The sequence below is a fragment of the Ceratotherium simum genome, chromosome 22, assembly GCF_057802395.1.
Source record: "Ceratotherium simum simum isolate JZ-2026a chromosome 22, ASM5780239v1, whole genome shotgun sequence".
NCBI lineage: Eukaryota > Metazoa > Chordata > Mammalia > Perissodactyla > Rhinocerotidae > Ceratotherium > Ceratotherium simum.
In genome coordinates this window covers 26,302,474-26,360,368 of record NC_141921.1, presented here as the reverse complement: position 1 = coordinate 26,360,368, position 57,895 = coordinate 26,302,474, and the positions used below count along the sequence as shown (strand labels likewise).

Below are 57,895 nucleotides of genomic sequence, written 5' to 3'. Positions count from 1 at the left end.
ACCCTTACTTAGCCTAGTGTACCTTAACCGTGCTCAGAACACTACAATTGGGCAAAATCGTCTAACACAAAGCCTATTTTATAATTAAGTGTTGAATATCTCATGTAATTTGTTGAATACTGAAACTGAAAAAATAGAATGGGTTTATCGGTACAGAATGGTTGTAAGTGTATTGGTTGTTTACCTTGGTGATACCATGGCTGACCCCTTTGACTTGTGGCTTCCTGCTGCTGCCCAGCATGATGAGAGAGTCTCATACCATATATCCCTAGCCTGAAACAACATCAAAATTCTAAGTATGGTTTCTACTGAATGCATATGACTTTGGCACCATCGTAAAGTCGAAAAATCATTAGTCAAACCATCCGAAGTCGGGGACTGTCTGTACTTACTCTCTAATGTTGACACCACATGCCAGTTAGTACCTTTGAGTAAGATCTGTGGTCTTTGGAGAAGAAAGTACCACACCATCAGAGTGGGAGGAAAGTTAGATCATCTAGGGCCTTTTCTTTCATAAATGGGAAAATTGTGGTCCAGAGAGGCTTGCCCCGGTTCGCAGTGGGTTAGGGCAGAGTGTGATCTAGAGCTGAGGTCAATGGATGCCCGGTTCTCAGCAGAGTCTTGACTGGTCCCCAAAGTAGGTCAGATCCTGGTTACAAGTGACCTCATAGTCAAGTACTTAACTTGCCTCTTGGTAATTCGGGCTCTACACTTATTTGAATGCTTATTCGACTATTTTGTTAAGTTCTTTCATGTGGGCACAGATTGTGTCTGTTTTTACTTGTTGTTATATCCCCAGTACCTAGTACAGTGCCTGACACTGTATTTTTTAAAAATAAGTAAGTGAGTAGTGTTATGAGGTGTTATCCATTCCAGCCCAACTTTCTAACCATCTAGCCAGGCGCTTTCCAAAATCACAGAACCAATCATGATGCTTGCCCACTGGACAGCCTGCAATGGCTCCTCTTCATCTCCACCTAGAAAATAAGGCCCAACCACTTTATTCTGGCACTCCAGGCCCTTGACCTTTGGCCCAACCTCACATTTCCAAACTTATGTCTTACATCCCCTGCCCGTCTTCCCCTCTGTACTCCTTTGTTCAGTTCCACCATCCAGCACTCTTGCTTTGGAGTGAGGATCTCGATTTACTGCTTTCTAACTGTACGACCATGGGCAAGTTATTTAACCTTCGTGAGTCTCAGTGTCCTGGCTGTCAGAACAAATATGTAAAGAGATTTGAAAAATAGGCTTATCACACCTGCTCATGCCCAGGCTTATGCCCAAACCACTCCTTTCATCAGATCAGCAGCCTTCACATCTCCAGTCTTTCAAAGCTCAGTTCCAACCCCACCCCGCAACTACCCCTCCCTCATCCCGCAAGTCCAGAGTTAGCCACTCTCTTGCCTGCCTCCTTTTGCACTTGGTACTGTCACTGTGCTATATTCCAGCCTGGCTTGTGTAAGAGTTCTCTTTGATATTTTTCCCAAAATCCATTCCTCTCCTTCATCTCAGAAAATCCACCCAGTCTCTCAGGCCACAGACCTAGGATCACTCTTGTGTGGTCTCTGTTTCTCCACTAACTTCCCCACCCCCATTTGGTCTAGCTCAGAAATAGACCCTGCTCTATTTCTGAAATAGTAATACTAGAAATAGTAATACTAGTAACTAGTATTACTAATACTAGAAACTAGTAATACTAGTAATACTAGAAATAGTAACATCTGCTCTTTTCTCCCTGTTTGTGCGATCACCCTAGCCCAAGACACCATCCTTTATGGCCAGGATCACTACAATAGCTTCCTGACCCATGGCCCTGCTTTCACTTTCCCCCACACTCTGTTCTTCCTAGGGCAGCCAGAGTGATTGTCTTAAATGTAAATCAGATAATGTCATTCCTGGGTTTAAACTCCTCCAGAGGGTTCCCGTAACTCTTATAAAATCTAAACTCATCCTTATGACCTTCATGGCCCTATATGACCAAGACCCTGCCTGCGTCTCTGCCTCACTTCCTGCCACTGCTGTCCTCCTCAGTTCACTCCAGCTGGCCTGGTCTCCACACCAAGCTCATTCCCACCTCTGGATTTTCAGATTAGCTCTTCCCTCTGTCTGGAATGCTCTTCCCTAGGCACTTCACTGGCTGGCCCCTCCTGGCCATCCAGGTCTCAGTTCAACTATCACCTTCTTGGGGGGAACATTCCTTGATACTACGTCTAAAGTAACATAGCCCCCACTGCCACCACATTCTAGTTGTCATATCACTGTGTCTCATTTTTTCATGATACTTGTTGCTAGTTGAATTGTCCTCTTTAAAGTTTACATTTGTATTGTAGGATTGTCCTTTTCTTATTCACGCCTCTATCTCCAGTGCCTAGAATAGTGACTGGCATGAATTCAATAAATGGTAGTAGTTATTATTATTATTATCCTGTATTGAATGCTTACTAGGTGCCAGACATTGTGCTAAGTACGATGTGTTGTTTCATTTTCACCACAGTCCTTTGTGATAGATTCTATTACCCATTATAATGAGGAGCTGAGGCTGAGAGAGACTAAGTGACTTCCCTACTATCAAAAAGATAATAGAGAAGTCAAGATTTGAACCCAGGTCCACAATCTTTTAACTGCTGGGTACTTAGTAGGTCTTGTGTTCTTTACTTTCGTAACCACCTCCCCTCCAAGTCCCCAGAATAGGTGGAATCGAATCGCAAAATCTCAGAAGGGAAGAAGTCCTGCAGTCTGGGCTGACAGTCAAGGGATATTTGCTGGGAGAGAGAATAGTGACACTTGGCCTGCAAACTGGGGTAACATGATGCACATTCATTTTATTCCACAAACGTATTAACTTAGTGAGTTCCCATCACTTGCCAGGCTCTGTTCTAGGTGCCGAGGATTAGACTCCTATGAGAATTTCACACCCCAGCCCTCTCTGCTCAGCAAAGGGCTCTTAGGAGAGCGTTCTGTGGGATATCTGTGCTCTCTGGGGGCAGGGCATCCCAGTCATCTCTCAGGCAGTCAGAGACCAGCCAAAGCCAACGTCCTGGGCTACACCTCTGAGGACCTGTGGTAGGCCCAGGTGTGTTTATTTTGGAGAGGAGTGGAAAAGAGGGAGATGGGGATCTTCCCAAGACTGAAAAACAATCAACTCATTTCCAAAACCTCAACTACCTGAGGCCGACAAAGGTGGGTGGGGAAGTTCCTGTTATTGTTTCATCTTTAGCCAAAGGAGAAAGCTTGGATTCCAGCCCGTTTTAGAGCACAGAGCACTTTCCTGAGTTCATGGAAGCGCTGTGGTTGAGCCATTAGAGGGGAGGCAGAGCTTGGTAACGGAAGCCCCATCCCCTGGAAAACATCGCCTCCCCTAGAGACATACCATTCCTCCCAGGCATCCTGGCTCAGCACCAGGCTCCAGTATCGCTTATTGAGAAGGTATACCAACACCCACTTAATTATTATGGAATTAATTCTCTTTGATTCTGACTAGCTCCAGTTCTGAAATTTAAATTCCAGTTGGATGCTTTGGATCAGAGGGTGATTTACAGCTTTCCACAGAACCAACAGAAAAATGAGAACAGCAGACATGGCAATTTGGCTGCACTCCCCTTCCATTATGGGATCCTATGGAGAGTACATTGATATGTTCTATTCCCAGAGATTATTCAGGACAACGACCTTAAGATCTAGCCTTTTAAGGGGTTAACAGACCTCATGTGAAGAAAGAGTGTAAATAGATTCTGTTGAATTCTGGTGAAAGGGGAAAATATTATGACAAAACGGAAGATTTAAATTCCAGAAGGCATCAAATTTTGGGATTTTTGTTTGCAGAATAAATATGCAGCCATTTCTCCATCTTACAGAGTAGAGGGTCTCTTCAAATTAAGGACCCTCCAGTCCACTCTTCACACTGTCGTCAGTGAATTCTCCATTAGGCAAACCTGACACCACACGCCCTCTCATAAACCTGTGCTTCCCACTGTCCCCCTGCTCACGCTCCGCATTCCGACTGCACTGTCTCGCATCATCCAGCACGCTGTGCTCCATCATCTCTGGACCTTGGCATGTTGCTGTTCCCTCTGCCCTACATCAATTTCTGTCTAGACAAGGTTAGGACCCTCAGCTGTGTGCTCCCCTGGCGCCTGTACTGCCCCATCATCCCACTTTATTGCAAGTGCTTATTTAACTCTCTGGTCTCCCCAAAGACACTGTGGGGGCAGGGACCATAGCTGTCTAGTTTGCCTCTGAATCCCCAGAGCCTAGTACAGTCCCTGGCACAAAGTACAAAGAGGAAATAGACTCATCAAGTTAGACGTTGCCAATCTGAATGATCGGCGTGTTGCCTTAAAAGCCCGGAAAACGCTCGGAAGTGAAGACAGAAGAATAACAGGGCGGGAATGTAAGAAAGCTACCTAAAAGGAGTGGAAGGTGTGCACGCCTCCTTCCTTTCTCTTCAGCTCACCCAGCTCCTGAACTTATGAGCAAAATCCATGGATTTTTTGCTGACCACAGTAACAGAAGAGACTATAACGTTCAGCTTTCCATCTGGTTCTTCATGGTCCGAGAAAATAAAGCAATTTCAAACTCCAGGGAGACAAGCACTCAAATCATAAAAGCTTAAACCTCGTCTGTCGTAGAATCCCCTAAGAGCAGTATGAATTTGACTCAGGAAGAAAGTGAAAAAAGCATCATTTGCTCTGGAAGGCTCTTTTCCCTAGGGGTCCTCAAAGAGGATGAGTTTGATGTTTCCTCAGTGATTTTCCCCTCTGGCCTTCGAAGCCAACCCACTCAATTCAACAGCTGGTCCTTGCTTCTCTCTCTTTCTACTTGCGCCAACCACTCCTTACCATGAGGCCCATCGTCAGTTAGCACTTCGCAGACTGGGCTGAAAGAGAAAGCTGGCCTTCCAATGGGAGCGCTTTAACATCCGTCCTCATCCACTGTCCAAAACTGGCTGCTCCTTCAGTGCAAAGATGATGCATTTGCTTTTTAATGTCTTATGTTAGAACCAGGGTTAACCGAGAATTGCTGGTGAGAGATAAAATAAGAACTGACTCCTCCTTTATCTAAAAACATCATCTGAGACACCCAGGCATGTTCAGGAGTCTGCCTGATTTCACTCCCCTGGCCACCGGGACACCTCTGCTCCTGGCAGGAAAAAAATAGGGCAAAGGTTCTGAAAAGCCATCACTAGGCTGCTCTCCTGATATTCAAGGCCCAACCGGAGAGGGGAGTTTTTAGAACTGTGCTGGAAATGCCAGCTCTGGAGAGAACTGACAGCCAATTTGACGGCTTCAGGAATTTTGGATAAGCATCTAGACTTCGTACATTTCTGAGCCTGCTCTGTGATCCCTTTGAAGTGTATCCAACTTGAATAAACTTTCCAGAAAGCAGGAGCCAGTAAAAAGGCTTTCTTTGGAAGTCCTCTGGATGTGCTCTATTGCTTTCTCACGGGGCAGCCAGGCCATCAGGACAAGAGATCTGAAAAGTAGAGAAAGGAGCAGCTTAAAATGAAATATTTCTATGATATTCAACTTGCTGTCTTTTTTTTCATAGTCTTTTTACATATGGAAAAGGAGACAGCAGGTAGATCGCCAAACTCCTTGTGGACTTTGAGGAGCATGAGCTTAGCTCTGATTGTGGCTTGCCATAACCTCTTGGCACTGATGCAGCCTGTCCTTGGAGGGCCAGGCTAAGATGTACAGAAAACTACACATGTTGGATCAACAAAGAATAACAAAAGATGCCGTTTGCAGTCCAGGAGAGCTGGTGACAGGGCCATGCATTGGTACAGACAGGAGGTTCCATCTCATTTCCCAGAGAAGCATTCTCTGGTTGCCTAGGCCAGGGGTTGGAGCCGAACTTTCCTCCTGTTGGCACAGGCTTTGTAATCACAGAATTACTAGAGCAGCAAGAAGAGACTGCATGCTGGGAGGTGCTGCCAGGCAGATGAACATACCTCAGCACTGAGCGCCATTTCCCAAGGTGCGACCTGGATTGGCTTTGGGTCACTTTAAGAAGCGAAGAGGGTGGGCAGAGGGTGGGTGCGGTACCAAACACTGATTTCTTTAGGGAAACAACTAGGGAGGGGGCGTTATGAGCTGGAAGTGAGATCTTCAAACCTGCTTTTGGCCCATATCTGGGGAGAGGCTGAAGTGATGCCCCTTCTCTGACACTGTGCCATGAAGGACAGGACACAAGGTCCAGAGGACCAAAGGATGACTCCGAAGCATCTGGAGAGGGGAGCTGAGCTGGGGGCACCCTATACAGCAGCATCCCACAACTCCACTGGGTGACCACAGACAATGAGGGAAATGCCCTTTCTTGACCCAGGGACCAAATGACAAAAGGAAGATGACAGGCAGATGCAGCTGCAGCCTCAGACAAACCCCCTGGAAGTAGGATTACAGATAGTTTTGTTTATTTATTTATTGATAAAAAAATATTAATAGCAATTAAAAAAAAAACAAACATTCACAACCCATCACAGAGTCCTGTAAGTTTTAGCCATTTGTGCCCAGTGGAGTCCTTCATCTAACGGAGATGGTGATTTCAGCCAAAAGGCCCCTTCATGTTTTTCATGGGTGGGTACTGCTCCTCCATTGGCATGGCCCCAAAGCAGTCAGATGGGCTACAGTGGCCAGCCTTGCCTGGCTGGCCCATGGGGCCTGGGGGCCCAGGAATGCCAGGAATGCCTTGCTGGCCCATCGGTCCCGTTGCGCCCATCTTGCCATACCCTGGAGGACCCTGAGGACCTAGGGAGGGAGGAGTCAGAAGAGGACAATCAGGAGACCCAGATCACAAGAAAGGAAGAAATAACGGTCACAGTAAAGAATACCTGACATTTGATGACTGTCTCTCAGGTTACAACATGTCTTCATGAAGACTTGATCTGATCCTTACATTAATTTGACAATAACAATACTACTGGCTAGTGTTACTGAGAGCCACCCTGTGCCAGGCACAAGGCAAGTGCTTTTTATGCATTATTCATTGACTCGTCACAACAATTATATGGGAAAGGAACTAATCTCATTTTGGAGATGAGGACGTGGGCTCAGAGAGGTCGCACATGTGGTAAGCAGTGAAGCTGGGTCTTAGACCCAGGCCATCAGGCTTTGGTCATTCTCTTTTAGGCTACATAGCCTGGCTTAAGTGACCTTGTCAAGGTCATACAGCCAGTGAGATGCAGAGCAGGACCTGAACTCACATTCGCTGGCCCCACCACGTTCTGCTCTTGTCCACGGCGTCATGCTAGCCCAGTTTAGGACTTGAGGGCAGGCCCTGAGTCTTCCACTGGCCTGCCTCCCCACATGCCCTAGGAGAGTGTCTTGCACACAGCGGCATTACTATAAGTGTTGGTTGATAGGCCTGTAGTTATTTGAGGGTCTACACAACTAAGTTATTGAAGGAACATAAAGAAAGGAGGTCTCTGCTGCTCTAGATTCATGGTCTCAAATGTTGGCTTTTCCTACCTGGGGGACCGGGGAGACCATTTTCTCCTGCGATGCCAATACCAATGTCCCCCTTTTCACCTTTGGTACCGGGCAATCCTGAGACAAAAGAAATAAAATAAGAAGTCCTATCCTGGAGCAGAAAATGACAAGCCCAGTCAGATTATTTGAAACACACACATACACGCAAATATCATATTCACAACAGACCTCATGCAATGCTCATGTTTGCCCCAAAGAGCTACCTCTCACTCCTGGCAAGCCCTGCCGTCCTTCTCTGCCAATCTGACCAGGGAGCCCAGGAGATCCTGGAGCGCCTGGCCGGCCCGGAGCACCGTCCTTCCCTGGGGGCCCTGGTCGTCCCGGAGCTGCCGCCATCTCCATGGGGAACTGCATCCTGGAGGTGTAGTAAGCCATCCTCTCTGTAAGAAAGGACAGGGACAAGTCACAGAGTGGCCCAGGGACTCAGAATGACTGTAGATGCTGCAGACAGGCCGCTAGCTTGAAGTCTGAAACAGCCTTTCTTCAGAGGGACATCAGAGCAAGGAACATGGGGGTTGATCTCCTAAGTGGTCTCATGTGTCCTCGCCTCCACATTGCTTTCCACAGTGATCTTTCTGAAGCACAGATCTGATTATGGCCTCTCTCTTCTCCAGCACCCTTCATTAGTTCACCACTGGCTTCAGAATAAAGACCAGACTCCTTGCTTGGCATTCAAGGTCTGCTTCCCAAGCAAGATGTCTAGCGCCTTCAGCACAGGGTCTCTGCTTTCCCCAGTCCCTAGCATATCACTGCTGGATGAACAAACGACAGGAAGAAAGCCTAAACTGAAACCACACCAGCCATCTTACGGCTGCTGCTCGCCCCTCTATTTAGAGCTCGCTCCATGCAGACTCGTTTGATATCAATTTTCTTGTCTGTCTCCTTTGCTCCAGTGGGGGCTCTGGGAGGGCAGGAGGGAATCATTTCATTTCTGAAAGAGCAGGTGACAAGGAAGGTCTGAAGTATAACTGAACATATGCCTGTAAGTGAGGGGGCGGGTGAGGTGGGGGAGGATACTAAGCTTTAAGGAAAAGGAGGCCAGGGCGGGGCGTGGAAGCAGCTGGGCAGGGCAAGTGGCCCCCACTGCCACCCAGCCGGCTGCCAATTACCATCAAACATTTTAATGATCTCTTGTCTGATGAACCTCTTGATTTCATCATAATTCATCATGTCTCCCTGAGGAAAGAGAATAAAACCTGACTCAATTATACTTCCAAGCCTGGTGCTTTCCCCTGGGAATAGACTTTACGGAAATAAAGGATGGGGAGAGGGGTAAATGTCCCAGGAGCCTCCCACAGATACTTAAAGTCCTAACCCCCCTGAAATGGTACAAAAGATTTTGTGCATAAGTGCATTTTTCTGGAGAAAGGATCCCCAAGTCCCCCAAACTCCCATATACAATTAAGAACCACCCATATGGGGGTCATGCTCTTTCCCACAGAATGTCAGCAGGAGCTTCTAAAACGGTCTGTGCTGCACCCCTCATGCCTGCTCTGTGGGACTGTGCCCATGGCTGCCAGCCCCCACCCCTTACCATGGAGCCAGGCACCCCAGGCAATCCAGGGCTCCCCGCAGGCCCCGGAGATCCAGGGTGGCCTCTCTCTCCTGCAGGACCCGGTGGCCCCACAGGCCCCATGGAGCCACTCTTGCCGGGCCCACCAGGCATGCCAGCTCTTCCCTTCTCTCCGGCCTGGCCCTTCTCTCCTGAAGGTCCTGGATCACCCTACAAGGACAGGAAGTCACAGTCTAGCATTGCCAAGTACTGCCAAGTCTACCTCATGATGTCTCAGCAATCTGCCCCTTCCTCTCCGTCCCCCCACCACACCCCCAGCATTTCCCTTTGGACTATGGCAACAGCATCCTGACAGGATGCCCTGCCTCACTGCCCCCCAGAGCGGTCCTTCTAGAAGACAGCTCTCATGGTGTTACTCTCTGCTTAGAAATTCTGATGGTTCCCAAATGCCCTCAGGATAGAGACCTAATTCCTTGGCCAGGCATTCAAGACCATTCATGATGTGGTCCTGATCACATCTTCTCCAGCCTCAGCTCCCTGCAAGGAGGTCTCCAACCAGACCTCACTGGTTATAATTCTCTGATTCGGCCATGCTGTGTTAGGCCTCCCTGCCTGGAATGCCCTTCCCCTCCTCTCTACCCCGGGCACTCCTCCTCCTCAGCTGAAACGTTCCTATTCTTTGTGCAGCCTCCCTGACTCCCTAGGCGGAGATGAGGGCTCCCTATCCCTGATCCCACAGTGCTATGTCTAACCTTCTTCTGGACTTGCCATGCTCTAGGGTAAATGTGACTGGACTAAGTAAGCACTGATTGTTCAGGGACCTCTGTTTACCCAAGGCTAGGACAGAGGGCCTGGAAATGGAAACAAGATCAGGCAGATGCTTGCATCAATGAATGAATGAATGAATAAGTCAATCAATCAATGAGTGAATGAACTGGAGATTTCCATTCTCCCAACCATAGCTAAGAACCCTGAAACAGCCCCATGTGAGTTTTCAGAGATGAGATTACTCCACGTTCTGCCCACTTTTTTCCCTGCCCAGTGGCCTCCTTTTGTCTCCCCTCCATGGCTAAAGTCATTGTTCGGAGCTGGGCTTAACCAACTCATGAGCTTCCCCTCTCAAACCCAGCCAGTGCCCACTCACCTTTGGACCAGGAGGTCCATAGAGTCCCTGTTTTCCAGGGGGTCCCTAGAGGAAGGCAAAAGTCAGAGGTCAAGTCTAGGCAGCATCTCTGAGCTGTCCTGGGGAAGTAGGTGCCAATGAAAGGACCACCTTCCACAGCCCCAGGCCCCCAGGCTGTGTCCAGCTGGGCTCTGTGTGAGAAAGAGCGACAGCCTCCCTGCCAGCGGAGGGGTTGACAGCTGGAAGGGAGAATGATGTCCCTAGAGCATGGCCTTGTGTGATCATGTTGGTCATGTCTCTTGTCACAGACAAAAAGAAGTGAGAAGTCAGAATGAAAGGGCTAGTCTGTGGCATACTGGAGGGCCTGGCAAGAGCTGGTGCCAAGGAAACGTTTGTTTGGAATTTTTTATCATCATCATCATCATCATCGTCATCATCTCTTTCTCACCAGGTACATGGTAAAAAAAATTAGTGAAAAACGAGTCTCGCTCTCATCCCTGTCCCCTAGTCCCCAATTCCTCTCCCCAGGGGCTAGTAATTTCCTGTACATCTGTCCAGAGCTAGTCTGTGCATACAGGGAACGTTAGCTGAATGGACAAAGAGGGGTCAGGGCAAGGGAGGAGCAAAAAGAAGCATCCCCAAGGGAAAAGGAGAAGCCCAGCACATCGGTACCTCTTTTCCAGCTGCACCATCCGCTCCAGGTTCACCCTGGGGAGTAGAGAGCAATGGAGATACGATGAATGCCAACCCAGCATCATGTCAAGCACCTCACCTTGCCCACCAGGCATGCCCAGCCCCCTGTTCCACCAAGGAGCCACGATCCCCCACACCAACACTCTGGGCAGAAGCCATGGAAACTTAGGCCCCCATCCCTGACTCCGGCCTGGTCCCAGGGCCCCACACTGACAGCTCCTGGCCACCTCCCTGACTGAGCTCTACGAGGGAAGAGCAGACTGTGCCTGCCTTGCTCCTTGCTTGAGACCCCAGCATCTCACACACTCCCTAGCTCTGAGTGCATGTTAAATGTTTGCTGAATGAAGGCATGAACTGTGAACCTCTGAGCTCAATGAGGTCCCCAGATGGGCCAGGGCGAGCCTGAGCCTACTCCCTCCCCAGGACAGGAGAGGCTGCTCCTGGGCCCAGCCCACTTCTGGTGGGATGCCGGGCAAGAGGAATCTGCGACTGCAAGGCAACGAGCGGATTCATCCAGGGACCCTGGAGGCTCCTGAGCCCGTAGGCAGGGAGGGTGGAGGGTTGGAGAGACCTGCCTGCCCAGGTACCATGGCAGAAATCAGAGTGAATGAGAGGCGAGACTTAGCCTTCCTGGCAGATGGGCCCACCGCTCACCCCTGTACTGGCTGGAGTCATCCACCCCATTCCAGGCCACCAGCCCCAGGGTCATTCCTACTGCTTTCAGAACAAAGTCTGCTTTGGTGGAAAGCACCCTGAGCTGGGGTTTAGGAGACCTGGGTTCCTGCCTCAGCTGCCTAGCAGACTTTTCATCCCTGAGACCGGCAGTCAGCTTCACCTGATGTGGTTCACCTGTCTGGAACCTCTGACAGAGGCAGTACTGCAGACTGGCTAAGGACACGAGTTCTAGAATCAGCCAGGCTCTTCCACTCACTAGCTGTGTGACTCTGGGCCACCTACTTAACCTTACTGAGCTTTGGTTTCCTCTGTCAAATGGGGACAATCCAACCAACTAAATAGGGTCGTGGTATAGATTAAGTGACAAAATGTCAAGCACTTAGTGGACCATTCAGCGTGTGGTCCGTGACCCATATATTATAGCTCTTAGCGTTCAACACTAGCTGAGACCAAGGAGCGGTTTCTGAGTTGCTGAGGGGGCTACGGTAACGGCACTGCAGTTATGGTTCCTGACATTTACAGAGTTTCTGTGGTCACCAACGAGCTCCCCTGGGGAGGGGGCAGGGCAGAACAGGGCCCGGTCTCGCCTGTCTGATATCTAGTGGAGGGCCCTGCATGAGGGGAGCTGGCACGTGGTCAGAGGCAGTGGCCTGGTGTACAGTTGGCACAGTGCTGGCTTACAGAGCTTGTCTTTTCTTCCAAATATGACGTGATCCTCAGGCACAAGCCCCATGCTACCATGTTCCACCCAACAGCCTCTCCTTCCCTGGAGACCCCACATGTGCAGTGTTGTGCTCCAAGCCAGCTGGCCCTGTACCCCAGGGCTGTGCCGTAAGATGTAGGGTCTTACCGGGGGGCCAGGGTGTCCAGGTGGGCCAGGCTGGCCTGGAAGGCCTAAAAGGCCCCTTTCTCCAGTGGCTCCTCGGTCTCCTTTGAGGCCCTAGAGAAAAGGAAGGGATGGGGAGAGCGCAGGGGAGAGGGAAAAGTGAACCCACACACAGCCAGAGGCAGACACCCCATCGTATACCAGGGCCCATGGCCCCCACCCCCAGGCCCCACAGGAGGAGGTGGCACTGCCTGAACTTGGGGCAGGGCCCCGGAATGGCCTCTAGTCCTCTCTGAAGGCCTTCACCATATACTGGTTGTGGAGATCTCTGGAGGCAGGAGAGGCCGATGCCAGGGAAGCAGGAGGATGTTCTCCATCCCCCGGCTCCCTCTGAAAGGAGCCCACACAGAGCAGGGCCAACCTCCCGGGAGGGAGGGATGAAGGGAGCATGTCACTTACCACTGCAGAGATCCCAGCTGGGCCTGGCTGGCCTGGAGGCCCCGGTGGCCCCTAAAGAGAGATGCAGTCAGTGGGATGGAAAGAGGCTCCGGTAATAAGGCCCCTGGGAGGCAGCGAGGGACCAACAGCAGGATCTAGCCCTAAACTTCGGCAGCTCCGTTCTCTTCCCTAAATCCTCCTTCTCTTCCGGTCTTGCAGTGGCACTTCTGCCAGAAGATCTGTGCCAGAGCTGAGGCCTGGCGTCCCTGAGTGCACAGGACCCTCATGCCTGCCACATGCCAAGTGGTACACCTGGGACTGTGCTGAGGGGATGACCTGAGAGCTATAACCAGAGCCAAGTGCAGAGGCCAAAGGCCCACAGGAGTTAACTATGTGGGCTTGGGTTTCTTCTGAGGCCCCCCCTTCCTTCTGTTCTGTGGGAGGAGCAAAGATGGGGAGTTGGGCTCTGCATGCAGCATGGGGAGAGGGCCGGGGGGCTCAGCACCAACCCCAGCGTCCACAGCATAAGCTTCCAGCTCCCAGCCGGTGCCCAGGCCTCCCTGGTCTCCCGTGGCTCCCCTACCGGAGGGCAATGAGACTAACACGCAGCAGTGCTCCCGCCCCACCTGGGCTGGGCTGTGTCTGAAAGCCCTCCCCTATCTCTTCACATCCGCCCCTCTGAGGCACAGCTCCAAAGTCACCTCCCTGGTCAGAGCCACACCTTCTCTGAACCCCAGGGCACATAGGTCTCTCTCAGAGCACTTTCCTCCACACTCCCAGATGGAAAGTTCCGGAGGCATGGACTCCGTTCTAGTCATCTCAAGTCTCCTGGGGCAGGAATGTCCAGCATGGGGACTGGCACAGAGCAGAGGGCTGGGCTGGACGGACAGAGGTGAGAAGAACCCTGCGCCGCCCTCATCTCCAGCCCCTCAATGAGCCTCCAGTGGGGACACAATTCAGAGTGTATGACTCCTTTCATCTGTAACACGAGGGGGGACTGGGCTAGACCTGGGGTCCCCAATTCAGGACCTCTGGACCCCCTGAGATCCATAAAAATAGTGAAGAGGGCCCAAGAGTTCCTTTTATTGGCCATGAACTATTTTTAACATTTCCAAAAGCCTTCTGGAAATTGTACAGCCAGTCACAACACGTCTGCAATAAAATGCCAGCGTATTCGCTTCTCTCTGGAACCCCACCAGCTCAGCGCATCACACTGATCAAAGGCACCCATGGCAGTTGTCTACGTTACTGATGAGGAAAGGAGACGGGAAATCCATTATTGCTGAAGAAATATCCTCTCCAAGGGACCCTATCTCAGTAAATAAGCCACCCACTTACCCAGTTGCTCAAGCCAAATGCAGGAGTCACCCTTGATTCTTCTCTTTCTACACCTCCCGCCCCCTCTACCTCCAAACACATGCTGGGTGTGTCCACTGCTCCCCTGCTCCCCCACCACCATCCTCCACTGCTGCAAATGTCTCCTGGTCGAAATCTCTGCTTCCATGTGCCCACCGTCCCCCCCTCCCGACCACGCCTCCAAGGTCCTCCACCATCTATCTGCATTACGTCCTCTCTAAGCTCAGCTTTCCCGTTCCCACACTGACCTTGGGGTTCCTCAAACACACCAAGCCCCTCCCTGCCTCAGGCTCTTTGCATCAGCTGCCCCCCACCCCAGCTGGGTCCTTCTTATCATTCAGGCCTCAGCTCAAACGCCACGTCTCCAGTAAAGGTTCCTCTAAAGTCACCTCCCAGTCCCTCCCTGTGACATCACATCACTGCCTGATGCTTTCACATTAATTCTTTGTTTGTTGTGCCTGCATGGAAGCTCTGGGATCAGGGGCTTGTCTGTCTCACTCACTGCCATAGCCCAGTGCTTGGAACAGTGCCTGGCACAGAACAGGTGCCCCATAATTGTTGAATAACTGAATGATCTTTGTTTGATAAGTAAACTTGAATGTGCCCAGAATATAAGAAAATGGCGAAAAGCCTGGGAGCCACTGGATTGGGTGAGCCCAAAGCCCCTTATGGCTCCACGTGGCTGTGGCTGCTCCTGAGGCCAGTTCTTTCAGGTCATCACCAGCCTGTCCACCACCACCCAGGCCCAGTGGAATCCTAACTCTCACAGAGGCAGAGAAAAAAGCGGTTTAACTCACAACATGGCCGGGGGGGCCGGGTCGTCCCTGGGGTCCCATGGCACCAGGCTCACCCTGCAGGAGCCAGAAAAAGAAAGAAATGACACAGAACAGACTTACACAGACGGGCTGTTAGGTGGGAGAAGGCTGAGCAGGGCAGGGGGAACACCAATGGTCAGAGGAGCCCAGCTGAGCCCTGGCCTCCAGGCCTAAGCCTTCCAGGGCCTGGGGACCAGCCCCGCCCACGAGTCTTGGTGGAGAGAGAAAGCAGAGCCCCAAGCCTGAGCAGGCCAGGCCCTGCCCTTTCAGGTTAGTGACCCAATAGCCTGGAGGGAGGGGAACCAGTTACAACCCTTAAGAGGAGGAAGGTCAAGATGCGCAGGGTTGGGCAAAAGCTCCCCCGGAAGGCCAAGGAGAGGGCAGCCACTTTGCCAGTGAGCAGGAGGAAGTGGCTGCGTCCCAGACTCAGCAGAGCCCAAAGGCTGTCTAAAGGCAACACGTGCAGACCCCAGGCCCTCACCTCCGCTCCCGGCCGGCCACTGCTGCCTGGGGGACCTGGCTTTCCACAGTCACCCTGCAAGACAGAGAGGCAACCGGAGCTCCCCAGACCTCCACTTGGCTCCCGCACCCCAAGTTGACCCCACATCAGAGGGGTCCTGCCACCTGCCCCAGCTCTGGCCAGCAGCCCTCTGATGTCCCCAGGCTGGTAGACGGCGAAGCCCTGAGCCAGGCTACCCAGCACTGGTGGCCTCAGGAGGTTGGAGGCTGAGATGGCATCTCAGCCAAGGGTCAGGTGGCACATCCACTCCAGGTAGGCTGCCACGTCTGCCTGGGGTCAGGCCTCAGGGAGCACCGAGAAAACCTGCTTAGCAGATGTCACCAGGCTCTTACCTTTGGCCCTGGAAGGCCGGGATGTCCTGTTTTTCCCTTGAAGCCCTGGAAGAGAAAGCAGGGAGCTGCCACATCCCTCGCCTCAACCAGAGTCCACTTCCCACTCCTCCTGCCTCAGGCGAAACAAGTCAAACCATCCAAAGTCACAGCATGGTCCACAGGGGACCTGGATTTGAGCTGCTCCACCCACCAGGGCAGAACCTGCACCTGCTCCGCTTTGGGACTGCCGAGCTCCCCGCTCCTTCCTGCAGTTCAACTTACCGGGGGGCCCATGAGTCCGGGCGGGCCAGCAGGACCAGGGTCCCCCTAGGGAGAGAGACCAGCGGCACTGAGACAGGAGCTTTGTCCAGCTTGTACCCGACTCATTCACCACTGTCTTCGCCTTTCTCCAGCCCCTCCCCCAGCCATCCCAGGATGGAGGGAATGTCACGTGGGGGCAGAGGGAAGAATCCCAGCTGGGCTCAGCCTGGCTGCCTGCGAACGCTGAGTGAATCCCAGGCCCTCTCTGAACCTCAGTTTTCCATCTTTTGGGGACAGAAGGGGGTTGACTTTGATGCTCTGCCCTTTGCCATGTTCCGTCCCTCTTAGATTCCCCAAGAAAACCAGACCCAAGGAGCCAGGGCCGCTCATGTCCTTCCATGTCTGCAGCCTGTTCTTCCTGACACCAGCCTAGTTTCTTTAGTTGCCTGAGTTTCTGGCTATAAATTTACTCCCTTCACTGTCCTGCACGGTGAGGCCCAGGTTATCCAACCTTGCTAAGGCTACCAGGACAACTGAGAAACCAAGGGGCTCTGGGGCCATCAAGGAGGTGGGATATGATCAGAGCCAGACTGAGGGAAGCCATGGGCACTCGCTGACAGAGGTGGGGGGGTTCCCTTGACTTTGGAGAAGGAAGGAGAAGGAAGGGGATGCGCTCCCGGGCCCATCATCTCACCCTCAAGCCAGGTTTGCCGTCCTTCCCATCCAGACCATCCAGGCCAGCGGGGCCCTGAAAACGGGAAAAAGGCATTTGTGCAAGCCTGCGCTGGAGCCCTGGGGGGCGGGGGACCTGACCCAGCCCCTCCACCTTCTCTACCCCACACCCAACTCCCACCCCTAGCAAACACAGCCACAAGCACACCCACGCATGCACATACATGCACACACACACACCCCACACACACCTGTCAGGCTAAGAGGGCACACACTCACCTGAATCCCAGGAGATCCTAGTGGCCCAGGGGGACCAGGCATGCCTGTTGGGCCTCGCATCCCTTCGCTGCCCTGGAAGCAAGCCCCCCAACAAAGTCAGCAGGGCCTTCCCCGCCCTTTAAGATGAGGCCCTGGGCCAGAGGTTCTGGTGACTATCAGAGGTCAAGACAGCTGGCTTCTAACCCCATCAGAAGCCTAACTGGATACATTCCACACACCACAATCAAAGGCAACGCAACAGTCCACGTGTTCTGTGTGAATAAGGGGCTGTGGGAGTTCAGAGGAGGGAGCGGCTCACCGGGCCAGGGTCAGGGAAAGTGTCACAGAAGAAGAGTCACCAGATGCTGGACTCTGAAGGCTGTCTGGGATTTGGGTGGATGGAGGAGGAGAGAACGGCACGCCAGAGGGAAGTCCAGAGAAGGATCAAGATTTGGCAGTGGTCACGTGCCTGGCCTAGCCAGGGTGTGTGTGGAGCCCCTGTGATGGGCAGGGTGGGAGAGGAGGCCTGGTTGGGGTGGGCTCTGAACACCATGCTAGACTTTATCAAACAGACCAGTGGTTTTCACACTGTACTTCTCAGAGCCCTTGAAGAGCCTCGGAGACGGGAGCATGAAGTGGGGCCCAGAGGGTGGGATTCCAGGACCCCTACCCTTGCCTTAGCTAGAACAGCTCCACTTGCATCTGTTTTATAGATCGAGGGTTTACATGAGCTTCTGTGTGATGAAAAGGCTCAGGGACTACAAAATAAAATCTGAAAACCGCTGCTACAGGCACTGGGGAGCCACTGATGGTTCAAAGCAAGGGAATGATGAGAACAGATGTGTGAATTAGAATGTCTACTAGAAAAGGGGGGGGGAGGCAGGCAGATTAGTGAGGAGGGCTGCCGCATTCCCCAGTGGGGAGAGGGTGGCTGCCCTGGAGCAGTGGCTGTGGGGGTAGCCGAGGGGAAGGGTTCTAGCTAGAGACCCCACAGAGAGGTAAAGAGTCCTGGGTGGTATTGCAATGCAACCAGCTACCAGGAGAGGTCAGCACAGCCCCAGGAAATGTCAGCCCCACAGGGAGTGGGGATGGAGAACCACTGGCCAGAGGTTTGGGATTCTCTGCAACTACAGGCCCAAGGAGAACAGGCAGCGCCGGGGTATAGAGCCAGCACAGACGGTTCTGGTAGGGGCTGCCACCTGGGTTGCCCACCGAGAAGGGAAGAGAGGTGGCACCCACCACTGCCTCAACCATGGCTGATAGGCACTGGCTCTGGGAGGCAGCAAGGGCCCTGGGGGCTCTCCCAGGCAGAGCGGGAAGTCTCAGCTCTACTGCTAACTTGCTGTACGCCCCTGGGAGGCCCCTGACCTCTCTAGGCCTCAGTTTCCTCACCTAAACAGTGAGAAGTTAGACCATGATGATGCTTCTATAATCCCTTCCAGCTCTGAGAGGCTGTGCTGTGTGCATCCAGAGGAAAGAGGCACCCTCGAGGCTGTAGGCCTCCTGCCCCACCCTCTGGGCCATGATCTCCCCCTACCCCAAGCTCAGAAGTTAATCTTAGGGCCTCTTACACCACCTACCCATCATATTTGGGGGGCCCAGAGGTTGGGCTGAGACAAGCAGGGCAGAGCTAGTCTCCAAAGTTTATCAAGCGAAGACTGCTGCTCCTTCCCACCCTGTCACCAGGTCACAGGCCTTGCCTGCCCTCTCTGGGTCCTTGGGGACCACCTGAGCACAGCTGCCGGGGAGGCCCTTTCCTGTGTTGTCAGACCCAGAGGCAAACGCCCAGAGCTCCTCCTGCCACAGGGTGTCCCGGCTTCCCAGTCTCCACGGGCTTCCCTCTGTCCCTCAGCTCCTCGCCCTCCCCTCAAGGAGATGAAGCTGGCCTGGGCTGGCCTGTCATACTCTAGTCTCGCTACACCCCTCTGCCTCCTCCCCACTCACCTCTCCCAACAGGTGAGCCCCTCAGCTGCACAGAGGCCGGCGGGCATCCTGGGCCCAGCTGCCATCCCTAGGGGCCCACTGGTCCTCCCTGGCCCTGTTGCCCTACGGCAGTTGCTGGGCCCATCCTGGGGGTCTCCTTCCCCGCCCTTGATGTAACTGAGTCAGTGCCTGAATTTCCAAAGGCCTGATGCGGGGGGTGGGCCAGGGGCATGGGACCTGCCTGGCTCAGGTCTGCGACTGTGGCCAACTTGGGGTCCTGCTCACCTTCTCCGCTTGGGGGCCGGGTGGCCCAGGTGCTCCAGCTTTGCCTGGGAATCCAGGGGGACCCTACATCAATAAAGGAGAAGGTGGGTATGAAAGGGGGGCTGGAGCGGGAGCTCCCCTTCCTTCTTCCTCCTGCGTCACTTGTTAATGGGATGCATTTTGACTTCCTAGAAACACCAGCCAGGAGCGTTAAGTCTGGCTGGCCTGCTGGGCTGGGGACCACCCAGGAGGCCCTGCTCTCCAGGTCCCGGCTCCTGGAATCAGGCCTGGCCACCCAGGGCGTTCCCCCCGTGCCTCTTGCCTCGCCTCCCCTCCCCAGGCCCCTCCTTGCCCAGCCTGGCCTGGTCAGGCCTGCCCCTCCCACAAGGGATCGCATCAGACAGAACTGGCTTTGTGTTCACTCACCGGAGGGCCTGGAAAGCCTGGCTGGCCTTGAAATCCCTAGGGGAAGAAGCAAGGGACAGTTTGCTGTGCTGCCCCCTCTCCTGCCTGGCTGCCCAAGTGGAAAGAGTAACAGGGTGAGGCTGAGGCCGCCTCAAGCCACGTGGCCTTGCCCTCCCTCTGCCCAAGATGGCTGGCAGGTGAGGCTCTAGGCATGAGGTGGAAGGTCACAGCTCAAGGATGGGTGGAGGCTGGGAGGCTAGAGCTGCCACCCCTCCACACAGGAGGGTGACCACCAAGGAGAGGACCCAGCCCCTTCCCTGCCTCCCCCCAGCCATCCACTGTGGTCAGGACGGCCAACCAGGTCTCTGTCGCCACTCACCTGGTCACCCTTCTCACCCGAGTTTCCTTGGGGTCCTCGTTCTCCTCGGGGACCCTGTCACCACAGAGAACAACGCAGCTGGAACCCAATCTTCCTGCCCTCAGACCCCAGGGCAGGACCAGGACCAGAGGTCCCCATGTCCACATCTCCCTGTCACTCCCTCACTCACCGCTGGGCCTGGGGGACCGGGGAGGCCTTCGGATCCTGGGGGACCCTGGGGACACAAAGGAGCAAAATCAGTCACTGACTGGGGGAGGCAGAAGATCAGGAGATGGGGCAGGGGAGGGGCACAGAGCAGAGGCAGGGGACATGGTGGGAGGCCCTCTAAGCCAGCAGGATTCCCCCCCCTGCTCTGCTCAGGCCTCCCTTCTCTTGCTTGAACTACCAACCCAGCCTCTTAACTAGTCCTGCCACCTCCTGGCTCACTCCTCCAGCTGGCAACTGGCTGCCATCTTCTCTTCATCAACATAGCTCTGATTGTAACACTCTCTTGCTCCAGAAACTTCCATGGCTCCCCTGTGCCAATTGAATGAGGTGCACACTTTCCACCAATGCTGGGTTTTGAGGCATCCTATAATCTGGTACCAACCACCCTTCCCGCTTCACTTTCCTCTCCCTTTCTTATCTTCTGCCTTCCTTGGTCAGACTGCTATTCCCTGAACACACTCTATACATCCATACCCCTGGGCCTTTGCACAGCTGTCCCCTCTACTCAGAATGCCCACCATTCCCCCACCCTTTCTAGGTCTCTTGAAACCTTACCAAATCATTAGATGGCTCAAATCTGTTCCTGAGGTGCCCCCATGCATGGCTTCTCCCTCCCAGATTCCCCAGTACAGACAACCATGTGCCTCCCCAGCCCTATTCAGGTCTCAGCTCAAATGCCACCTCCTCAGAGAGGTCTCCTTGACCCCTGTAATAGTGTCCTGCACACCACTCCACTGCTCCAGCCTCTTATCCCACTGTATTTTCTCCATCGGTCTTATCTCTCACAATTTATATATATTTGTTTATTATCTGTAATCTGCCTCCCCCACTGGAATGTGAGCTCCATGAGGGCAAGGGGTACAAGAATTTTCTATTCACCACAGCATCCTCAGAACGGAGCCTGGCACCCAGCAGGCCCATGGGAGACATTTTTTATTGAAAAAATGCGCAACAGGGTTTGCTGCATCCCACCGGGGCCTCACTGACAGGTGTGAGGGGAAGGTAAGACTATAAGGTTTGGAAGGTTTGTCACAAAGGGACTGCAAGCGCAGGTTCCACCCTAACTCACTAATGAGCTGTGGAACCCTGGGTGAGCTCCAGTGTCCTCACCTGACAGCAGCCCAGCTCCTGTGCTCAGCACACCTGGCACACCCCGGCTCTGTGAAGGCCAGCTCTGGCCCTGCTGGGTCTGGAGTCCCAGGCCCGGCTCTCGCGGGCCCGCCCCCGCCCACTTGCCTCCATGGGGGAAAAGGAGGAGATTCTGCTGCCTACTGACTCTCGGCGCCCCTTCCCCTTGGCAGCCCCGCCAGCCAGTCTCCACGAAACCCGCTGGGATTCTCCTCACAGCTTCCACCTCCACCTCCACCTCCGCGCTGACTGCTCGAGGCGCAGCTGGAGCAACTCGGGGGCAGGGAAGCAGGGGTCATGTCTCTCCCTTCACAGGCTGCTGGGAAAATCTCCAGTCTGCGCGGGTGGAGGTGATGGGGCAGGGACCAGCTCCTTTGAAGCCCTTCCTCCCGCCCCCGTGCTGATGCGACTCACCGATTCTCCCTTCTCTCCTGGGGCCCCAACGTAGCCACGCTCCCCCTTGATGCCCTGACAAGCGAGCAAAGAGAGAGCAGAGTTGGCCCCGTGGCCCACCTGTCACGGCCTTAACGCGAGGGGTGGAGACTGCAGCCGCCACACACACTGGCACTTAGAGGCAGATGGCGCCGAGGACGAGCGCTGGGGAGGAGAGAGCTGGGCTGCTCCCCACCCGCCACTGTGGCCCTCAGTGGAAAGCAGGGACACATTCACCCAGCAGGCTCCTGCAGGTGGTGGCGCCTCCACACTGTCCCCCCCCAGCTCTCTCAGCCCCCGCAGAGGCAGCTCTCAGTCCTTGCGGGGTCTGGGGCTCTCAGGGTGCTCTAAGAGTCTGGCCCTTGACGTGCAGTGACTGCAGTGGGTCCCCCAAAGCCACACTACCCAGGGGGCTTACAGTGGAGGCTCTGCATGGACAGCCTGGCAGAGGCACGGGCCGAAATGCTTGGAAAGAAGGGAGCCCGCTGAGGGATGTCTAAGCCTGGTCCTGTCCTGACCACCACCCCAAGGCTCTGGTACTTCCAGAGCCAAGGTCCCCTTACTCACAGGCAGTCCTGGGGGGCCCATGGCACCTGGATAGCCAGGTTGCCCTGGAGGACCCTGAAAAGAAAGGTAGACATGATGGACCATCCCCCCCACATATCTGTTCCCCTCTCCCTGGGAAAGGATGGCCAAAGCCAGAAGGTCTGGAGCTGCCACTCAGCAGGCACCTGCCCACCCATCCACCCCAGTAGAGTCACCACCTTTTCCTCCAAGGCCCAGTTTCCCTTAGTCATGACCACGACCACAGGCCTGGTGACAAGCACCAGCCTGACCAGAACCCTGTGAGCTGAGCCAGAGGAGAAGGTCCAGAGCAGGGGAGGCTGAGGACCAGGGAGGGGAGTGGAAGGGGCCTGCTGGATGCTGCAGGAAGAGGGAGGGAGGGAGAAAAGCCCCCAGGGACGCCGGTGGAAGCCGGGGGACAGGGGTGTTTGCCCCATACAGGGAGTAGGGGCACATGGAGATCAGCCTCCTTTGATCCTGAGGAGGTGTGAAGACCCCCATACTGAGGGAATCAGGGCTGAGGGGCAGAGAGTTTCAAAAGAAGGAGTCCACTTCCCATTTTCTACTCGGCAGCCATCCCTGAGGGCCCAAACTCTGTCTCCCCAGGGCTCTGCATCCATCTCCATCCCCTGCCAGCCTCCTCTTACCGGTTCCCCTTTCTCTCCTGATGGGCCCCTGAGGCCTCGCTCTCCTTGAAGACCCTTGGAGAGAAAAATCATGAGAAACTGCCGGGGAAGGGCAGTCCTCACCCAGTCCCTGACTCCGTCCCCTTGCCCAGCAGCCCTCGGTTCTTGTTCCAGGCAAAGGTGGGGGTTGCTGGTGGCCCCCCTAGTGTCCCCAGCAAGGTGACCATAGAGGGTGTGCCCTAGAAGGGTAACTGTCAGAGATGTAAACTCGCACATATGGGTGCCTCTCAGAAGCAGAGCCCCCAAGACAGGGACCTACAGAGATATGCCCTCCAGGTGGAAGACTCTCAGAGGGTATTCCTCAGGCAGGTGACTGTCATTGGTGTGCCCAACTGGTAACTGTCTGGGGTGCACCTTTAGGAGGGTGACACAGGTGTGCTCCCCGAGGGACAACTGTCAGGAGAGGTATCCCTAGAGTGATGCTTCTCACCAGAATGTATCACTGGATACCCAACACTTACCTGTCCAAGCCCCTCCCCCTCCCAGCCAAAAATCACCTTCTTTCAGGGAGGCCGGGGAGAGACATGGGAAGGCTCCCTCCAGAGCAGTCCCTGTCACGTTTTAGGGTGGAAAGCGATATCAATTTCAATCAAAGCCAGAGCCCCCACCCCTCACTCCTCACCCTGGCCTTCATAGATTCACCACGCCATTGAGGGGCCGTGTCTGCCCCTTCTCCCTCGTGCCCTCAAGAGACGGCGCCCAAACCTTTCCATAACACAAGACAGATGGCTAGACGGACAGATGGCCCCTTCACCCAAGCAAGCAGAAACAGACAAGGTCCGGCCAGGATGAGGACGTGGGGACAGATGGGGCTGTGACAAGGAGGGGCCCTGCTCCCTGAGCCTCCATCACCAGGCCTGGGAGGAGAGGAGCCAGGCCCCAGGAACACGAAATCTGACAAACAGGAGGTTAGTTTCCATGACCCAGGAGGGAGCAACAGTGAGGATGGCGATGATTGAAACACACTGTGATGATGATGAAGGCAGAGCAATTAACGACACCTGGCAGAAGGAGCAGGCTAAGATGCGGGGCACAGAGGGGCAGGGCCCCACGACACCCAGAAACCCAACTGGCTGGCATCACATGCCCAGCCTTGGAGCAGACTGGGACTGGAGCCAAGGAAGAGGAAAGGAAGAGGAGGAAGCTGAGAGTTTCCTCTAGGACGATGGGAAGGGTGCGAGCATGGCCACCTCCCAATCCCTGGGGTGCCTCTGGACAGCCCTGCCAAGCAGCAGGGCAGCAAACCTGTGCCAGCCTGCAATGTGAAGCCCTAAAGCTTTGGCATCTCTGCCAGGCTCTGTGCCAGGTGCCTGGCAAGGTCCCAAGAACTACTTTCAGCAAATCTTCAGTCAACACCAAAGGTGGGAGAAGCAGGAGGCAGAAGGGAGAAGGGAGGGATAAAGAGACCCCTAGAGGCACCAGCTTAAAATAAGAAGGTAAAATAGCCCTGGAGGACTTAGTGGGGGTGACGTGCGATTGTGGGAGAGAAAAAGGAAACGGAAGTGGGGAGAAGAGAGAAGATGAGAGAAAGAAAGCAGGAGAAGAGGGAGACGGGAAAATGGGAAGAAGTCAGAGACTGGGAGGATGTCCAAGCTGCTGGGACCTCAGGGAACCTGTGTCGTTAGCTACGGTGCCTGCAGGGGGACAATGACAAACACGGAGGAGGGAGGCGAGGGCACAACTGGGAGGGAGACAAGCAAAAGCCACAGAGACCTGGCTGGCGGGGGGAGGGGAGGTCGAGCAGTGCTAGGTTCTTACAGGCAATCCGGGGGAGCCAACAGCACCAGGAAAACCTGGGGGGCCCTGGTGGGAGAAACAGGCAGGTCACATCTCACAAGCACGGTCACCCTGGGGCACAGTCTGGGGCTGGGGGGTCGTGGGAGAGGAGATCACGGGAATGTTTTCAAGGCAGCTGGAAAAGAGATTCATTGCAAATCTTGGCCCAGAAGATGTCTGCTCCTCCCCTTGGCTCCAGGAAGAATGGCTCTGCCATCAGCAGAGATGCGAAACAGTCAAACAGCCCTTCCCGAGTCTTCCCCAGTCTAACTGAATGCCCTTGCTGGAGGGGAAGCTCTTTGTGCCTGTTACCTGACCTCCATATGCCCCCAGGTGGGTGGCTCCCTGGTTCTAAGATGGCTCCCACCAGCCATTTTTTTCTCAAAGAAAGCATGTTCGGTTCTTCTCGTCTTTTCTAGTCACTTCTACTTTCCTGCCATATCAACACCACAGAGGACTCCAGGGTAGACGTCCCTGGTCTGGCCTTTGTAGACTTGTCCTAGAGATGGTACTACAGAGCAATGGAGGGCAGCTCCACCTTAGCTCCTGGCTCCTGTAGGGACTGGTGTCACAGGGGCATGGAGAGATCTGGCCAGGCTGCCACACGCTTCCCTGGCTGCCAAGACCATGAGCCAGAAGCCTAGGCCCCCTGCCCAGGGCAGCCCGGGTCCACTGTGCAAAACCCAGCAAGGATGTGGATGGGGAAATAAGGATGCGTCCCTAAGCAGGACCACAGACAGAGCGATGGGGAGCAGGCCAGTTCCAGGGGATTCGGTGGTGGGAGTCCACAGTCCCCGCAGATGCTCTGACGAGGGAAAAGAGAGGGCAGTGGAAGTTCCCTCTTTCTGCCCTGCCCAGCTTCCTGGAGACAAGGCAGCAGAATGATGTCTGAGCATTATGATCCCTTTGCAAGCTTCTCAAGTGGACCAGGAAACCAAAGATACTTACAATAGGGCCTGGAGGACCCGGGGAGCCCCTCATGCCAGGTGGACCCTGCAAAAGAAGCCAAGAGAATGGATGAAGAGGCTCAGGCCCCAGAGAGCCCCAGGGTCTAGCAGCCTTCCTCCCGGCTCACCACAGCCAGAGTCAACAGAGGGCGACTGATGTCAAGCAGGTGTGATGTGAAAGCTCATGTTAAACCTTTATTCAGTTCATTTGATCGCCAAGCAAACATTTAGTGAGCAGCTATTATGTACCAGGCACTCGTCCAGGTGCTGGGGACACAGCAATAAAGAAAACATGAAAATGCCTGCCTTGTGGCCCTTACACTCTAGGGGAGAGGTGGACAGCAACAGGCAGAACGGGGGCCGGCACATGGTGCTCAGGAGGCACCTGTGGAACGCTCCTAACTGAAGGACATACACAGTATTCAGAGGGTGATGAGTGGATGCAGCGAGCGGGACTGGGGGTTCTAGGGTTGGGGTGGGGGTTCAATCAGAGAGGGTGGTCAGGGAAGGGCTCCCTGGGAAGGTGGTATTTGAGCGGAGGGCTGAAGGCGTGAAGAGCGAGCCCTGGAGAAGAGCTGCAGGCAGAGGAAGCAGCGAGGCCGGGGGAGGAAGAGTGTCCCACGGATGGAGAGCAGCGAGGACGCCAGTGCGCCAGGAGAGCCGATGAGGTCAGAGCAGTAAGAGAAGCCAGGTGACCTGAGGCCTCGAGGCCTCTGAAGGACTCCCAAGAGACAGGGAGCCACCAGAGGGCCCAACAGGACATTTGGCAGGAATGAAACTGCCCTCAGGAACTGAGGTGGGGACTGCCACTTAGGTGGAGACACCAGCCCCCTTGGGGCCCTGCCTGGATAAGGGCCTGGCCCCTGGTCTTACCTCTTCTCCTCTCTGGCCGGGCAATCCCGGAGGACCGGGCCGGCCGGGGCTCCCAACACAGTCTGGGTCTCCCTCATTGTTGTCTCCCTAGAGTGGGATGGGGATGGTGAGAGTGAGCAGCTAGGACCCCTCCTGTATGGCTCAGGGCAGAGGGCGAAGAGGAGGCGAGGGCCCACTCACCCGGGCCTCCTCAGCTCTCTGGAGCTCCCGCTCTGCAAAGCACTGTGGAAGACAAGGAGAGGCTCTGTCAGGTGAGGCAGCGGGGAGCTCTCCCTGCACCCAGGCTGCCCCTGAGCCCAGCCTCCTACCCGGGCACAGCTGTCAAATCCTGGCACGCCCGGGATGCCCTGGTCTCCCTTCTCTCCTTTTTCCAGGAGGGCCACTGGGTGGGCCATCTGCCTCTGGACACAGTCCCTGCAGATGCTCTGAGGAGAGAAAGGGGAGGGCAGCGGGTCTTGGGTCTGAGAAGGCCAGGCTGGGCCAGATGGGAGAACCCCACTCTGAACTCAGCCAGGGGCGCCTTGCACGGCAGTCTTCCACCCACACTCTCTCTTCCCCTGCCACATGCCCACAGCACCTCCGCTCCATCCTCAGGGGACCCCATCCCAATACTGGCTTTGAGTTTTCTCCAGGAAGCAGCTCTGGTAGGGACAAGCCAAAGCCACTTTCCAGACAGGCGTGTGGGAGGAGGCGGAGGGGCCTGTGGAGGGACCATCTGTCCCGGCTGTTCCTGCAACCTGCACCCACTGCGAGGACCCGCCATGGGGATTTAGGCCAAAAAGGCTGGCTCCAAACACCAGCTTCTCTGCCCAAGGGAGCAAAGGCAGCAGCCGCAGGGGGAGCCAGGCCCTTTGCAGACATCCTCTGGGATGGGGCCTGCCTTCTGTTCCCCGGTAGACCCTAATCGCACAGACTCCCAGTTCACTGGGCCTGAACAGTCTTCCCGACAAGAAAGCCCTCCTCTTACCTGGAGGTCTTAACCTCTTTGGGTCACAGACCCCTCTGAGAGTTGGGTGGAAGTGCTGAGTCCTTTTCCCAGAAAAATAAAACCCACTAGTGAAAACTGGACTACAATTCCAGAGGACTCGGGAGCCTGGAGTCTGTCCACGGGGGAAGTCCGTGGACCCCTAGGCAGGAGCCCCTGCTCTACCTTCACTGTTTACCGCGAAGCCCAGTGATAATGGTTGCCATTCACTCGGCATCCATGATGCCAGCCGTCATAACAGGCCTTTGCACATTATCACATTCAATCCTGACAGTGCAGCGAGGCAGGTCGTCTTATAGGCATTCTGGAGATGAGAAAGCTGACGCTCACAGAGACAGCGTCCTTGTCTAAGGTAAGGGGGAGCCTGGAGGCTTCCTCCAGGCTGTGGGTGTATGTGGTGGCTGGGGCTCCTGGTCAGCACCCCCTGGGGCACCATCTGACCCCTACTCCAGACCACACATTCTTGTTTGGGGCCTTCTGTGGGGCACTTGATTAAGAAGCCATCAGATGAAACGTTACACAGAGAAATGTCAAATTCTGCGTGTGGAGTCGCACATCCCTTGTCCAGGGGCAGGACTTGGGGAAAGCTCGTATTGCCAGAAGCCTAGGGGAGGAGAGCTGAGGTTTCATTGCCACATTCCACTGTGATCCAACCTGTAACTGCTGCCAGCAGGTTAACCTGACGTCAGGCTGCTTCTGGAGATGTCTGCTGTCCAGAGCAGGGGTGGGGCAGGCATGTCTATGCTCTGTCCTGACCAGCACCCACTGGGGTAGTGGGAGGTCCAGGGCACTGACTAGCCAGTGCTAGACAGGGGTGACTAGGACAGGGGGGCTTTGGTGGCCAAGGCATGGGAGGGACCCCAGAGGATGCTGAGCTGGAGGACAGAAGAGTCCAGGTCTCAACTCTAGAGGTGACTGAGCAAGGAAGGACTGTGTCACTCTTCACACCCACCTTGGGAAGCCAGACCAGGCCACAGTCCTCATCGGCAGGCCCTGGCACAGGCCAACTCTCTTAGCAGGCCCCAAGTCTCCTTCGTTGCAAATCCCATGTCCTCTCTGGGTTCTTTCTGGATTAACCAGAGGATGGCTGAAGCCTTCTTCCAGGCCCTCACCCAGTTTCATCACAGAACATACCCTCTGCAGCCCCCTACCTGACGACCCTACAATGCACTTTTGCCCTCCCCACTCTGCTTTGGCAGCTGCTGGGCCCTGCCCCGGTGTGACCTAGGTGGTGCTAGGCCTCACTGGCGGCTGCCGCGGGCAGGCTTCAGGGTTGGAACTGCTGACAGCATCCACCACATGGGTACCTTCGCAGGATTCCTTCACTCATTCAGCAAACAGTGAGGGTCTGCTATCAGCTGTCACTGTGCTGGGCCCTCTTAGACAGATGCTTAGAACGCATATTCCCACCAAGAGCTCCATCTGCAGCTCCCTCTGCGGGGCCACGCAGCTGAGCGCTTACGACACTCCCTTCAGGGGACACCCCCGCCAGTTCCTACTCCCTCCCTTTACCCTCTTACCTTCAGGAGGTGCTGTTCAATGGGTAAGGATCCCTGCAAGAGACAGACAGAGGGCTCAGACAGAGGAGGGCAAGGGGGATGCAGACTTACAGCATCCAGTGGAGCCTTAGGAAGCCACATGCCACCCAGGTTTCTCCCAGCCTCAGAAGAGGGAGGGAAGAGGGACCCCCACTCCAGCTAAGGGAGCCGAAATGGCAAGCTGAGCCCTGGGAAAGGCAGGGAGGGGCTGGCAGGTACCTACCAGTTCTGCAGTTAGCCCAGGCTCTCCTGGCAAGCCATTGTTCCCAGGCACTCCCTGCGGCCAAGGAGAGACAGACACGAGTGAGTGGACTCCTCTCTCTAGCCCGCAGGTCACTCACCAGCCCCACTGCCTCCCCCCTCAACCCGCAGAGCTGAGAGCCCTGGCTGGCACAAGGCTGACACCTATTCTTAGCTCAAAATCTCTAGACCGTTTGTAGGGAAAGCTGAGGAGGCCCAGAAGGGTGACCCCCAAAACCGGTCAGACAGGGAGTTTTTTCCCCACATGTTACGGGGAGGGTCAGAAATTGGGCAGAGGGTCTTCTGTATAGTAAGTAACTATGGTTTCTTTCTGTGCTAAGTACTTTTCTTATATTCTCTCATTTAATCATCACAGTTATCTTGGTGAGTGAGGCGTTGTTATCTCCACCTTAAAAACAGAACAAAAAATGCAGAGAGGGTATGTAACTTTCCAAAGGTCATAGGATGAGCCAGGCACAGAGGTGAGATTCAGAGCGAGGACCACTAGATTCCGACTCCTCTCTTAACCACTAGTTCAGCATCACCCCTCAAAAGACACTCCCAGAACATTCACGTACACAGCAAGGTGTGTAGACAGCAAGGTGGAGGCTTGGGAGTCATACCTATCTAGGAGCAAATCCTGACTACCTGCATAAATGATGGCAGGTTACTTGGGGGAAAAAAATCTCTGTGCCTCAGTTTCCTTATCTGTAAAACAAGGATAGCCTATGGTGAGGCTTAAAGGAGATCATGGCTGTAAGGAGCTTGGTACAGAGCCTGGCTTGCAGGATGCTCACGGTAAGTCTTTGCCCCCCAGACTCTCTGTTCCCCTTGCAGACTCACAATGCATATTTGCATATTAAATACTCCATGGAGGCAGGGAGTATGCTCCATTTTAAATCCCCGGTGCCCCACACGGAGGAGGCACGCATTAAATACGTATTCAGTGAACGCATGGCTGCTCACCCTGCTCTCCCCACACGGGATTTCCTTGGCCCACTCTGAGAGCCAGCCTCCCTTCAAGTCCCAGCTCCCAGCAACAGAACACACCACCCTCCCCCACCTGGAGTCAGCCTCCCCACACCCCTTCTGCACCCCCACACGCTGTCACCCTGCCGGGTTCATTCTGCGTCCTAAATGAGTTAACAAGGTAAAGTGCTTAGAACAGTGACTGGCCCAGGGAAAATATACTGAATGTGTTCCTTATAATTATGCCCCTAAATTATTACTCACCCCCTGCTCCACAATCCATTGCCTGGGTGTTAATTCAAGCCTGATACTTGGTGATTTTCTTTGCCTGATTTTCCTCACAGAATTAAATATCCCATCTGTCGTTCTGTAGAAGTGAAGAGCTACCAACTCACTATCTGCTAGCTATCTAGCCTCGGGCACATTTCTTAACCGCTGTGCCTCAGTTTCCTCTTCTGTGAAATGGATGAGGATTACACGAGATTATATTACTCCGGCAAATAAGGGCTGAATATCTGAGCCTGTTTCTGCGCCTGAAGAGAGTAGCTGCTGGGCCCTCCCTTCCTTGAAAGAACTGCAAGAGATGACCTGGCACGGAGGATGCGCACCCTGCCTGGCACGGGGCCGGGACCGTTAGCGGCAGCCTCGGCTTGGTCTCTGGCACTGGCACCAGACGAGGACTCTGGTGCCCGGGACCAGGCTCGGCAGTCACTCTTTTCTGCCTCATTCCCCAGCGTGTTTTGGCAGGGTTCACACTATATCAGCATGTGCTTGTTAATGGGTCACTTTGAAATGACTCTCACGTTTCCCCAAGCAAACTGCAAGCCCCCTGCAGACAGAGTCCTGCCTCCTGGCAGTGCAGCAGGAAGCCCGGACTCTTGGTACACGTGTGGCTGGCCCATGGGGGACCAGAGTTGGCTCTGTTCTGAGCTCTCGAGGAGACAGAGAATAAAGATCCCGGAAGAGACTCCCACCAGCATGGGGGCTCCCCAAAGCAGATTCTCAGCCCAGGTGGCAGTGGGGGTAGGGTGTATAAAATCGTCGGGCCAGGGGGACTAGTTTGTAAAAAGCTTCCATGTGATTCTTCTCTGCTCCTTCAGATGGAATCACTCTTCCAGGAACTGGGAGCCAGACATACAGAAGCCACTGTCTGTGCCTCCTGGGACCTCTGGAAAATGTGGCCTGGCATGCAAACCATTGGAAAACTGTCCTGAAAGGCAGAAGAGGGGGGAAGAAAGCCTTCTGCATAGGGAAACCCCAGTCTAGAGCTGCCAATTCCTATCTGGATGACCTCAGACAAGATGCTTCAGCTCTCAGAGCCTCAGTTTGCCCAGCTGTGACATAGGGATAACACCACCCTCTTACTGCAGTTGATGTAAGGCTCAAATGAAGGAGAAAATGGGTGTAAAATAATAATAGTCATCGTCCTAATGATGGCTAACGCCTTCTAAGCATTTACTATGTGCCAGGCAGGGTTCTATACAATTTGCATGCATTAACTTAATATTCACAAAAACCCGGTGAGACAGGTGCTGTAATTACCTCCCCTTAACAGATGAAAGAACTGAGACACAGAGAGGGTAAGTAACTTGCCTAGCACCACACAGCTAGCACAAAGCAGAGCTGGGATTCAAAGTCAGGCTGCCTGGCTTTGCAGCGCACACTCCAATCACAATAGCACATGGATCTCATCTCCTCCTGCGCTCCCCTCTCTATCTCTGGCCTCCTCGCTATCCCCCAAACACGCGGGCACATTCCCACCTCTGGCCATTTGCACCTGCTGCTTTCTCTGTCAGGAATATGCTCCCTCACAAGCTCACTACTCATTTCCTTTAAGTCTTGATTCAAATGTCACCTTCTTTTCAACCCTTTTCTCAAATATCTTCCCTGCCCTCCTCCAATTTTTCATCTCCACACCCTGTTTTATCTTTCTCTTTAGGATGTATGACTTTCTAGCATACTATATTTTATTTATTTATCTTGCTTATTGTCTGTCTCTCCTACTAGAATGCAAAGAGGACAGGGATTTTTATTTGTGTCCACTGCTATCTCACCAGCACCTAAAACAGTGCCTGGAAAATAGCAGATGTGCAAAGATTTTTGTTGCATGAATAATGTGGAACGCTGCTCCAAAACAGTGGAGCTCTGTACTGCTGTAGAGGATTTTTATCTGACCCAGATTCTGGGTGCCTGACAGCTGACCAAGGCCTGAGCTTGGCACGGGTGTCAGTGGGGTGCCTGGGCTAGCACTCAATAGGACATTCCTCGAAAAACGGCTGGGAGTGCCCACAGCCTGCCCTAAGGGGTCAGTGGGTCCTCCACGCCATGCCGCCAAGCAGGAGCACAGGGGGGTGAGAAATGATATGCGCGTTTGTGGGGTGGGGGAGCGGCACACTCAGGGTCCTGCCCACCCGGAGCGTGAGCCCTGCCCCCCTGCCTCCCATACTCTTTCTCTTCTCCCCTTTACCTGCAGCCCAGGCACTCCAGGGGGGCCTGGCGGTCCGGGAACACCTGGAGGACCCTGAGGGAGAGAGGAAATAGTCAGACCCAGAAGAAAGCTCTGCCCCATGGCTGGGGGCAGTGGTGTGAGGGTGGGCAAGCCGTGGGTGCTGGCGAACAAGAAGAGTGACAGAGGAGACAAGCGACACACACCTGCGGGCCCGGCTGCCAGGAGCTGCCCATCCAAAGTCCCGGAGCACCCTGGGTGGGAGTGGGGGTCGCAAAAGAAGAGGAGAGGTTATAGGCAACGTCCACACCAAGCGCAGGGCTGCGTGGGGGGGCAGCTGGCTGGGGTGCAAAGCCCTGCGGGGCCCTTGCATGGTGGGCTGAGGCGGGAAGCCAGGCCTCTCCCCCGGGCTGGGGGGAGGGCTCTCAGCACCACTTACCGGCATGCCAGAGAAGATGAGGTCTCCTCGAGAGGGGCAGGAGCACTCCCCCGGCTCACCCTGCAAAGACAAGAGCCTTTGTCAGAGGGGGCAAGGATGGAGAACCTTCTGGAAACTGATATCTGGAAGGCAGCGTGGGCTCTGGAAATGGAGAGGCCAGGGTTTAAATCCAGGATCTGCCTGTTATGATTGTACCTTTGGGCAATCTGTTCAACCTCACTGAACCTCAGTCTCCTCATCTGTAAAATGGGGATAATGATACCAAATGCACAGACTGTCAAGAGGATGGAATGGATTAATGTACATAGTTTCTGGCACATGGCAAGCACTCAGCAAACAACGGCTAGGGCTGTTACTGTGTTTTTAGTTTCATTGCCGTCTGCTGCTGCACATGTTTCCCGCCTCCAGTACAGTCAGAGCTCAACCCAGCTGTGGCTCCACTCCCCTTGGGCCAGCCTGGTTCCATGCCCTTCTCTCCCGGTCCCACTCATCTCTGTCCCCTCACCACTAGTCCTTCCCAACTCAGTTTCTGCCCCTGTCTTCTGACTCAGGGCCCACTTGAAAATGCAGCTGCCCCCCATGGAGGCCTTGTTGCTCTCTGGGTCTCTGGGAATCCTGGTTGAGCCCTGGGCCTGCCACCACGTGAAGTAGGAAATGCTTGGGGCTTCTGCTCCCTGGATCCAGGGAACCGGTGGGTCGCAAGAAAACCAGGATGACTCCTCAGTTCCCATCCTCTAGTCCAGAGCCACTACCACGTGCATAGGTTCCCCTGGGTGGCGGGGCTACAAGGGCTGCTAATTTCCCCAGAGTATTGGTCACAGATCCTTGGGACTTACCTTCTCTCCCTGAGATCCCTTTTCACCCTGCAGGGAATAAACAGGGAGATGAGTAGGTAGGGGTGTGCAGGCAGGGCCAGATGTGGCTTCCTTCCGCCCTGGGACACTGTACTCACTGGCATCCCTCTGGCTCCTGGAAGTCCAGTCTGTCCTTGCTGCCCCTCAGGGCCCTGAAGGGAGAGAACCCAGGGTTAGTCATCAAGGCTGGACAGCAGCCCCCCAGCTGGCCCGCCTGCAGGGGAGGGCAATAGGACAGAGAGAAGCAGCGCCAGGCTCCCCTGGAGCCTGCGTCCTGGCGCCCACGTTCTAGAGGAGGAAACTGAGGCACAGGAGACAAGGAGAGGAAGAAGGAAGAAGAAGACTGGCACTTCCTGAGCACGTTCGGAGTGTCAGACACTGGGCCACACGCCTGTCAGAAACCACGGAATGAAGTCCCCATTCCTGGCCCTGTAGGACGGTATGGTGAGGAAACTGAGGTTGAAAGAAATTTTGTAACAGACCCAACAGCACGACGGCACCCGGGTCTGTGCGGTCCCAAGTCCCGCTCTCTCCTCTCTCCCTTTCATGCTTGACACACATTCTCTCTCTCACAACAGTTATGTCAGTTGACTCAGTTATGTCAGGAGGAGAGACGAATTTTAGCCCCTATTTACCAACGAGGAATTGGAGACTCCGAGAGGCTGTCACTTGCCTAAGGTCACACAACTTGTGAGGGTGGGGCCTGGATTGGGAAGCCTCCTAGATGCGACTCAGCTTGAGGGAAGAAGGTCTGGAGAGGTCAGCCTGGCCGCACAGAGGCATTCCGACGGCTGCCTTTCGATGGGGCATGCCACCTTCGCACACAGGACTCGAAGCTCCCCGAGGAGCAGGCCCACCTTCACCTTTACTCCTGAGTGACCCTGGGGCTCCCTGGGACAGGCAGGGACCCTTACTGTCCAGCTCTGCTGGGCAGTACAGACTGGCTGCGTGGACCTGGGCAAGTCCGTGACCCCTCTGGGCTCGGTGCGCCCTCAGGAGGAATCCATCCATGATTCCCACACTGGAACTGGAATTTCTCTAGGGAGCCATCAAGACAGAAAAGAAACGATTCCCTGGGCTATTTTCACATTACCAAAAGCCCAAGAAAAATTACACATTTGCCCACGACCTGGCACAGCACAGGCTGGCTGAAAGGCAGCATTTCTTTGATTTAGGCTAGAATTATATCATCTTGTAAAATTCTAGTGGGTTCATGTGGAGTAGAAGCTGACTATTATACAGTTCTTTGATGAATGAAAATGAGGAAATGCGTTTATTATGGCTTAATCTATGCAATTTGTTCAACAGGCACATCTTTTAAAACATGGGAATCATAGGTGGGACAGTAACAAGGGGAGGTCTTTGAGAGTAATGAGATTGGAAGGATTGCTGGTCCAGATAGATCTGTGCCGCCCAGAATGGTAGCCAATAGCCATATGTGGCTATTTGAAGTTAAATTAATCCAAATTAAGTGAAATTTAAGATTTAGTTCCTCAGTCACACGAGCTACATTTCAAGTGCTCAACAGCCACCTGTGGCTAGCGGCTAGTGCCTCAGGCAATACAAACAGAACATTTCCATCATCGTAGATAGGTCTACTGGGCAGCACAGTTTAGATGACCCCGAATGACTCCCAGGTTTGAAGCAGTGACGGGGAGTTAACATGCGGGCTTGGAGTCAGACAGCCCTGGATTCAAGTCCTGGCTCTACCTCCTTGCTCTCCGCCCTTCGGTTTCCTTATCTATGAACTGGAGGCAGTAATGGCTGTTCTCTTACAGGGATGTGGTGAGGATTAAGTGAATGGCTGTTTAGAGCTGAGCACAGGGCCTCAGCACAGTTACTGCTCAAAAGATGGTGGTGATCGGTATTGTCATGATTCAGTGCTCCCCCCCAAACAGTGCAGTCTTCTTCTCCAAGGCTGGACCAGGCTGAGGCCTCTCTCCTCCCATTCCCCATGCTGCTGGGATGGGCGGGGTCAGCCCTGTGACCTCTTCCCAGCAGCAACATCCTTGGTCCCAGCAACACTTCCAGCATGGAGCGCAGAGAAGACCCTTACCGGAGGCCCAGAGACACTAGCACCAGGGGATCCCACAGGTCCAATGGCTCCTTTTACCCCTGGAGATCCCTGTGGAAGAGAGGGTACAAAGGTTCATGGGCAATCTAGCAGGTAAGACGCATCAGACCAGGTCTTGGTCAGACCCTGATGGGCATCACTCAGCTCCCATGTCCCCTGCGCCCACTGCCAAGAGCACCAAAGCACTGCAGACCTGGGGCCCAAGGAGGCAGAGGCTCACCTTTGCTCCCTTCTCTCCAGCGGGGCCAGGTGGTCCTCGAGGTCCCGGAAGCCCCTGCAGATGGAAGCACAGTTAGTTATCTCTCTCCTAGAGTGGCCCCTTCCCCTGCCAGCCTCCTGCAGGCCTGAGGCAGACATACCTGAATGCCAGGCAAACCCTGAGCTCCAGGCTCCCCCTGCAAGTCAGAAAAGGCAGACTGGGCCACAACTGCCCAGACCAACCTGCCCCACTGGCAGACTGGTCTGGGGTGGGGTGTCTGCCAGCCCAAACTCAGGAGAGCTCCCCAAGGAGACACTGAGGGTCAGAGAGGTGGGGCTCACAGCCAAGGTCCCTGACAGAAGCATCAGCAGGCCAGGGCTGCTGCCCAATTCCTTATCCCAAAGCCATGCCCTTCAGCATCTGGGGGCAGGCAGAGCTCTGTGGTTTGGGGGGCAGATGGGAGTGAGCGGTTGGCTAATAGAAGTGTTAGGGGGGCAGGTAGGCAAAGTCAAGGCTGGAGACTCACCTCTGGCCCCTGGACTCCCATTCCTGGAGGCCCAGGCTCCCCCTGAAGAGGCAGAAGGACAATTCTTGGCTTGAGAGTCCCACTCACTGTGCACTCTTTCCCTAGCCCGCCTTATCCTCCTCCACCTCCACCGTCTCCCTCCTAATAGCTGATCTCCAGTTCCCACTCCAGGCCCACTGCCCCATGTGTCTCCCCACCTTCCACCTCACCCACATACCTGCAGTCCAGGGCCCCTACTCACACATACCTGTATGCCCTTCAGTCCCGGGGGCCCTTGAACCCCTGGTAGACCAGGCTGGCCCTAAAAGACATAGGTGGCCCATGGGTCTCCCAGGGGAAAGGGGGCAGGCAGGAGCAAAGAGAAGCCCAGGCAGGGAAGGATCAGAGGGCAGACAGCCAGAACTCACCGGTTTACCAGGCCGGCCCACGCCTTCAGGGCCCGGCTCTCCTTTGAGGCCCGGCTTCCCAGGCAGTCCCGCCATGTTAGTCAACGCCCCCTGCAGGCTGGGGCAGGCAGTGCAGCCATCACCCTGGTCAGAGATGGGCACAGGCAGGAGCTCGTGAGCCAGGACTGGCAAGGACCAGGAGGAGGCATCGGAAAGGGGGTCTTCATGCCCCTCTGGGAGCTCTGCCCCTCTGCCGCCCCCACCTCAGCCTGGAAAATCAAAATAGCCCCTGACACTCCTAGCTTTTCTCCCTGCCTCAGAGAAGAGCTGAGGCATCTCCACCCAGTATTTCCGGCATCCTGTAAGGCTCACAGCCTGACTCTGCAGTCCTCCCCCTCATTAGCTCTCAGCCTGATTTCTTTTTGCTCATGCAACAAACTGCCCCCGCCTGACTGACCTTTTCTCCTTTTGGCCCTCTGGGGCCCCGAACCCCAGGCTCTCCCGACAGTCCTGGCTGCCCCGTGGTGCCTGGCATTCCGGGATCTCCTGGATTCCCAGCAACACCCTGTAAGGAGTAGGGTTCAAGGAGGGCAGAGGTGACCCAGCTGGGGATAGGTTGCCCTCTTGGGACCTGCATGCACTCACAGCCCTCGCTGGGGCTGGGGGCTGAATAGGGAGCAGAGAGTGGGCACAGGGCAATCAGGAAAAGGAGGTGGAGAGGGCATCTAAGAGAAGGTGGTGCCCACCCATGCCCACCGAGGTTCTCTCACCTTCTGCCCCTTCAATCCACGCTCTCCAGCCTTGCCCTGAGGAGAAAGCATTTCCAACACCCATTCATTTGTCCCAGACACCCCTAAATGTCTGGCACTGTGTTAGACCCGAGAATACAACAGTGTACACAACAGACCAGAATCTGCTCTCGTTCTAGTGAAGCAATATCACATAGATTAAGAAAAGAGACTTGAGCCAGAGTCCTGCCTGGGTGACCCTGGGCAAGTTACTTAACCTATCTGTGCCTCAGTTTCCTCATCTGTCAAATGGGGACGATAAAAATAGCATAAGCTTCTACCCTGTAGGGTTCTTGTGAGAGCAGACGAGCTACTATACGTGAAGCAGGGCATGGCACACAGTGCACGCTCTGTTCGTGTTCGCTGTGATCAGTAAAGCAGTAATAATATCATCACCACAGTGGGAACTATCATTTCCTGGGTGCCTAGCGTGTGCTGCTAATGACACACGTCATTCCTGGGCTTCACAACACACCATGCACAGGAAACAGAGGCACAGAGAGCAAAAGGAACTTGCTCAAGTCCAAGAGCTAGTAAAAGGCAGAGCTGGACTTTGAACCCAGGTCTGCTGGTTCCCGGCTGTGCTCTGTCTGCATACTCTGCCATGCTGTGTCCCAGGATAAAGGCAGAGGCCTGTCAGGCCAGCTCCCTCTGGGGACAGAGGCACTGACCTCTCTACACACTCCCACCTACTCCCCACTGCCCAGAGAGCCAAGAGCCCCAGGTCCTCCCCTCTCGTGAGCCCTGCCTGCCTCCCACCCCCAGAGGCCCAGGAACTCACCTGTTTTCCTGGAAGGCCGAAGCCTGGAGGCCCAGGCTCTCCCTTCTCTCCGGGAGCGCCAGCCAAGGCCACCATGTGGCCGTCCCCATCCTGAGGCCTGGACAGGGTTGGGCATGGCTCACAAGGCTCCCCCTGCCGAGCAAGGACACAGGGTTGGGGGCCCCAGGCCAGGCTTGGAATCTGGGGCTGGGGTATGCAGCCAGCCTGACACAGCCCTGAGCAAAGGATATCTCAGGAAGATGGTGGGAGAACAAGTAAGAAACAAAGGTGGGGGCCAAGTCATCAGGGGTCTTAACTGCCTCGCTAAGGGGTCAGATGTTATCCACAGGCAGTGGGGAGCCTCAGAGAGTTTGAAGGAGGGTAAGAGGAGTGTGTGTTTAGGAAGTTCACCCTGGCTGCAGCTGGAGAATGTCCCCAGACTCACCTTCTCTCCTTTGATGCCTGCTGGTCCCACTGGCCCTGGGGGCCCCTACGAGACAAAAAGCCACATGTGAGGCCTGGCATCTGCCTGGGCCATGCTGCGGCACAGTCCAGGCCTATCATCTTCCCGGCGCGGGCAGCACCTCCCACTTTGTCCTCCTCTAGGAGCTGTTGCCATCCAAAGCACACTTACCACACTGCCGGCTGGGCCTGCCTCCCCGAAACTACCCTGAGAGCAAAGCAGAGACGTAGGGTCAAGGAGAGGAGGCATACGGGTACTAGGCCAATCCTAAACCCAAAGCTACAAAAGTAGCCCCATGGGACCTCTAGGCTACCCCTCCCCCATTTCCTAGCTAGGGAAACTGAGGCCCAGAGAGGGAAAGGGATTTCCCCAAGGTCCCCAGGGGAGTCTATGGCCAGCCTGTTTCTGCTCCTAGCCTCACTTCACAGACTCACAGCCCCACCCTCAGCCCTGACCCAGCACACAGAGATCATTAATTCGTTTATCCAGTAGCTACTCCTGGACGCCTATATGCACCGCGCGAGGTGCTGGCGTGTAACAGTGAACAGCATGCTCTGTGGCACTTACACACTAGTGGGGACAACAAGAACTTCTTAAATAATAGTAACTGTAAATCGCGATGAGTGTTAGGAAGGAACTAAACAAAGTGATGAGACAAAGTAAGCGGGGGAGGCCATTTCAGACAGGGTGGTCAGAGAAGTGTCAACGACAACCACCAAGAAGATGAGAGTAAGGCCAGCAGTGAATGAATGGGGGAGCACAGAGAGGAAAACGTTCTAGACAGTGGGAGCCACAAGTACAAATCTAAGAGGTGGGAACCATCTTGGCATAATCCAGAATGGAAGGAGGGCAGTACATCTACAGCACAAGAAACAGAGAGAGGAGAATGAGATGAAGCTGACAAGGCCGCAGGCCGGTTGTCCAGGGTCTTGTCAGGCAGAGCAGGACTTTGGCACAAAGTTGAGCCTTGGAAGGATTTTAAGCAGGGAAATAATGGTAACCTGAGTTCTCTTTACAAAGCCACATTAGCCTCTGGATGACAGATGGACTGTTAAAGAGCTGCCGTGGCTGCGGGCAGTCCAGGCAGGGTGCTGTCAGCACCGTCCAGGTGAGAAAGATGGGCACCGAGACTACGGTGGCGGTCGTGGAGGTGGAGAGCAGCGGGGGGAGTTGAGAGATGCTGTTGGCGGAACTGTCAGATGGAGGAGATGATGTGGGAAAGGGAGGAATCAAGGATGACATTGGATTTGGGGTTTGAGGAGCTGGTTTTATGCCCTTTACTGAGATAGAGAAGCCTGGAAGAGGGAGCAGGTATGAGGCGGGGAGGCAAAGCTCCATTTGCGAAATGACAGGTGTGGTTTACCTGGCAGAGCTGGGGCTGAACACATATTTCAGTGTTTCTCACACTTGAACACTCTACACCCACAGAACCCATCATCTGAGTCACATGGCATTCTAAGTTCAATGCCGTCATTTGTCTCCAACGTAATCATAAATACAAATGTTAACATGGGCACTGAAATCGAGTGACCCAGCCAAGGAGTGATTACAGACTCGAGCCAGACTTCCCGGGCTCAAATCCCAGTTCTCTGCACCCAAACACCTTTGTGACTTTGGGCAATTTACTTGGCCTTTTGGTGCCTCCATTTCCTCATCTGTAAAATGGGAATAATGGAGTACCTACCCCATAAGGCTTTGGGAGGATGAAACAAGTTAATACATGTACTTGGAACAGCGCCTGGCACATAACAAGTGGTAAAGAGTGATAAATATTATTATTTTATTATAAGGTTGTCTTGAATGTGCTTGTTTTAGATTATCAATAAATTAAAAATACAAAACCAAAGAATTTTCTTGGAGAACACGAAGGCTCTCAGAAATAAATTCTTTGACTCCAGCCTGTAAAACACTGATGAGTGTATTTCCCGTGGCTGTGCAGTGGGATCTCTTGTCTATGTTGTCCCTATTCCCCGTCCAGGGCCTCCGCTTCCCTGCCTCCCTGCCGAGAAGCCCTGGTGTCCCTGACATCTAACCCAGGTCTCACCTTCTTTCCTTTCAGCCCTGTTGGCCCTGGAGCCCCAACTTTCCCCTGAAAAACAATCAAGTCACAGTCACAGCATCTCCCCACTCCCACTCCTCCAAGACTCCGAGGGTCCCAGTGTCCACCAGAAAGAGCTCAGAATTCCGAATCCCACAACCCTGAAGGTAGCTGGACAGTTACTTCTGTGACACAGCTGGGCCCTCAGAGGTTCTACGAGGGAGTCCCCAGGGCAAGTGACCCGGGGCAGTGCAGGGATGGAGGGAGGGAGCAGGCTGCATGCCTGGGACACCCACCTCAGGGCCTCCCTCCTGGTCTCTGCCTTGAGAGTCGGGGCCTAAGGAGCCAAGGAGGCCACCAGTGTGGCAAGGATGGGCTGGATGGGCTGGACTGGGCTGGCTAGGAGGAAGCAGTCACTCACCGGCAGGCCTGGCAAACCGAAGCCAGGGGAGCCCAGGTCTCCTTTGGCCCCTGCAGAGGGCGCAAGATGCTGGGCCTCCACAGCCGAGCTGCAGGACGAGCAGGACTCCCCCTGGGGAAGGAAGAGAGGGATCAGACAGGCTCCCGGAAGTCAGAGGGGGGCAGCCAGGGGACCCGGGTTCCCTCACCTTCTCTCCTTTGAGGCCTCGGATCCCAGGCTCTCCCTGCAGGGAGAAGAGGTTTATGGGCTGAGATCAGGAGTGTGGGTGCCACAAACTTCCTAGCCATATATGAGGACAGCAATGTCACACACCACAAACCCTTCAAACACCCGGGGGGGTCCCAGGAGGTTCGAGGTCACCCCAAAGCCAGGACTCATCAACCCATGTAAGATGAAGTAACGAGGCCAGGCTAAGTCATCCCATGGGAAAGTCCCTGTACGTACCCGATCACCTTTTTGTCCAACAGCTCCCAGGACCTCCTAAAAGAAAGGGTCCATGAGGAAGTGGGGTGGGAGTCCAGGCCAGGAACCTAACCCAGCCCTGCCCACCTCTTTCCTCCACCCCCAAACAACACCCAATCCCAGGAGGAGGGCATAGCCTTGCTCACTATAAGGGTTGGCTCCACCCCAGCTTGCCCAAAAGACATCTTAGCCTCTGTTCAAGAACCATGGGAGGTTGCCATGGAGACCTGGGGTGGCCTTCTAGCCCAGCCCTAAACTCTATGGTTCACTGCCCACCCCCGACCCAGGCAGCTAAGAGCCTAGACCCTCTGCCCACAATCTCTCTATGGCTATGAGAATTACCCAGTCCCTCTGCCCAACTCCTCTCTATGATCAAGCTCCAGGTATTTTTGTGGGGTCCCTCAATGGCCACCCCGGGCACTCACCCTGGCTGGTGCAGGATCACCCGGTTCCCCCTTGGGCCCTGGCTTTCCAGGGAGCCCCACGAAGCTCTGGAACCCTTCAGGCAGCGTTGGGCACACTTCACAGGGGTCACCCTAGCAGAAGGGAGAGACCATGAGTAGACAACGTGGGGTTGAGACCCTGGGAAGGCAAGGAGCTCTAGACATTGGGTGGGCCAGCACCCTACCCCAACATCAAAGTGGACAGCGGGAACACTGGAGGGGCTGTCTGTTCAAATGACATTCATTCAGCTTGTGATTCCTGGACATCGCAAAACGACATCCTCACAAGAAGCCATAAGAAATGATTGTGTCCCATTTACAGATGTGGAAACCCGGGCAAAGAGGGAAACTAATCCATCTACCACGTTCATAAATCATGTAGGGGGCCGATGCAGGATTTGAACCCAGCTGTGTAACTCCCAAGCCAGGCTCTTTATTTAGTAAGCACACGAGCATACCATAGGGACAAATGAAGGGTGGTGGAGGGGTCCCCTGAGGAAGGTCCAGCACCCCTCTGCCCAGGGCCTTTGATGCTCAGTGTCACCTTCAGAGAGGGGCTCCCACTCCCACCCCAACCTGGAACAACCAGGCCCGGGACTCACCTTCTCTCCCTTCAGCCCTGGCACCCCAGGCTTCCCCTGTTGGAGCAGAAGCAATGGCATTAGTGCAGGGCAAATGGACTGGTGTGCCAAGAGAGGGCCCGAGGACCCAGCCCCCTCCCTCTGGAGGCCTTGGGGAGCGGACCTGGGTGTGGTGGGCAGCGACCCCCCGCCCCCACCAGATTGGAGTCACTCACAGGTTTCCCACCAGGACCTTCCTTTCCCGGCGCCCCGGAGCTGCCCTGTGTCAGAAGAGGGGTTAAGGGGGAGGCTCCTGGCTGGGACCTCAGCCCACCACCCCCTCCCCATCCGGGTCCCTCTCTGGATCGCAGAACAATCTCTGCCAAATCTCCCATCTCCTCTTGATCTGTTTGGTCAATAAATACCCACTTCCTGTAACCTGTCCTTCTCCACATCTAACCCCAGTCCTTCTGGTTGCAAAGGAAGGGAGGACACGGGGCCTCTGCGTACACCTTCCCCAGTGTGACAGGCTGGGAAGAATCTGGGTGACCCCAGGAACCACAGCAGACAGAGAGACAGACAGACATTGCCAGGGCTTTCTACTCATCAAGGCACAAGGCACTAAAATGGGCTTGGGCCCTCCAGTTAAGGCCACTCCAGTTGTTACTAGACTTAGGCCTGCCTGTCCCTGTGCCTGGAACCCAGGCCAAGGGTCCCACGTCCGCAAGCACTGGGATGGGGACCCTCTGCACCGAGGGGCCTGGCTGAGCCAAGCCCAGCCTTCTCAGCCGAATGCCTGGCCCCTTCCCCGCACATGGCTGCTGCCCCAGCTGCCCCCGCCCCCACTCTCCTCTCTCCTCCCACTGAGCAGGGTGCTCCCCATGTGCCCACGCTCCTGCCTGTGTCTCCTTACCTTGTCTCCCTTAGGGCCTGCAGGGCCACCCGGGTCCCCCTGAGGGCAGAAACAGGATCAAGTGGCGGCTTCCCAGGGGCCTCGTAGTACAGTGAGATGGACTTGAGCCCCTTCCCACAACTAGGACCCCTGGGACCGAGCCTTATCTCCCCGACCCCTGGTGGGGCGGGCAGGAGAAGGATCTCCGAGGAAAGGACGGCAGGAGGGGCAAGGGGTACTCACCGGGGTCCCAGGAAGTCCTATCCCAGGGAGACCAGGGCGGCCGGGGGGCCCTGGTTCTCCTGCCAGCCCCTCAGGCCCGACAAAGCCAGGGTCTCCCTGGCACAGACATGAAGCAGGCGTGAGAGAGCTGCTGCCTCAGCCCCACCACCCGCTATTCACCCCACAGACACCCACAACTCACCTTCTGCCCTTTGGGTCCTATGACGCAGACCTCTCCCGGCCGGCCCTGTGGAGCGGGGGAGGGTGTAAGAATGGCCGGAGGCCTGGCACCTCCCTGGGGCAGCAGCCCCCTCTGGGATGGGTACATACCCACCTGTCCACCCTCACTGCCCCTCCCCAAAGCCAGACCCCACCCCGGTGCCCCAAGGTCATCAGATGTCAGCCTCAGGGTGTTAGAAGTCAGGGGCTCTTCGGCTGGGAGCCAGGAGGCCTGAGTTCAGGTCCTTTTCTGCCCCCTCCTTGCTATGCCTCCTGGCAAGAAGCCCCCACACAGCGCCCCCCGCCCCCCGAGTCTCCATTCTCCTGTCTGAGCAAGGGTAGCGGGTTCAGGATCCACACTGAGGGATGTGGGGTTATGGTGGGGAAGGGTCCCAAGTGCCATACATCTCGGCCTGGCTTTCCCGGCAAGCCCTTGATGCCTTCGTCTCCCTTCTCGCCCTTCTGGCCCTGAAGAAGGAAGAAGCAAAGTGACTGGGGTTAAAGGAAGGGGCTGGAAGAACGGAGGCAGTTCCATCTGGGGGAGGGATAGCTGCCTTCTAGATCCCTGGTCTCTGCCTCCTCAGAGAAGGAGTGGCTTCAGTCACCATGGGAGGGTAGACAACAGGAAGAACTTCCCAACCAGCCAAGCCACTCACTCGGGGAGTCTGTGGCATTTCCCTCTAGGTCTGACAGGAATTTGGACAAGGCAGGATGACTGGGAGCAATGGAGGATACCACCAATTCTATGCCCAACCACACCATCCTCTAGGCAGACTTTGGACACCTCTCTCCTCCTGTCTGTAGGACCTGCAGACCTCCCTGGCACCAACCCCTCAAAATCTAGGCCCATTACCTTCTGGCCTGTGGAGCCTGCAAGTCCTGAGGGTCCCTGAGATGAGGATGAGACACAAAAGAAGGGATGAGGAAAGGAGGGGAGGCTGGGCCAAGACCCCACTGCCCTTGCCCTATCCATGGTCCCACACTCACCAAGGCTCCCGGCTCCCCCTTCTCGCCCTTCGGGCCTTCTGCACACTGAGCAGGGAAACAGGTGTTGAGAGGGGCCCAGGGTCACCCCATGGGCTGCCGAGGGCACAGCCCCTTCCCCAGGGGCTGACCCCATATTGGCCTTGAAGCAGGCCTCGCCTCCAGGTCCTACCTGAAGCGGGGCATCCAGGGAGATTCGGACACAGTCCTTGCCCTGCGGGGAGGGAGCAAGGGGTCAGAGCCGGGGCCCTGTTTTGAGGAAGATGGGCCCAGGAATCCCACAGGCCTGGTGCCCCTAGAAAATAGAGGTTTCCACACACCAACCGCTAGAAAGACTGGCCCTCAGCCCCCATGCGGGCCAGGCTGCAGGTTTCCAGCTGAGATGATGGGGTGATGGTTCACACCCAGCCCACCCCCAAGGCACAGCTGGGAAGGGTCCTGCTGTGGGCATGGCTGGGGTACTTACCCGGGCTCCCTTCTCTCCCTTGGGTCCTGATGGACCAGGGAGGCCCCGCTCCCCTTTCCCTCCCTGTGGATGAGACCAAAATGAGGGCTGGGACCAGAGGGGGCACATGGGAGCCTAGAGGAAGCTCTCCCCAGTCCGGTCTTCTCCACCCACCCACTACACATGGGTGTGTAAATAAGCACAACTCTGGCCCAACCCCCCACTAGGCACACAGCATATGGATTCCATACACATTCATCCCCATGTCTGTCCCCCACCAAAAGGCTATATTTGGCAAATCTACAGTCTCACACAGAGGGTATCTCCTCCCCCACACCCCTACCCAGGCACGCTTGCTCACACACAGCACACCCAGGGGCACATGGACACACACATATGGAGTGACAGGAACCCATGGTGGTGAGTGTCCGGCTGCCTGAGTTCAAATCCCACCTCCACCACTTACTAGCCTACGACCCAGGGCAAGTCGTGCAACCTCTCTGAGCCTCAGTTTCCTCATGAATAAAATGGGATTCATGTCAGCACCTACCTCAAGGGGTTGTGGTGAGGAAGAAACATGATGCACTGGGCATAGAGCCTGGCACTCAGTCAGCACTCACAGGAAGGTGGCCCCAGGAATTACACTATGTACTCACGGGCACACACAAGTGCACAGTCTCACACTTGCATGTGTGCTCCTACCCCAACACTCACAAGCTCGGCCATCCTGTCAGGCCCACAGGTATAGGGGTTCACTCCCACCACAGCGGGCCAGACACGTGCAAACACACGTCCCAGAGATACTGGCAGCCACACCCACACACATTCACTCTGACACACCCAGTCACACACATGGGCACAGCGGGGCCTCAGTTTTCCCTGGAGTAAAATGAGAGCTCCCACCCCACAGGATGCTTGAGGGGGTTCAGGAAGGTAACAGATGTGCACATGTGGCCCAGGGCCTGACGCACAGTAGGGCCTCAGAAAAGGGCAGGTCTTAACGTTCTTGTACACCCACAGCCCCCTCCTCTCTCCAACATACAGACATACCTAATCACCCCACAAACATACAGACAGGCTCGGGTAGCCCTGATATAAACACAAAGCCACAGGGCCACATGCTATGGGATACGGTGGGGCCACCAAAGAGGGCAGGAGTGTCCTGTTCTCCATGTGGGACTCACCTTGGGGCCAGAGGGACCAATTGTGACCTGAGGGGACAGAGGAGAAAGCATTACATCTCAGGGAGGGAGAGGAAACCAGGGGCCCAGAGAGGGCAAGCAATTTAGCCAGGGTCACCCAACATGGTCGCTGGACCAGTAGCCTGAATCCTAGCCCCTGCTGTGCCTCCTAGGCCAATCAGGAGGCTGACTTTATATCCTAAGCCTGATAAACTTGCAGAGGGGTCTAATCTACCTTCTCCAACCCGCCTGGCTTTGGCTAGCACCACCCCTCTCCCCCACCCCCTACTCCTCACCCCATTGCTAGACTAACATGGCTGCTCAGCTGCCATGGTAACCCCTGCACATCTGGGGACTATCAGCCTTACCAGATTTGGTAGGGGTCTGGATGGAAAGAGGGGCAAGCAGCAGAAGGGGTACCTCGTGTTGTCCCCCAAGGTCAGAGGCTTGGGGCTGAGAGGAGCCGGGGTTGTGCCCTTTGTGGACCCAATGTGGCATGTCAACTCAGAATGACAGGCCATGGGAAAGTGGTGACTCATGCTGCCCATGGAAGAGGCACAGTTGAGTACCAGCTGGGCTCGCACTGAGCCCCTCTCCCTTCTCCTTCTGGACCCCCAGAGGGAGGCTGAGCCAGGGCCAGCTAGAGAGGGATAGGAGGGGAGGCCCCGAGCCAACATGTGTTTTGGGGGCCAGTGCTGGGCTGAGTTACCCTGACCCAGCCCTTCCCCTCCTCTAGGCCTCCCAGATGACATGGGAAACCTTCAAACAGAGCAGGCCTGAGTCCTCGAGGGGTGTGCAAAGCCGGGATCAGCAACCAACGTCCAGATTCTGCCTGTCCCCATTCCACCCTGGATCCCAATACACTGCCCAGCTCACAGGGCACGAGGCTTCCTTCCACACAGCCCTGGCTTGGCCAGGATGGGGGCGGGAGCCAAGCCCAGCTCTGAGGACAGGCAGGGAGGGAGTGTGAAGCTGCACAAAGACCCCCTTGTCTTTAACCAGGAAGCTGCCAAGCCAACCTCTAGGCAACACCCCTCCCAGCCCCCGCCCACCCCACCCTGCACAGCCTCTATTCACTCACATTGCTCTCCTGGGCTCCATGGACACAAGGTGGGCACTGAAAGGGAAGAACGGGCCGGGAGGTCAGTTCTGAGAGCCCGGGACCAGCCCTCTCCACCCCATCCCCCCACCACACACACCAAGCACACAGAACATCACATGTGCCCTGGGTGGTGTCTGAGGGAGCATGAAGATAGGAATTCTATCAAACAAGCCTTGCCTCTCAACTCCCACCAACCCCAAGCCAAGCCATTTCTCAGATAAGGAAACTGAAGCCCAGAGAGGAATAGCAGTGGGCTCTGGGTCACACAGCATGTCGGGGCAGAGAAAGGCCCAGAATCCAAGGTCCCATGGCTGAGGTCTGGGCTCTCCCCATAATGCCCATGGCCATTTGCTGCCAACTCAGCAAGTGTGTCCAGGGCTAAACCCTTCCTCCCAAGGAGACACAGCAAGCAGACAGGGCCCAGCATCGGGCCCCCCCAAGGAATGCTGGGAGCTGTGTAGTCACCCTGCACCCCCAGGCCCAGGCTCCAGCACCCCAAAGCCTTGGCCAAAGGGTTCATGCTGGCATCTCCTCAACCAAGCCCTCTTTGCCAGTCTAGATGGGAGGCTTACCTCATCAGCTGCTGTCTCCTGATGGACCTGGGAAAAGGGAGGGTATGGGAATGGGCAGGGAACAGAGCAGGGAAGCCCTGCTTCCAACACCCCTACCCAGGAGTGGGTGCCCTCGATAGTGCCAGGCGCTGTGTCTGTCTCACACCCACTCATCCTTCCTTCTCAGAGCTGGCGCCTACATATGCTAAGCTCTGTCCAGGAGTAGGGCAGGTGGGCAGAGCAAGGGAGTAGAGTCTCTTACTCAAGGGGTTGACAGAGGGCATGGAGGGCAGACCGAGGGCAGCGTGGACTCCTCCACCCACCACCATCTCTACCTTTGTTCCCCTTTCTGCCTTCTGGCTGATGCTTCCGGTCAGCTGGGCATCCACCTGGGCAGACAGAGTAAAGGGAACTCCTGAGGAGGGGGCAGTTCAAGGGCCCATGCTGGAAAGGGGCAGCCTGGCAGGGGTGTGGACCCCAGGTATCCGCAGCCTAACGTCTGGCACCTCCCAGGGCATCAAGAGCCTGCTCAGGCCCCTGGCACCCCCACCTACCCTCTCCTTTTCCCCCCACCCACGTGATGTCGGAGAAAACAAGACCATGAATCAATGGGATCCTGTGTTCCTGCAGCCAGAGGCTGGGCAGGACGCCCGGGTGGGCAGGGAGACTGCCTAGAAAGGGGGCGGGGCTGAGGGAGGAACTGGGCCTCCCTGCGACCCCTAAAGAACCTGAGAGCGAGCAGGGCAGCTGGTCATGGTGTTGGGCGGAGAACCAGCCTGGCACTGGCCAGGGCTGGGCCCAGGAGAGCAAGCAAGCCCCGAGGGAGACAGTGTGGCCTGGCCTCTGATCCCAGGTATCCTGACCCTGGAGAAACTGCCTTTGGGTGCACACCTGGTCGTGCCCTCACCAGAAGGGTCTGGGGTGTCATCAGTGAGGGTCTGGGTTGTGCCAGAGCTAGATGGGCACAACTCTCAATGCCAACAGGCAGACGGGCACAGGGTCACTCAGTGGGCTGCCTGCCTCCCTGAGTCCTCTAGGAATGGTACACAAACAGGCGGGGCTTCCAGTGCCCTCCCTTCCCCAGGCACAGCTGACCCTGGTGGCAGACCTCAGTCAGGTCAGAAAGTCGTACATTCACCTGCGCCTGCCCGTGCCCGTGTCTACCTGCCCTGCCCACCCACCTTGCTGTTCTGAGGCTCCTCCAGGCAGAAGCAGCGGGTGTAGACCTTGCCCTCCGTCTGTGGACTGATCTCGATGAGCTCGTTGTTCTGGGTGTCCCGGCGAGCCTTGGAGGTCTCTGGGGGACACTGCCCAGTGTAGGGGAAGGGCTGGGGTCAGTACAGAAGGTAGACCCCCTCCTCACCGACTCATCTTAAGATCTCTAGGCATCCCCCTCCTGGGCCCCCATCTCCAACACACTGCGCCCCTAGGCAATGTCCCAAACCCTCCCAGCTGTGCTGGGGCCAGGCCACTCACCCCTCCCGGCAAAATCTCACAGCAGCCCTCCTCCAGCACAAGCTCCGGGTCACAGTAGATGTGCGCCTGCTGAAGGTCAAACTGCAGCGGACACACAAGTCAGTTTCAGTTCATTTTATCAAATAGCAACGTGTCCTGAGATGGCTCCGCCCCTCAGAGGGTTTCCAGTCTGGCCTGGGAGACCATCAAGAATGTAGCTGTCACCAAAAGTGAAACAAAACTGCACATGCAGGAAAGAGGGAGAGGAGGAAGAGGAAGGAATGTTCGCTTTGGCCCAGAGGAACAGGGAGGAGGAGGTTCCATTCAAGTTGGGCCTTGAAGGAGCAGTAGATATTCAGCAGATAGGTAAGCAAGGAAAAGCATTCCAGGTGGAGGAAACAGCATATGCAAAGGCACGGAGGTGTGAAAGTACCAGGTGAGACAGATGACTGGGATGGAATCAACCAGAGCAGAGCTGCAGAGAGAGATGTAAGGGAAGATGATGCTGCAGACATTTATAGGGACCAGATCGTAAAGGGCCCTGAATGCCAGGTTAATATATTTAGGCTCCACCTGGAGGGCAATGGGGCACCATGAGAGGATTCTGAGCCAGGGAAGGACCTGGTCAGATACAGATTCCGGGGAGCTCGCTCAGGCTCCCAGAGGAGGGAGCAGAGTCCAGACCCCGACCTCGCACTCACCAAGACGGGTTTGCCCTGCTCGGCATCCAAGCCCAGAAAGACATGGCCCACAGGCCGCACGGGTCGCCGGGGCCCCAGAGGCCGGGAGGAGGCTGAGGTGCAGTCTACATGCACAGAGGCCACACGCTCAGCCACGCTCAGCACCAGCTTGTGCCAACGCAGGTCGAAGAGCTGGGCCACTGGGAAGATGCAGGACACAAAGTCGCCATCTTGGCCCCGGGCCCGGAGCTCCAGGCTCCGCTCTTGGCTATTGACTTCCAGGGAAATCTGTGTGGAATTGGGAAAGGAACGGGACAGAGAATCAGAGCCCCAGAGTCACAGCATGGCAAAGTGGAGGGCCCTCAAGGCCCTTCACAGGAGGGGAAACCGAGGCCCAGAAAGGGAAGAAAGCTGACTGGGGTCACGGAGCGGTACCTCCTGAAGGAACGGGATGGGTGCTGGTGGAATAGGGGTGGCCTCAAGGGTGGGCACGGGACAGAGCAGGGAGGCCCCAGAAATCACAGGCTGGGGTAGCAGTTGGGCTGGACGGGTACCGCTCCACACCCCAAGAGCAGTGGGGGTGGCGGGGGGGCTCACCTGTGGGTACCCATCTCCATCCGTCACTTGAAACAAATACCACGTGTTCTGGGGGGTGTGTTTCTTCAGCAGTAGCGTCAGCACCAGGACAAACTCCTCGGGGAGGCCCCGAGGGAACACTCGTCTGGGGGTAGAGCAGGGAGGGAGCCCTGAGGCTCAGGTGAGAGCCCACCTGCTGCCCACCCTGGGCCCTCAGGACTGTTGAACCCACACAAGACACGTGCAGGCCCACACCTCCAGCCCAACACACATACACACATCCACTCATTCTGCAGATATTCATTAAGTGCATTCTAGGCACCGGTGTGGGCCTGACTGCTGGGGATAAGGTGGGGAAAACACAGAGAAGGGGAGCCCTCACGGAGCCTTCAAGTCTGACAGGGGCGGGGGGTAAGACCATAAACAAAGAAGCCCCAGAATGACTATTTCCCTATCTCATTACAATTGTGGTAATCGTGCTTCAGGGACTCCAGGATGCCCTGGGGATAGTAACTGGGCCTGGGGTAGGAGGAGAGATATTGAAAAAGACGAAGAGGGTTCAGCACAACCAGAGCAGCAGGAAAGCAAGAGGAATTGGGGAGATGAGGCTGGAGAGGTAAGCGGGGGCTAGGCCACCCAGGACTTGTAGGATTTTGGACTTTACACGTTGGCATGTGTGTGTGCACACACACGACTCTTGCCAGGTTCCCACCCCCATCCTGGGGTCCTCATGGTGCCTGTAGGATGCAGACCTGTCCCCACCCACTGCTAGCTAGAGACAGGGCAGGGACAGAGGGTGGGTCTGCCGGGCACCTCCTCTCTGCCCACCCTGAAAGTCCCAGGAGTGGAGACCAGGTTGACTCCCGGATAAAATGACCCACTGGGACCCTGGGTTTAGGCCCCACTTCCAGAGTTGCTGGGGAGTGTCACCCCAGGGCCTTTACCGTGTGGGCTGGGTGAGGGGGGCCGCCCCCAGTCGCAGGATGAGAGGCCCCCTGGGGTTGCGGATCTTCTTGATGGCAGATGTCTTCGTGAGGCTGAGTCGGTGGATGAGGTTGAAGCCTTGGGGGAGACACCAGACGGAGCACTCAGCCGGGCAGGTGAGGCGGGGTACAGGCCACTCCAGGAAAACGGTGGAGGGGGACAGCGGGACGAGAGGGGCACTCACCAGTCACGTTGGTCGACACGTCGCTTCTGTGTTCCAACTTGAGTCCTTCTTGCTGTGAGGGTGGGCACTGCTCACCTGGAAGAGAAGTGGCAGTGGGGCCCTCGGTGGGCTCAGGCTGAGGCGGCCACACAGCAGGGCTCTTGGGAAACCCGGGAAGGAGCAAGTTTATAGTCCCCATTCTGGACCTTTAGTCAGGCCCTGCCTTGGGGCTGCTTTCACCTCTTGCCTTCTGACCCTGGCCACGCTGGCAGCCAGGAGGACACCCAGTATACAGATGGGAAGACTGAGGCAGAGACTGAGGCCTGGCCCAAGGCTACTAAGTGAGTTCACAGCAGAGCAGGACCAGAACGCCTAGAACCCAAGTCCCCCAAGGCCCCAAGTCAGGGGCCAGGCCAGCAAGAGCTCAGATGGGGTGAGGAGCTATGTATATACACGTGGTCCCTCTATGATATACACCCAAGCAGGGGGCAGAGGAGAACGTTAGGGGTAAGGAAACATCAGGTTCACGCACACTTGTGTTACATACAAGTGCGTGCATATGTCTGCACATATGTGAGTTGTGGATACTCATGCCACCAGGGATGCCATATTCTCAACAATGGGTAGGGTTCCACTTCCTGCGTCCAAAGCAGACAAGCAGGCCAGACACAAGTCTGAGTCAACAGACTGACTTTTCACCTGGATAACCACTTGTGAAACAGTGAGAAGAGACTGAGGGCCTGAGGAGACCACAAGCTCAAGAGAACTCCCAGGGCCTTGGGGCTCTAGACAGGGTATATTAAGGGCGTAAAGGCTCCCGGAGAAGAGGATAGCTTAATTCAGGTCTCTAAAACCCTGAAGGGACAGATGGGCAGCCATGGGCCTACGTCCTCCCTAGGGCTGATTGAGCAGAAGTGTTGAGAGAGGTGTTACACCAGGAGAGATAGAGGCTAGGATCAAAAAGGCCTTCCCATCAATGCAGATGGGGTAGCTGGGACAAAAGAGTGAATACAGCTCCTAGAAGCGGGGCATTGGACTCCCTGGCTGCCTGACTGGAAGAAGCAATCCTGGATCCCTAGGCCCGGTGAACCTACTGGAATCTCCCTCCCCCAGGTCTGGCCAGAAAGACTATCACTGTCTTCAGCATCGGCAGCAGCAATGGGTGACTCACCCCTTGGCAATGGGCCCAGATTCCTTACAGATGTTGAAATTCTCTGTCCCATCCCCCAGGGACCCGGTGAGGGAGAGGAGAGCAAGGCACACGTGCACACATGCAGAAACTCATACGTACACACGCACCCCGCCGGCAGTCACATGACCCCGGGTGCATACACCTCTCGCATCTGCACCTTGGTTCTTCTGCCTCCTTCGGCTGGATCTGGGTTCTAGGAGTTCTGTTTCTGCTCGGCCAGGCGGCCGAGTCACCAAGCCCAGAGGGCACCCAGCAGGGCAGGGCAAGCTGCCCAGTCAACTTCCTCTGGCTTTGGGCCCTGGAAAGCTGCACCCTCTGTCCCATCCAGTGTCTGGGCCTCGAGGCGGGCCCTTTATCTGAGCTCCAGGGCTAGCCACGGAGGAGGAGGAGCACGTGGCCTGGAGGAAGGATTCTCTACCACGGAAAGGACTGGAGGGGCCTGTGCTCTTTCACGATGCAGCCTCCTTCTGCAGGGAGAGTTCACCGTCCGCTCCTCCTCACCCTACCGGCCCTACCAGCACTTGGTGCACAGGATGGGTGCACAGGATGGGTTTCTGGATTGGGGAGGGGGGCGGTTCTCTCACACACAGAGACACACAGGAATATGCACAGATGCAGAAAGTGACTCAGACACAAAAACAGAGAGGCCCAGAGACACACAAACATGCAGGCAGAAACACACACACACACTCTGCTCACCTCACACCAGCTGCGTGTGCAAACACCTCAGGCCACCCTAAGCCCAGCCCGCAGGCTCTCCTATCAATGCCCACCTGGCCCAGGCACATGATCACATATGTGCACAGGACCCCAGCACCTCAGGGAGCCAGTCATAGGCCTATGGCACCCTGATCCTCACGTGCCATCTCACCTGTATCTGCCCCATGGCTGCAGGTGGCCCAGAGACCAAGCAGCCACAGGCCAGGAGCCCAAGATGCCCACATCCTGGTCCAGAGAGATCAGCCACAGCTGCAGCACCTGAAAATCACAGAGACCAGGAAGGTGGATTCCTGAGCCCACACAGCACAATTCCACCCATGGGCAAGGAGCAGCCAGCCCATGGGGCCCAGGCGCTGGTACTGGGGAGGCAGGAGGCCTGGCCAGGTGTCAGTCCCTCTCAGAGGCCCAACCACAGGCCTCGGGCTAGGATTTGGGACGGAGCAATATTCAAAATATTTAACCACCGGTATGGCATGGACACCGACCAGCCAGAGCAGAATGCTGGCTGGAGCACTGAAACAGGGTCCAGGCGGCATCTGGATGTGCCAGTGGATAGTTGCTGGATTGAGGAGAGATCTAGAGGGTTCTAGAAGGCTGGGTCAATTGGGATAGTGAGGGGCCTTGAGGCATAGGTTCAATAGGGGCTATTTACCAAGACACAGAGAAGGATTTCAATATTTTATCAACCTGTGCACTGTACTGGTATATACTAGCCTGCTGCCCGGCTAGCTGCACCCAGCTCAGCCAGGTGGCCCTGCCAGGCACCCACAATGTCAGGGGCTGACAGCTGGGTTGAGTCTCCTGGCAGGCATCACAGGGCTGTGTGGGGGCCAAGAAAGCTTCCCCCAGGGGTACAGTGGGCGGGAAAGCAGGTTACCGGGGCTCAGGACCTTGTTGCCAACCTCCTCTGCTGATGGATGCTCGTCTTTTAGTTTTATTAAACCCTGAGGGATGGGCCCAGATAAATCAACGCGGACTCAGCAAGCGGCCAGCAGAGCCATACATCATCTGGTGTCCCCAGAGACAGGCAGCTTGCGTGCGCACACACAGTCATGCATGTGTCAGGATGACACACGCAGATACACAGACACATACACACACACACACTCCTGCCAGTGTGTGCACACAAACCTACCTGCACACAGGCATGCTCACAGAGACACGTATACACCGATATACCCAGACACACCAGCTTGCACATACACATGTGCACACAGCCAGCCTATGACCACCCCTCCAGTAGGCCTTCTTGTCGGGAAGTTCTTATGCAAGTCTGACCTCATTCCCTCCAGCTGTAATGGAACTCTATTTCCTCTCCCTCAGTCCTGGATAGGGAATGAGAGCAGGAAGGACCCCTCACCTCAATATATTTGGAGATAGGACCCCAATCTTCTTCTTCCTGGGGCAGAACTGTTCCCTCACCCTATTCGTCCCCCATTCTAGTGGTGTGCACATCCCATCTCTCAAACCCTATCCTGGCCTCCTCCTCCTGCTAGTCAATGGAAGGGCTGCCAGCTGTGGGAGGCACGTGAATGCATGTGGAGGCGTGAACATCCATGAGCTCCTGTCCCCTTCCCTCTCTTGATCTCTAGCCTCCACTCCCCACTGCCCCAGCCAGAGCAGGGGCCTACAGGGATAGAAGGAAAGGAGCTTCCAAGCAGCTGATCCCACCCCAATGCAAAGGCACAGATTTGGGCGCAGGGAGAGTCAGAACTGAGATGGAGTTGAGAGCTCATCCAGCTATAGAAAAGGCGACTGAGGTCCAGAGAGGGGATGCCACTTGCCCCAGGTCACACAGCAAGTCTGGGGCAGAACGGGCCCTCAGCCCAGAGCCCTGAGGCAGCCCACTTCACCCGCACTTACCGTGGCTGGGGATCCCCCCACCTCACTGAGTAATCCAGGCAGCCCCGGGGAGCCAGACAGGGGAAGCAGGGCCTAGCTCCTCGGGGCCCGCTGTGGGGGTTCTTGATCACTTCTGGCCTGCTGCGGCCCCCAGCTTCCCGGGCCCCGAGCTCTTGGGGCTGAATGCCGCCCCGCGCGCACTGCCTGGGACTGCCGGCCACTCCGGGTGGGAGAAGAGGGGGCGGTTCCAGGGGGCTGGGGACTCGCCAGGGCCGCTAATGGAACACAGCTGGACCCGCCCCGCCAGCGGCGGGAGGCAGGGAGGGAGGGAGGGCGGGGAGGGGGCTCCAGCGGCGGCGGCAGAGGCGGCCCGACGCACAGCCCAGCTCCTGGCCTGGCCGCGCTCCGGGCCCGCCCCTCCCGCTTCCCCCAGGTGAGCGAGCGGGCGCGGGAGCAGGGCGGGGCCCAGCGTGCCCGGAGCTGCCCTGCCAGGGGGCTCCAGCGGCGGGCGAGGGGCGGGGAGGCCGGCCCTTTAAGAGCCAGCCCTGGAGCTCGAAGGGCCTCCCTGTGCCACCCCCCCTCCCCTTCCCTGGCGGGGCCTCCTGAAGCCTGGGGGGGCGGGGAGACCCTCCTCCCCGGTTCCGTGGCACCCGTGACGTGGCTGCTGCCCAAGCCTCCTTGGTCAGCTTTTTCCAGTTTCTCAGCCTAACTTTCCCAGTTAGTCTGTTCCTCTGTCGGAACTGGGGGGAGGCCCCCCTACGGGGATGCTAAATTAACCCCTTCTGCCCTGGCCTTAGTCCTCCTTACTCCATGCGGTTAGACGGGCTCAAATCCCGGTCTCTTTGTGGCCTGGAACTTACTATTCAACTATGACTCCATTTTCTCATCTGTAACATGGGATAATGACCATATATACCTCACAGGGTTGTTGTGAGCATGAAACGAGTTCACGTCTGTAAAAGTGCTTACTACAAGGTCTGGCACAAAGGAGGAGCTCGATTATACTCACTGTTATCATTATTAATGTGAACGCTGGCGAGAGGTGGGGGTAGGGTGAGGGGGTGAGGCTGGGATTCAAGCTTATACACCAGTGATGGAGAGGGGTGGCTTTATATGCAGGATCCAAGGAAGTGAGAAGAATTGAAGTTGGATGAGGGATTGGACTTCTGAGGAGAAAGGAGCAGGTAATGTGTCCAGTTCTGTCCAGAGGCACGGGATGATCAAGGTGACCCTCCCAAGGGCGTCCTGCTGGAGGCAGCCAGTTTCTGGGCATGAAGGCTGAAGATCTCCAGAGAAGTAGGTTCAAGAGGCCATGAGTGGTAGGAATGGATGGGAGGGGGCGGGGCAACAACTGGATTGCCCTGATCTGGGGGGGCAGACTTCCTGTAGAAGCAACATGATGCAGCCATTGCCCTGTGGCCCCATCTAACCCTGGTGAGGGTGGGGGGCAGGCCTGAGATTTCTCGCCTTCAGAGCCAGAGGCTCTGAGTCAGCGGAAACCCCAGCCACGGCCACAGAGGCGCCCCACTGTGGTCCCTGCGTGGAGCCAGCCCAGATGTGGCTT

At 55.8% G+C, this 57,895-nt stretch overlaps 1 protein-coding gene across 3 annotated transcripts; it reads right to left on the bottom strand.

Annotated features, from left to right (window-relative positions):
* Nucleotides 1–6,396: 6,396 nt before the first annotated feature.
* COL16A1 (collagen type XVI alpha 1 chain) lies at nt 6,397–56,680 on the bottom strand. 3 transcript variants are annotated; one of them, XM_087446398.1, is made up of 72 exons: nt 56,353–56,679; nt 54,641–54,747; nt 52,599–52,673; nt 52,375–52,492; nt 51,452–51,575; nt 50,876–51,142; nt 50,196–50,276; nt 49,901–50,026; nt 49,055–49,108; nt 48,741–48,767; nt 48,148–48,183; nt 47,070–47,096; nt 45,907–45,969; nt 45,613–45,654; nt 45,444–45,488; nt 45,310–45,345; nt 44,862–44,924; nt 44,440–44,484; nt 44,259–44,354; nt 44,037–44,075; nt 43,360–43,404; nt 43,166–43,201; nt 42,546–42,656; nt 42,103–42,138; nt 41,846–41,881; nt 41,659–41,769; nt 41,244–41,288; nt 39,371–39,406; nt 39,182–39,226; nt 38,758–38,889; nt 37,959–37,994; nt 37,646–37,753; nt 37,210–37,332; nt 37,050–37,103; nt 36,803–36,844; nt 36,437–36,472; nt 36,298–36,351; nt 36,060–36,128; nt 34,102–34,155; nt 33,986–34,012; nt 33,150–33,209; nt 32,917–32,964; nt 32,732–32,785; nt 29,279–29,332; nt 29,038–29,070; nt 26,841–26,957; nt 26,713–26,754; nt 26,533–26,619; nt 25,661–25,705; nt 24,695–24,739; nt 22,898–22,951; nt 22,254–22,307; nt 21,669–21,722; nt 20,089–20,133; nt 19,920–19,973; nt 19,562–19,597; nt 19,157–19,219; nt 16,970–17,041; nt 16,713–16,766; nt 16,040–16,084; nt 15,779–15,823; nt 15,408–15,461; nt 14,909–14,962; nt 12,777–12,827; nt 12,342–12,431; nt 10,796–10,831; nt 10,145–10,189; nt 9,022–9,210; nt 8,597–8,663; nt 7,691–7,867; nt 7,467–7,544; nt 6,397–6,746 (listed from the first exon to the last, which is right to left on the bottom strand). In XM_087446398.1, the coding sequence occupies exons 2-72, from the start codon at nt 54,711–54,713 to the stop codon at nt 6,544–6,546; spliced, it is 4,878 nt and encodes a 1,625-aa protein (XP_087302524.1). In that variant the 5' UTR covers nt 54,714–54,747; nt 56,353–56,679; the 3' UTR covers nt 6,397–6,543. The 3 variants fall into 3 exon arrangements, with proteins under 3 accessions (XP_087302524.1, XP_087302526.1, XP_087302525.1); XM_087446400.1 differs by lacking the exon at nt 32,917–32,964 and having other exon boundaries at nt 56,353–56,680; XM_087446399.1 differs by lacking the exon at nt 24,695–24,739.
* Between the last annotated feature and the right edge of the window lie 1,215 nt (nt 56,681–57,895).

Coding starts and splice junctions, on each gene's coding strand:
- COL16A1 (XM_087446398.1), bottom strand. CDS start 54,713: ATGTGGGCATCTTGGGCTCCTGGCCTGTGGCTGCTTGGTCTCTGGGCC. Junction 45,655..45,906: donor AGGGAGAGAAGGGAGCCCGG/GTAAGTACCCCA, acceptor CCCTCCCCGCAG/GGCAAGGACTGTGTCCGAAT. Junction 15,462..15,778: donor CCGGCCTTCCAGGGCCAAAG/GTAAGAGCCTGG, acceptor TCTGTCTTGCAG/GGTGACTGTGGAAAGCCAGG.